At 46.7% G+C, this 71329-nt stretch overlaps 3 protein-coding genes across 8 annotated transcripts; 2 read left to right on the top strand and 1 right to left on the bottom strand.

The window, feature by feature from the left end:
* Positions 1-14465: 14465 nt before the first annotated feature.
* On the top strand, positions 14466-25324 carry myod1 (myogenic differentiation 1; the record flags this gene model as incomplete). Its single annotated transcript, XM_080474760.1, has 4 exons — positions 14466-15305; positions 16199-16265; positions 17262-17458; positions 25250-25324. Exons 1-4 carry the CDS (start codon positions 14670-14672, stop codon positions 25322-25324), a joined length of 975 nt encoding a protein of 324 aa, XP_080330886.1. The 5' UTR covers positions 14466-14669.
* Positions 25325-27846: 2522 nt separating this feature from the next.
* tnnt3a (troponin T type 3a (skeletal, fast)) lies at positions 27847-44692 on the bottom strand. 5 transcript variants are annotated; one of them, XM_080475936.1, is made up of 14 exons: positions 44635-44692; positions 42547-42587; positions 41186-41199; positions 40027-40167; positions 37804-37821; positions 37162-37180; positions 37003-37048; positions 36801-36917; positions 36526-36603; positions 35997-36110; positions 35708-35820; positions 34529-34619; positions 33075-33115; positions 27847-28210 (listed from the first exon to the last, which is right to left on the bottom strand). In XM_080475936.1, exons 2-14 carry the CDS (start codon positions 42564-42566, stop codon positions 28174-28176), a joined length of 849 nt encoding a protein of 282 aa, XP_080332062.1. In that variant the 5' UTR covers positions 42567-42587; positions 44635-44692; the 3' UTR covers positions 27847-28173. The 5 variants fall into 5 exon arrangements, with proteins under 5 accessions (XP_080332062.1, XP_080332063.1, XP_080332064.1 ...); XM_080475937.1 differs by lacking the exon at positions 33075-33115 and adding an exon at positions 31431-31471; XM_080475938.1 differs by lacking the exon at positions 37804-37821.
* A 14215-nt stretch (positions 44693-58907) lies between these two features.
* On the top strand, positions 58908-64957 carry prr33 (proline rich 33). 2 transcript variants are annotated; one of them, XM_080474640.1, is made up of 4 exons: positions 58908-59081; positions 59320-59364; positions 61738-63663; positions 63760-64957. In XM_080474640.1, the coding sequence occupies exons 3-4, from the start codon at positions 61753-61755 to the stop codon at positions 64705-64707; spliced, it is 2859 nt and encodes a 952-aa protein (XP_080330766.1). In that variant the 5' UTR covers positions 58908-59081; positions 59320-59364; positions 61738-61752; the 3' UTR covers positions 64708-64957. The 2 variants fall into 2 exon arrangements, with proteins under 2 accessions (XP_080330766.1, XP_080330765.1); XM_080474639.1 differs by having other exon boundaries at positions 61738-64951.
* Positions 64958-71329: the final 6372 nt, after the last annotated feature.

Below are 71329 nucleotides of genomic sequence, written 5' to 3'. Positions count from 1 at the left end.
TCTCTCTAGATGGTTCTCTCTAGAGGGTTCTCTCTAGAGGGTTCTCTCTGGTCACATTAAAGAGGAAGAGGAACCATGGAGCCTCTGATCATCCAGCTCAGTTTTCATCTTCCTCTTTAACATCCTGGCAGCAGCGGAGTTTGTTATGTTTTATGGTCGTTTAATAGAGCAGATAAAAACACTGCGCTGCCTCCACCACTACGTTAAAGACAAAACACGGAAGCATGGAGACTTGGAAGTGGGCGGGGCCTTGAAAGTGGGCGGAGCAGCATCAGGGACAGTAACCACTGTTGTTAACCTCAATGTTAACTTTGAAGGCGACGTTAACTAACGGGATGACTAACCATGTTTTAAACAACGCATATTTAACGGTGGGTTAGCTAATGATGGGTTAAGGATTTAACCAGCAGTCAGGGCTTAACCAGTGGGTAAAATAACCCAGTTTTCAACAACTGGGCCCAGTTTGATTCAATTTCAGCTTCACTAAGGCCCCGTTTCCACGACAACGAATACGAGTGTATCCGCAAAATGTTCCTCACTTTTGGGGGGTCTGTTTACACGACACCAGAGTTCTGATCCACCGTATCTGTGAAGTTTTTAATCCGGTTCCCAAGGTGGAAAGATTCTTTCACGGTCGCTGTTCCCTCCTGCAGAGACTGACGGAGGCTACAGGGACTGTTACTGCTCATCTCCCCCTCCCCCCTGCTCATCCAGTGGTAAACAAACATGGCCGACCCGTAGTGGTTTGACTCGCGGTCGTATTCTAGTTTTATGGTCCAGATCAGTAGTTTAATAGGTGAGGTTCTGCCCTGATAGCCTTCAATGCCTCATCAGTCCATACGGACGTCAGGTTCTCTCCATTTTCTTCATGTTTATAGTGTTTTGTTCTCTACGGTGGCCCAGAAAGGCCAACAACACAACACAACAACAAAATGCCACAACGGAAGGATGCAGCAGTCGGAGAGCTTTCAAGATCTTTTGTTGGTGTGTTGTGTTGTTGGCCCTTCTGGGCCACCGTAGTTCTCTGCACCCATCTGTGTGGTTTCATTGTAAAATCAAGCAACAGCGCCCTCCGATGGCCCGGCATAGTAACTACATCGTTGTCTGTGTGTCTGCTGCTGCAGTGGAAACACGCTCCCTTTTATTTTAACGAATTAGGTGTTGTCACGTGAAACGTTGTGGTGTAAAGGGGGCCTGAACCTCAGGTTTGATTAACCAACTTGAACTTGCTCAGTTCAGGGTGGAACGTCTCACCAACACGTGGCGACAGGTGAACGTGTGAATGTGGAGCGTCATCAGCTGCTCAGGAGCCTGGGGGAGTTTCACTGGAGGCTTTTAGTGAAACAAGGATGGTTGTTTTGGTGAGCAGGTCCAGCTGGTTCCTCTCCCAGGAGCCGCTTCCACAAACCAGAAACCACAAGCCAGAAACCCGACACCCGCCGCTCAGACAGGAGAAGGTCAGCCCGAGGTCGAGTCCCGGGTCAAATCTGAAGTCCAGATATCAGGAGGAACAGGCTGCCAGAGCTGGAAAGCTGGAGCAGAGGGGGGTTGGGGGTTGGGGGGGGGGGGGGGGGGGGGGGGGGAGAAAAGGAAGAACTGGAGAAAACGGAAGAACTGAAAAAACAGGAAGCAGAAGAGGAAATGGAAGAACAGGAGGAACAGGAAGAACACGCTGCTAGAGCTGGAGAGCTGGAGCAGACATATAAGAGAAGAAGAAGAGCAGGAGGAACAGGAAGAAGAGTAGGAACAGGAAGAACAGGAGGAACAGGAAGAAGAGTAGGAACAGGAAGAACAGGGGGAACAGGAAGAAGAGTAGGAACAGGAAGAAGAGTAGATACAGAAAAGACAGGAGGAAGAGGAAGAACTGGAAACATAGGAGGAACACATTGCGAGAGCTTGAGCAGAAATATAAGAGATGAACAAGAACAGGAGGAACAGGAAGAAATGAAGAAAAGAAGAAACAGGAAGCTCAAGAAGAAATGGAGGAACAGGAACAACAGGAAGAACAGGAGGAACAGGGAGAAGAGGAAAAACAGGAGGTGGACGACCTGCAGGGTGGATAACCTGCAGGGTGGAGGATGGATCCTAATTCCAGAGGACAGTAATCCTAATTCCTCTGGACCTTAATCCTAATTTTAGAGGACAGTAATCCTAATTCCTCTGGACAGTAATCCTAATTCTAGGGGGACAGTAATCCTAATTCCTCTGGATAGTAATCCTAATTCCAGAGAACAGTAATCTCAATTTCAGAGGACAGTAATCCTAATTCCAGGGGGACAGTAATCCTAATTCGTCTGGATAATAATCCTAATTCCAGAGGACAGTCATTCTAATTTCAGAGGACAATAATCCTAATTCAGCTGGACAGTAATCCTAATTCCTCTGGACCTTAATCCTAATTCCAGAGGACAGTAATCCTAATTCCTCTGGACAGTAATCCTAATCGGCGTCTGAAGAGAGCTCATCTGAGCACATCAGCCCCCACCACTAGAGGAGCTATAGAGTGAGCTACCAGCAGCTTCTGTCTGTGGAGGAGAACGTCAGCCCCCACCACTAGAGGAGCTATAGAGTGAGCTACCAGCAGCATCTCTCTGTAGAGGAGAACGTCAGCCCTCACCACTAGAGGAGCTATAGAGTGAGCTACCAGCAGCATCTCTCTGTAGAGGAGAACGTCACTGCCTCCGACCAAAAACCACTGAAGGGAGGGTTCTGGGTCGCCGTCATTGGGTCTCATTGCCACCAATAGGGGGACTTGGCAGGAAAACATTGTCTGTCAAAGGCATTGAGGATCAGATTATTTTATCTCAGGGATTTTTTGTGCGTTTCATTGTTCCCCTGCATGGAAATGTTCTTCTGCAGTCTGATGACAATAAAGTCTATCCATCCATCCATCCATCCATCCATCCATCCATCCATCCATCCATCTATCTCGGCTGCAACCTGATCCCTGTTGGATCCAGGGGCCTTCCTCCTGAACCCCCCTCCAACCCCCCTCACCAGCCCCTCCCCCACCCACTACCCCCTGCCAGGAGGTTATGGCAGCGTGCTTCAGTTACAGAGCAGCACTTTTTTAAACTTGACAGCAGCACAAGTATTCCCCTCCATCAGGTACTGACATGTAATGGAAAAGCCATGACAGTGAGTCACAGCGAGTCGAGTCGAGTCAAGTCAAGTTGAGTCACCTTGTCTTAAGTCAAGTCGTGTCGAGTCGAGATGAGTCAATCGAGTCAATCGAGTCGAGTCACACCCGGTAGGCTCTCGTGGAAAAGAACCAACTAGTTTCAGATCTGCTGTTCTGGCATCGCCAGCATCAGCCTGGTTTTCCTCCACGATGGCGGTGGAATCACCTCCTGCCTCTCCAGTGTGAAGAATGTGTTTCTGCCATGTTGGGGGGTGTTGTTGCCCTCAAAGAGAGCCCCCCCCCCCCAGCTGCCTTTGGGCTAGACACTGTGATTACCCAGAAGGCCGTTGGAATGCCCCGACCCTCATTAACGAGACCGATATAGCACGGTGTGGTCCGTTGGGGGGGCTCAGGGGGTACGTAGGGTAAATGGATGCTGCAGTGATGTGTGGCAGGAATTATACACTGATGAATGAGATGGAGGGTGGGGGTCTCTCAGGGGGGCTGGGGGGGAAGGGTCTTGTTTGAGGTTCTGTTCCTGTTGTACCTCTGCCATGGTTTTAGTATCTACTCGCCTCAGTTATGTTCATTTTACATTACAATATTTCCACCATGCGGTGGGGGCGGAGTCATCAGAGCTTTTCCCCATCGGCTACAAGTAACCCCCCCCCGCCCCATGGAATCTGTATCACCTGAAGGGCAGAGCTGCAACTCTGTGTTGGACATCAGCTCAAATTATTAATATTTTAAAATGTGGATCATTGTGGATGGAGCTTCACTGTCCGGTGTTTATGTTTCATTGGTGCCCCTGGTAACTGGTGACTTCTGCCACCAGTCGTGAGCAGCAGCTGATGTTAAGATTAGACAAAGAAACGCTACGATACTTAAAACCTCAATGGAAATGTGGTTAAACAGCGTTCTCCAGGACCGCTACGGAGTTCAGTCTGGTTTGTATTATCTGCTGTGACAAGGGACACTGGAGGAAGACGGTCACCAGTTAACAGGGGGAACCATTCATTTGAAACACCGGTGGTATCTAGCTCCTGAACCCTCTAGTCAGCTGGTCGCTCTAGCTCCTGAACCTTCTGGTCAGCTGGTCACTCTAGCTCCTGAACCCTCTGGTCAGCTTGTCGCTCTCACTTCTGAACCCTCTGGTCAGCTGGTCGCTCTACCTCCTGAACCCTCTGGTCAGCTGGTCACTCTAGCTCCTAAACCCTCTGGTCAGCTGGTCACTCTCACTTCTGAACCCTTTGGTCAGCTGGTCGCTCTAGCTCCTGAACCCTCTGGTCAGCTGGTCGCTCTAGCTCCTGAACCCCCTCTTCAGCTGGTCGCTCTAGCTCCCGAACCCCCTGGTCAGCTGGTCGCTCTACCTCCTGAACACTCTTGTCAGCGTGTCGCTCTAGATCCTGAATCCTCTGGTCAGCTGGTCGCTCTAGCTCCTGAAACCTCTGGTCAGCTGGTCGCTCTCACTTCTGAACCCTCTGGTCAGCTGGTCGCTCTAGCTCCTGAACCCTCTGGTCAGCTGGTCGCTCTTGCTCCTGAACCCTCTCGTCAGCTGGTGGCTCTAGCTCCTGAACCCTCTGGTCAGCTTGTTGCTCTAGCTCCTGAATCCTTTGGTCAGCGTCTCTCTGGTTGGTTTTAAAAATGGCGGGTGAATGACCTGCTACCCTGACTCATCGTTGTCGTGACACTCTGGCCAATCAGCGACTGCCGTCTGCTGATGTCTCAGTGTCGACTGGCCTCAGGAACCAAGGCACAGTTTGGACTCTGTGCCTGGTACCAGGAAAGTACCTGGTACCAGGCATACACTCTGGACTCTGTACCTGGTACCAGGTACTAGCAGAAATGGAAAAGCCTAAAAGGCGAGGTGATGAGGTGCCAGTGGAAAAGCAGAACATTTCTATCTCAACAACATCAGAACATCATGTGAGGTCTTCTTGGTCTGCAAGTCCAGTCCTGGTCCCAGTCTGCGGGTCCAGTCCTGGTCCCAGTCTGCAGGTCCAGTCCTGGTCCCAGTCCCGGCTCTCATTGAAGCATGTGGTCCATCTTCAGTCTTTCTGAGGACCTTCTGGTGAGGTGAGGTTCTAGAGGAAACCTTCAGCAGGAGGAGGAGCAACAGGTGGAGGAGGAGCTGCAGGAGAAGGAGGAGGAGGAGGAACAGGGGCTACAGGAGGAGGAGGAGTTACAGGAGGAGGAGGTGGAGCTGCAGGAGGAGGGGCTACAGGAGGAGGAGGGGCTGCATTAGGAGGAGGAGGAGGAGCAACAGGAGGAAGAGGAGCTAAGGGAGGAGGAGGTGGAGCTGCAGGAGGAGGAGCTACAGGAGGAGGAGGAGGAGCTGCATTAGGAGGAGGAGGAGGAGCAACAGGAGGAGGAGGAGAAGCAGCAGGAGGAGGAGGAAGAGCTGCAGGAAAAGGAGGAGCTGCAGGAGGAGGAGGAGGAAGAGCTGCAGGATGAGGAGGAGCTGCAGCAGGAGGAGCAGCTAATGGGTTGGAGGTCATCAGTCAAATGAGGGTGTGAGAGGTTGTTGGTGGTCAGAGGGTTGATGGTGCAGATTAGCAGCCTCTCCTCCGTCAGTCTGAGGCCAGAGCAGCTGTGGCTACAGACGTAGTTCACCACCATCCAGTAGGGAGGGAATGAATGATGCAATGTAAAGCGTCTTTGAGTGTCCAGGAGAGCCATAATTGATCTTTGATAAAAGTCATCATGGCCAACAATTCAATTCAATTCGACTTTATTTACATAGCAACACAAACAGTGTTAGATAGTCGTTTCTAGAAGCTTTTATCAGAGAAACAATCAAATCAGCATGAAACCTGCAGAACCAGACTCAGGAAGAGAAAGCTGCAAAACAGGACTCAGAGGAGAAGAAACTGGCAGAACCAGGCACAAAGGAGAACCTGCAGAACCAGACTTGGAGGATGCAAGACCTGTAGATCCAGAATCAGAAGAGGAGGAACCTGCAGAACCAGACTCAGAGGAGGAGGAACCTGCAGAACCAGACTCAGAGGAGGAGACTTTGGGTACGTTAAGGCAAAGCACGCCCAGATCTACAGTATCTGTTGCTGGTCCCAGCACAGGGAGCAGTAAAATGTAGCCTGTAAAATGTGTGTTCTGTTGAGTGGGAAATGGGTCCAAATGGCTTTTTGAGTGTTGAAGGTTCCCTGGTCTGAGGAGATATGGACTCACAGTTCTTTAAGATGTGATGGAGTCTGGTAATAAAGAGCTTTATAAGTTAGAAGGGAGATTTTAAAATAGAATAGAATGGAATAGAATAGAATAGAATAGAATGGTCCTGGCCCAGGTCGCTCAGTTTCACTATCAGGTTCTGTGGTCTGACCGTATTAAAGATCAAGCTGACGTCTACAAACAGCTTCCTTACGTACGTGTTCTTGTGGTCCAGGTGAGTAAGGGCTGTATGTAGGGCCGTGATCACAGCGCCCCCTGTTGACCTGTTTGCTCGTTAAGCAAACTGGCGTTGGTCCAGGTCAGCAGGCATGTGACTGATGATGAGTTGCTGGAAGCATTTCGCTATGATGGGGGTCAGAGCGACAGGGCGGAAGTCATTCAGGCAGCTCACTGTTCTTCTTGGCTTCAGGAATGATGGTGGAGGTCTTCGGGCAGGTGGAGCTGCAGACTGTTGCAGCGAGAGGTTGTAGAATGTGGTGAAAACATCTGCTAGATGGTCTAGGCAGGCCTTAAGAATCCTCCCTGAGACGCCGTCTGGACCGGAGGCTTTAATCATGTCGACCTGATGCAGGGTGGCCCTCACCTGGTCGCCCTACGCAGGGTGGCCCTCACCTGGTCGCCCTACGCAGGGTGGCCCTACGCAGGGTGAGCCTACGCAGGGTGGCCCTCACCTGGTGACCCTACGCAGAGTGGCCCTCACCTGGTGACCCTTCACAGGGTGGCCCTCAGCTGGTCGCCCTACGCAGGGTGGCCCTCACCTGGTCGCCCTACGCAGGGTGGCCCTACGCAGGGTGACCCAACGCAGGGTGAGCCTACGCAGGGTGGCCCTCACCTGGTGACCCAACGCAGGGTGACCCTCACCTGGGTGAGGTTATGAAGAAGATGTTATGGAGGGGAGAGGTTATGGAGGGGAGGTTATGAAAAAGAGGCTATGAAGGAGAGGTTATGAAGGAGAAGTTATCGAGGAGGGCTTATGAAGGAGTGGTTATGGAGGAGAGCTTATGATGGAGAGGTCATTGTGGAGTGAGGTTATGGAGCAGTGCTTATCAAGGAGAGGTTATGAAGGAGAGATTATGGAGGAGTGAGTTTATAGAAGAGAGGTTATGGAGGAGAGGTTTTGGAGGAGAGGTTTTGGAGGAGAGAGGAGGAGGAGGAGGAGGAGGAGAGGAGAGGAGAGGAGGAGGAGGAGGAGGAGGAGGAGGAGGAGAGAAGGTGTAGACTTGTAAGTGTTTGGGTGAGAGGAGGGACAGACCAGGGGGTGGAGGCCTGGAGGAGGTGGGAGGGGCTAGTTGCTGGTGGATCCAGGATATTTTCTGGGTGAACAAAGTGCGTTGCAGTTGTTGGTGAGTCGTAGTGAGAGTGAAGCCGTCTGGGGGTGTCAAATGAGAATAAAGCTCCAGTGTTCACATTGTCAGTTCTGCTGTTTCCAGAGTAGAACTGAGTTTGGACTGTGGACAGAGTGTCCTTGTAGAGCAGAATGTGCTTATGGAACATTTCTTTATGAATCGTGAGACCAGTTTTCTGGTAAAGTCTTTCCAGTTGGCGTCCCTTGGCCTTGAGCAGATGGAGGTGAGGAGAAAGACGGGGGGCAGGACAGACGAAGACAGTCCTGCTTTTGATTGGGACATGTGAGTCCAGCAGGGTGAGAAGAACGTTATTGTTATGAGGAACCAGCTGGTCAGTGGAAGAGGTGGGAATATTGTCACGGTCAGATCCTGAAGCCCTTACCTTGATGTTCTGGATATTGCAGGATGAAATGATCGCTGGTGTTTCACTGGTGGACAGTGTGAGGTTCAGGTTCACTGTTTCACTGGTGGACAGTGTGAGGTTCAGGTTCACTGTTTCACTGGTGGACAGTGTGAGGTTCAGGTTCACTGATGGACAGTGTGAGGTTCAGGTTCACTGAAATGAAGATGTGATCAGAGATGGGGGGGGGGATCAACGGGTGAGAAGTTACAGGGTGTGATAGAACATTGAAAAAAAAATGTAAATAACTTGTGCTGTTCACGACGTGGTGTTTTTTCCAGGATTCTGATTGGCTGGCATGACGTCATGTGTCTCGTTACACTGCCCCCTATAGGTCTGGCTGCTCACAGCAGCTCTGAAGCAGGTGGATATGAGGGTCCATGTCAATCAAGATTATTTCACAAACGTAGAGATGGATTATCCATTTTCTTAATAACCTGGGTACGTCTCAACCTGGCCTCACAGCGTTTGGTCATAGCAGTGTGTGTGTGTGTGTGTGTGTGTGTGTGTGTGTGTGTGTGTGTGTGTGTGTGTGTGCGTGCTTGCGTGCGTGTGTGCGCGTGTATGTGTGTGTGTGCGCGCGCGTGTGTGTGTGTGTGTGTGTGTTGTGCGCTCCAGGTGGTCAGTGTGTGTGTGTGTGTGTGTGTGTGTGTTTGTGTATGTGTGTGTGTTTGTGTGTGTGTGTGTTGTGCGCTCCAGGTGGTCAGTGTGTGTGTGTGTGTGTGTGTGTGTGTGTGTGTGTGTGTGTGTTGTGTGCTCCAGGTGGTCAGTTTGTGTGTGTGTGTGTGTGTGTGTGTGTGTGTGTTGTGAGCTCCAGGTGATCAGTGTGTGCCAGCATGGTGGGGGGGTCCTGTAGTGTCCCGGTGACCCCAGGAGGAGCCGCAGACTGACAGTCAGCCTTTCTTCCCTGTGGGGGCTGCAGGCTCCCGGGGGGGGGGGGGGCTGCAGACCCTGCCGTCACTCACCAGATGAAACCGGACAGGAAGCTGAATGCTGAGTCAGCGTTCCACCAAGACAAACGTCTCGTCTCAACATATGGGGACGAGTCCAAACAACTGGGATGAAAAGCAACGAGACTTCAGCTGCAGAGTTTACGTCAGTGCTCAAGGTGGTGAGCTGCTCTGGAAATCAAAACCCTCTAAAGGCTAAACTCTAGACCAGCGGTCCTCAATGCCGGTGTCCTGAACATTTTAGCTCTGTCCCAGCGTCAGCACACCTCCATCTAATGATGATGTCATCATCAAGCTGGTCAAAAAGCCAAGTCACAAGCTTTATTACATTCTGGTGTGTAGAACCTGGGAGAACCTGAATCCTGCAGGACACCGGCTCTCGAGGCCTGGAATGGAATACTGCTGGTCTTGACCAAGCTCTAGACCAAACTCTAAACCAATCTGTAGACTAATCGGTAGACCAATCTGTAGACCAATCTATGGACAAAACCCGAGACCGAATTCTAGACCAGACTATAGGCCAAACTCTAGACCAAATTCTAGACCAGACCCTAGACTAAACTCTAGACCAGACTCTAGACTAAACTCTAGGCCAGACTCAAGACCAGACTTGAGACAAGACTCGAGAACAAATTCTAAACCAATCTGACTTCAATCACTGGCTTCACTACAGACACACACTACAGACACACACTGGCTTCACTACAGACACACACTGGCTTCACTACAGACACACACTACAGACACACACTGGGTTCACTACAGACACACACTGGCTTCACTACAGACACACACTACAGACACACACTGGCTTCACTACAGACACACACTGGCTTCACTACAGACACACACTACAGACACACACTGGGTTCACTACAGACACACACTGGGTTCACTACACACACACTGGCTTCACTACAGACACACACTACAGACACACACTGGTGTTCTCTGTGTTTTTTTGTCCTCAATGTAAAAAAAACCAGCTTAGAAGTTCTCTGGCTCATATTTGCTCTTCAACATCAACAGAAACTTTACCCGACTGTCCATCACATGATTGTTACATGAAACACCTTTGACAGGCAGGAGCAGTTTGCAGTGTTAACAAAGGAACACGTAGTTACCGTATTCTGCAGAATGTTTGAACTTGTGCTCGAGGCGAGGACTATTGCGCGTCTATTGGGAACTGTACGGTAAATACAGTGTTCTTTATTTCTGACCAGCTGTCTGTGACCCACCCAGAACCAGCCCACGACATCCCGCCGGTTCAGAATCACTGCTCTAGACCAAACTCTAGAATCTCTAGACCAAACCCTAGACCAATCTACAAGTAGAAGTAGTATAACCCTGGACTGGCCTCGCTGCAATAGAGGCAGAAGCAGGGTCAAAGGTCAAAGTGAGGATTGATAAGGACCTTCTGGTTCCTGGTGGCTCTTCACTTGATGTCAGGAGAACCGACGTGTCTTTAAATATCTGATATCCAGCTTCAGTCTGTAACAGAGCAGGTGTCTGTCCCCTCCCTTCTGTCAGTGGAATGACTCATAACTCAGGGCCCGTCCACACGAGAACCGTTTCACGGAAAAACATCATTTTACACTCAGGTTCCAGGGTGGGGAAATTCTGAAACGCCGGCTCAGCGGGCACAAACACACTTTTGTGTGAAAATGTTGATGTCACCCACCACCCCACCCCACCCCACCCCACCCCCCACCCCCCACAATGACCCTCTCCTCAATCTGCAATGTCACTCCATCAACCACAACAATGGCGGACTGCCTGCTCCAGAGGGCGCCGCAGAAGCTCCTGATGCTCGGAGGCTCAATAACACGACATGTTGGATTTCTTGAGTACGAGGATGAGCAGGAGTATTCTAGTCTTCTCCCTGTTTGAGATTTCTGGCTCTTCTTTTGCGATTTTGGTGAGTTTGGTGAGTCACGGCGCCCCTAGAGGCCGAGCATATGAACTACGTCATGTTGAGTCATGGTCATAGTGACGTGAGAAGGGAAATATTTTGAAAAAGCCGGGGGGAAAAAGATAGTTTGGGCTTTGAGTTTGGAGAGAGACTCTGGATGAGGGGCGTACAGCGGTGGTGGTGGTGGTGGGGGTGGGGGGGGGGGGGGGGGGGGGGGGGGGGGTTAAACCCTGGCCCAGGCTTTGGCTGTAAGCCAGGCAGGGTGTACATTTCCCTCCACTGAGTTCCAGAAAATTGAGATTAATGCCGCGGCAGAGAGACAGTGGCGGTGATGGTGTTTCCAGATGGCAGGCGGATTGGGTGGAGGTGGCATAGTGGTGTCACAGCGTGGACCCCGACCAGCGCCCTCCAGCTTTATGACTTGTGTAAAATGGCTTCAGGCTTCAGGTCCAGTCAGCAGCAGTTTGGGACGCCTTGTTATCCTCCCCTCAACTCCACCCAGCTCGCTCCACACTCCAGTACAGCTTCACCAGGGTGGAGGTCAGTACAACCTCACCAGGGTGGAGGTCAGTATGGATTCACCAGGGTACAGATACTTTAACAGATACAGTTGTAGTTACAGAAACAGTGACAGTTATAGTTACAGTTATAGTTAGTTACATTAACAGATACAGTTGTAGTTACAGAAACAGTGACAGTTATAGTTACAGTTATAGTTAGTTACATTAACAGATACAGTTGTAGTTACAGAAACAGTGACAGTTCTAGTTACAGTTACAGTTAGTTAGTTACAGAAACAGTGACAGTTATAGTTACAGTTATAGTTCGTTAGTTACAGTAACAGTAACGTAACAGTTATAGTTACAGTTAGTTAGTTAGTTAGTTTTTTAGTTAGTTAGTTAGTTAGTTACAGTTATGTAACAGTTATAGTTACAGTTATAGTTAGTTAAAGTAACAGTTATAGTTATAGAAACAGAAACAGTTATAGTTACAGTTACAGGTATAGTTAGTTACAGTAACAGATACAGTTGTAGTTACAGAAACAGTGACAGTTATAGTTAGTTAGTTACAGTAGCAGTCATAGTTACAATTATAGTTAGTTTCATTAACAGATACAGTTGTAGTTACAGTAACAGTTAGTTAGTTAGTTAGTTAGTTAGTTAGTTAGTTAGTTAGTTAGTTAGTTAGTTAGTTACAGTTATAGTAACAGTTATAGTTATAGTTAGTTAAAGTAACAGTTATAGTTATAGAAACAGAAACAGTTATAGTTACAGTTACAGGTATAGTTAGTTACAGTAACAGATACAGTTGTAGTTACAGAAACAGTGACAGTTATAGTTAGTTAGTTACAGTAGCAGTCATAGTTACAATTATAGTTAGTTTCATTAACAGATACAGTTGTAGTTACAGTAACAGTAATAGTTACAGTTAGTTAGTTAGTTAGTTAGTTAGTTAGTTAGTTAGTTAGTTAGATAGTTAGTTAGTTACAGTTATAGTAACAGTTATAGTTATAGTTAGTTAAAGTAACAGTTATAGTTATAGAAACAGAAACAGTTACAGTTACAGTTACCGTAATGGTAACAGGACTAACACCTTGTTGCTCCAGCTGGTCTCTGTATCAACAGACCCTCAGTCTCTGTGAGCTGCTGCAGTGCCCTCTAGTGGAGCCTGTAGTGTACTGCAGAGAGGTGTGTGTGTGTGTGTGTGTGTGTGTGTGTGTGTGTGTGTGTGTGTGTGTGTGTGTGTGTGTGTGTGTGTGTGTGTGTGTGTGTGTGTGTGTGTGTGTGTGTGTGCGTGCGCGCGTGTGCGTGTGTGCGTGTGTGTGTGTGTGTGTGTGTGTCCCCGATCCAACCATCTATGAATAAACTCGTCATTTATTCGTCTTGACAAGTTCATCCACTGGTGACGGTTTACAGACATGATGGCAGAAACTTCTGGAAACACAACTCACAAGTTTAACATCTAATAACTGGAAATTACACACACTCTTCTAATCCAGAGGATTTGTGGTCACTTATTATTATTATTAGTAGTAGTAGTTTTATTAATATTATTATTATTATTATTAATAATAATAATAAGATATAATATTTTATATGTGTGTGTGTGTGTGTGTGTGTGTGTGTGTGTGTGTGTGTGTGTGTGTGTGTGTGTGTGTGTGTGTCTGTGTGTGTGTGTGCTGTCAATTGATTAATTGACTGAAGCTTGTAATGGATATTTATTCAGGGAAAACCACGAATTAATGTCGACTCAGCACACAGAGACTATATTTCAATTCAAAGACTATTTGTTATAACGTCCTTTTAGCTTTTGGTGAAACTGTTTCTCTCTAAGATCAGCAAAATAATAAAAACATAAATAAATTAATAAATAAAGATCTAACATCGGTCTGGTGCAGGTCCACCACTTTGAGAATTTAATATTTCTAGAAACAAAGTTGTAAACTTATTACATGAATAAAGTGGCAATAATATACTGTAACACACCCACACACACACACACACACACACACACACACACACACACACACACACACACACACACACACACACACACACACACACACACACACACACACACACACACACACAGTATAGTGGAGAGCCAGGGAAAGAGAGAAAGAGGAGAAATTAATATTTTACCAGTATTTCATCCAGCTTTAGCAGTTTGGAGGCTCCTGGTCAGCCAACATGGCAACCTGCTGTTCTGCTGCAGAATTACTTCTGTGGTCATTAAATTCAGCTTTACAAAGTAAAACTAATGACTTTTACTTTGTCAATCAGCCGTCAGGAAACTTTTTAAAGTGAAACTTTCTGCCTTGACGTTACTCCTCTGGTATTGTGCTGCTCTGGAGTCACGGTGCTACGCCCAGAGACGCTGCTCATGGGGCAGCTCCTGTAAGGGAGGGAAACAAAAAGAAATAGTGGACGTGAACAAACTGCGTTAATTATGTGAATTTTTTTAACAAGTTAAACGTTTCAAATCTATTAATGAAATTAACGTGTTATTTTTGACAGCACTAATATAGATCTATATCTATATCTGTATCTATGTCTATATCTATTTCTATATCTATATCTATCTAAGATAGATCTCTCTCGCTCTCTCTTTCTATATATATATATATATATATATATGTGTGTGTGTGTGTGTGTGTGTGTGTGTGTTTCAGAGAAATTGTTGTTGTTTTTATAAATTCTATTAAATGAACTAAAATCTTTTTGGGGAATGGTGATGTTAAATTGTATAATATATTTTATTGTTGTGTATTTCTCTATTTCTGTGTTTTGTTTCCCTGCTGCTGGACCACCTGTACGGCCCCCCTGCAGTCCCCCCCCCCCCCCCCCCCCCTCCAGTTACCCCCCCCCCCCCCCCCCCCCCCCCCACTCCTCCTCTGTTTGGGGTAATTGTACACTAATTACCGTGAAGTTGTAAACCCCTCCTGCTGCGCTCCGATTGGTGGGATCCCCCGGGCCCCGGGTCGAGGCCCCGCCCCCTGGTGTTGGTCCCAGCTATAAGAGGAGACCCGTCCCGGCTTAGGGGCAGAACAGTGTGTGACAGGATCCACGTGAACACGCGCACACGCACACTGACACACACACTGACACACACTGACGCACACACACACACAGACACACACGGGGACTGGCCTGGACTGTTACTCCTAGCCCTGGTTCTGCTCCTGGTCCTGGTCTTGCTCTTGGCCCTGGTTCTGGTTCTGCTCCTGTCCCTGGTTCCGGTTCTGGACTGCAGGATGGAGCTGGCGGAGATCTCCTTCTCCATCCCGGCCCCGGACGAGTTCTACGACGACCCCTGTTTCAATACCAGCGACATGCAGTTCTTCGAGGACCTGGACCCGAGACTGGTCCATGTGGGTCTGCTGAAGCCGGGGGAGTCCTCGTCCTCCTCCCCGTCACCCCCTCCCTCCTCTTCCTCCTCATCCTCCTCATCCTCCTCGCCGGCCTCCCTCCACCTCCTTCACCACCTCCACCCCGAGGCGGAGGACGACGAGCACGTGCGCGCGCCCAGCGGGCTGCACCAGGGGGGCCGCTGCCTGTTGTGGGCCTGCAAGGCCTGCAAGAGGAAGACCACCGGAGCGGACCGGAGGAAGGCCGCGACCCTGCGCGAGCGGCGGCGGCTCAGCAAGGTCAACGACGCCTTCGAGACCCTGAAGCGCTGCACCTCCAGCAACCCCAACCAGCGGCTGCCCAAGGTGGAGATCCTGCGCAACGCCATCAGCTACATCCAGTCCCTGCAGTCCCTGCTGCGGGGGGGCGGCCCGGGACCCGGACCCGGAGCTGGGCAAGACGACCACTTCTACCCCGCCCTGGAGCACTACAGCGGGGACTCGGACGCTTCCAGCCCGAGATCCAACTGCTCCGACGGCATGGTGGGTGCCCGGGTGTGGGGGTCCCCGGGGGACATCCGGTCCAGGAATAATGAGCAAAAACAAAAAGGACCTCTCTGACATCATGACCGTGAAGAAAAACATCTGTCAAATATTGAGCGGAAAGTTTCAGATGTTTTTATTCTCAGTTTAAATTAGATTCAGTTGTTGAAATTCCAGTTTATTTCTCCATATTTTATTTTTCCAGTTTCTTCTTTTCCTGAAGCTTCTGGGTTGGTTGCGCTCCTTGTTCTAGAAGTCTGTCAACTCTTTACATCCACCAAAATACCCTTTCGTTTCCATTCAGGAAACTGTAACTTAAACAAAGGGAACTTTCTAAATCGACTGAAATATCAAAGTTGTTCCTTTTTTTTTATTGAAACTATTTTCTGTATTTAAGAACCAAACCGTTTTCGACTGAAAACAATAATTAGAAACGGATATTATTGCAGTTCAATAATTCATCTGCTGTTTTTCTAAGACAATGTTAATGATTTTGTATATTTCTGTAGTAATTAAAAATAGATTAATACACGTGGAAATGATCAAAATACAATTAAGATATAATAATTAAATATTAAAATGCATCGTATTTTATCACGCTTTAATATAAACGCATTCGTTTGAAATAGTTTGTTTCGATGAATTTCTTTAATTATTGAACAAACTCCCCTTTTTGTTTTCTCCGAATTATTCTGAGGTTATTCTCAGATTATCGTGAGTTTTGAATAGAAATGACAAATGAAGCAGAGAAGTTTACGCTTCAACCTTTAAATAATAAGTTAATTTAAACGGTTGTTTTGCTGCTGCTTTAATTAAAGTGTTCTATTGTTCAGTTTGAATATTTTATTGGGAGCGCTCCGGGCCTGGTTCTGACAGTTGTCCTGTGTTTCCAGACGGACTTCAGCTGCTTGTCCACCAGGAGAGGACGTCTGGACAGCGGGTCGTGTTTCTCTGAGCGCGGTGAGCAAATCCTCCACATTTCATCTTTTTGATGTCAGAAGCATCTTGTTTGTTGAAGTTCAGCGGAGAACGAAAGGAGCCGCTTCCCGCGGGATCCCGGATCAGGTCTTTTCCTCTGTGAGAAACCGGGAGGTCGCTGGTTCGAGCCCCGACGGGAACCACAGGCTGGAAATGACGTTTAATAAACACGATAAATAATTCAGAATATGGAATTCATTTAAAAAAATTTAAGTTCTTTTTTTCCGGTTTTTTTTGCATCCATGTGTTTTTTTTTTAGGATTTTAACTCCAAGAAAAGTTTTTGCTTCGTTATTGAGGAAAAATTCACTTTAAAAAAAATCTGCTTATTGTCATGAACAGCATCTTATTTAGATGAGACACTGTGTGTGTGTGTGTGTGTGTGTGTGTGTGTGTGTGTGTGTGTGTGTGTGTGTGTGTGTGTGTGTGTGTGAGTGTGTGTGAGTGTGTGTGTGTTGCAGTAGCATAACTGTGTGTGTGTGTGTGTGTGTGTGTGTGTGTGTGTGTGTGTGTGTGTGTGTGTGTGTGTGTGTTGCAGTAGCGTAACTCTGTGTGTGTGTGTGTGTGTGTGTGTGTGTGTGTGTGTGTGTGTGTGTGTGTGTGTGTGTGTGTTGCAGTAGCGTAACTGTGTGTGTGTGTGTGTGTGTGTGTGTGTGTGTGTGTGTGTGTGTGTGTGTGTGTGTGTGTGTGTGTGTGTGTGTTTCAGTAGTGTAACAGTGTGTGTGTGTGTGTGTGTGTGTGTGTGTGTGTGTGTGTGTGTGTGTGTGTGTGTGTGTGTGTGTGTGTGTGTGTGTGTGTTTCAGTAGTGTAACAGTGTGTGTGTGTTTCAGTAGTGTAACAGTGTGTGTGTGTTTCAGTAGTGTAACAGTGTGTGTGTGTTGCAGTAGTGTAACAGTGTGTGTGTGTGTGTGTTTCAGTAGTGTAACAGTGTGTGTGTCTTGCAGTAGTGTAACAGTGTGTGTGTGTGTGTGTGTTTCAGGAGCAGTGGTTTCCAGCCTGGACTTCCTGTCCAGCATCGTAGAGAGAATCTCCACTGAGACCAGCAGCCTGCCGCCCCCTCCTGGAGCCCCATCTCCCCCCCCTTCCTCCACCACCACTCAACTCTCCGATGGGACCCCCTCCTCCACCACCCAGGCCCAGGCCCACGTCCAGGCCCAGACCCAGACCAACATACAGGTCCAGGCCCAGGCCCAGGCTCAGACCCAGACCCAGACCCAGACCCAGACCCAGACCCAGACCCAGACCCAGGTCCCTTCCCCGACCATAAACCAGGACCTCAGTCTGGTCTACCAAGTCCTATAGACCCCCCCCCCCCCCCCATGAAGGATCCACGACTCAGCAGAACGAAAAAAGAAACTCTGCAGCTCTCATTGTTTGAAAATGTCATTCACTGTTTCTCTAACAACTTTTTTCTCATGTAAACTTGGTTCTACACCCCCCCTCCCACCACCACCCTCCACCCCCCCCCCCCCCCCCCCCTTCCCCGGCCTGTTTCAGTCTGAGTCCACCTTGGGACAGAACTGCTGATCATTTTGTTTCCTTTGGTGCTATTTAGGTTCTGAACAGAACTTAAATAGCTGGTGGTGCCCCGAGGAACCCCACTACCCCCACCCCCCACACCCCCTAACCAGCACCCCCCACCCTGTGTGAATTCTATTCGATGAAGAAGGGAGGCTGAAACACCCTCCCATTAACATTCCTCCACCATTTCAAGTCCTGAAGCCCCCCCGGCCCCCCCGCCCACCCGGGGAAGACTGGTCCCGAAGCCTCCGGCGCCTTCGTACCGAGTCTTTGACGCTACGTCACTTGGTTTCTTCTGTTTCTATAAATATTCTGTAAATAAGAGCTGATTCCTTCCTACTGAAACTATTGTTGTATTTAAGGTTTTCTATTGTGTATTTAAGGTTTTCTATTGTGTATTTAAGGTTTTTTACTGTGTATTTAATGTTTTTTTATTGTGTGTTTAATGTTTTCTATTGCGTATCTAATGTTTGTGTCATTATTTGCGTTTGTTTGTTGTGAAAGATGTTAAACTTTATATTTATACAAACTGAGTGACAGTCAGTGACTAATAAATCTATTTATACAAACTATTATAAGAGAACGAGGCTCCTGTTTCTGACGTCACCATCTCACTGTGATTTACCACGTTGTCTTTTCTAACTATTGTGTTTCGTGACTGAGGGAGAGGAAGAGTACCAGATTTTCCGAGCCGGACTTGAACGCAGCGTTGCAGCAAAGGCGCGTCATGACGTCAGTCAACAGCAGCATGGCGGAGAGGCTCCGCCTCTCAAATCACCATGTAGATTACTGCTGCTGAACTATTGGGTGCTTCCTACTAGTCCCTCCTATCTCCTTTCCTATCAACCTTCCCTTAGCCCCGTGGATGACGTCACAGGGTTAAGGAAAGGTGTTAGGAGGCTTCCTAAAGGAGTTAAGGAAAGGTGTTGGGAGAATTCCATCAGTGGTTCCTAGGCTAAAGGAGGTTCTGAAGGAAACATCAGTGGTTCCTAGGCTAAAGGAGGTTCTAAAGGAACGATCAGTGTTTCCTAGGCTAAAGGAGGTTCTAAAGGAACGATCAGTGTTTCCTAGGCTAAAGGAGGTTCTGAAGGAAACATCAGTGGTTCCTAGGCTAAAGGAGGTTCTAAAGGAAGCATTGCGCCTCCTTTCCTTAGCGTGTGAGAATTCAAACGTTCCTTATCATGGCCGCCTCTAAACACTTCTGGGTTAATAAGTGGATAAGAAAGGAGATAGGAGGGAGTATTAGGACATGGGAGGGACTGTTAGGACATAGGGGGGATTATTAGGACATGGGGGGGAGTATTAGGACATAGGAGGGAGTATTCATACCCTTGGCTCCAGTAGCGGGAATACTTGTGATCTCAGGAGGAATACTTTTAATCTCAGGGAGAATACTTGTAATGTCATTTAGAACACTTGGATGTGAGTTAGAGTACTAATAATGTGTGTTAATGTATAAGTATAAATGTAATAAGTATTAATGATCCCTGTGGAGTATAAATGATTCCTGTGAACAATTAAGGATATCTGTGCAGTATTAATGATCCTTGTGTAGTATTAATGATTTCTCTATAGTATTAATTCTCCCTGTGTAGTAATAATGATCCCTGTGTAGTACTAATGATCCATTTGTAATATTAATGATCCCTTTGTAGTAATAATGATCTCTGTGTAGTATTAATAATTCCTGTGCAGTAATAATGATCCCTGAGTAATATTAATGATTCCTGTGCAGTATTAATGATCCCTGTGCAGTATTAATGATCCTTCTATAGTATTAATGATCCCTGAGTAGTATTAATGATCCCTGTGTAGTATTAATGAGTCCTGTGTGGTAATAATGAGTCCTGTGTAGTATTAATGAGTCCTGTGTAGTAATAATGAGTCTTGTGTAGTATTAATGAGTCCTGTGTAGTATTAATGAGTCCTGTGTAGTATTACTGAGTCCTGTATAGTCGTTTTAGTAGTTTTAACGGCAATTTGCAGCCATAAAGTTGCAGTGCCGCCATCTGCTGGTTCCAACTCGCCTGTACCATTCCCACTGCTCAAATAAAAGAGAAAGAGGAAAGAAAGAAAGAAAGAAAGAAAGAAAGAAAGAAACTAGAGTTTAGTAAGCTATAGTAAGCCACACCTCTCACGGTCCTAAGAAAGTAAAGTGATGCAAAGAAAAACACACAAAGTAAAGAATCTCATTTGACATAAAATAATGTCAGAAGCTTTTACTTTGACTCTAATGTATCACCAAGATCACCCTGGCAGGAGCACACTCCACACAAAACCCTCTCCACTCCGGTTTGCCCACTCACAACTATTAAACTAAACTAAACTAGATAAATTAACTAATACATGAACTAAGGAACAAAAACACAACACAACACAACCAATTACCAACATTACAAACTTAATATAACCCCCAACAACAGCTAAAACGCAACGAACAGGGACTCCCATGATGCACTGCAGCGATCAGCTTTGTGATCGCTGCAGTGCATCATGGGAGCGATGCACTCCACTCATGGTTGTGCTGTGAGGGGTACTCCGAATTGTCCCTCTTACGTATCTCATCTATCCACTTCTCCTTCACCGCGGAAGTGTTTTAGCTTCCAGTACAAGTCTTGTAACTTCAACAGCAGAAACTTCTCCCGGTTCTTTGGGCCGGCCTCGTCTTGCGTCAACAAAAGTTTGAAAATGAAGCAAAAATTCTTTCCTGCCAAAAACACCTTTGAGTTTTGCCACACATTGATCATAGTGCTGTTGCACCTGTGGTGGTAGTGACAGCCAGCATGCTAAAGCGTCTTCACTAAGGCGAGGGGGAAGTATAGTTGTAATATCTAGTTGTTGTCCATCTACGCAGGCTTTAACTGCCAGCTCCAATCTGGTTTTCCTCAGAGCAAAACTTTCTTTGTCCTGACCATCGCCGCGAAAACATGGTGGCAACTCCCCTACAAAGTGAATCACTGTCTCTGATGTGTCCCGCTGGGCCGCCTGAGCATCGCCAGTTTCGCAGGAGTTGTCCTCAACTCCTCCTGGCTGTTGCTGCGACGTGCTGACAACACTGTCATCCTAAAATGTCCAAGTGGAAACTCTGGCTCCGCACAAAAGCATCGGGAGACGACGATCTTGTATTACCCAGACAAGGTTTCCACCGACGTAACTAGTTGAGTGCCTTGGCTAATCGGCAACGACGGAGACGAGCAAAAACACCCCCGCCACCAGTTTGTAACCCTGAAAACTTGTTCCGTTCCACGTCTCCTAGGCAGTGGGTGAGGCGGGTCACAGTTAAATTACTTCCTCTTCAGCTTTACTCCCTTCCGTGCTGAATTGACAACCCAAACGGCCCGAAAGCTTCAGGCTGTTTATTAGCTGCTCCAGACAAAGAACAGCGAGGCTCACCGGTCTTCACTCGCCACCCTGTCCGCACCTCAATTGGGCTGTAACCCACAACACTCAGGTGGGAACCAACGTTTTGTAACACAGAGCAGTGCGAGAAGTAACATCAAATAAAGAAACATCCGACTAAAACTATTAAATTATATATATAAGTCACCACATACATTAACACCAAAAGTAAATATAATAAAATGAAATATGTTGCAAATACAAATACAGTCAAATCAAATTTAATGTTACATTAACATTAAATTACTGTAAGTAATAGATTACTGAAAGTATTAAATCACTGGAGGTAATTTTATGAAACTTTTTAATTATAAATGGAAGTAAACTGTCATTTAGTCATTAACAACTCCTAAAATAATTGAGTAATAAAAGTTAATGAATTATTATAAATGATTTATTAATGAAAAATTATTATTAATGAATAAATTGGTAAAGAAATATTCATCAATAATAAAAGGGGCACCACCAGAGAACCTGGAAGCAGTTTATTTAAGTTAATATTTCAGTGTAAAATATCCATCCATCCATCCATCCATCCATTTTCTACCACTTATCCATTTCCAGGTGGTGGGGGTGTCAGTCTGTGCACCGTCACCCAGATCACATTGCACCCATCGAGAACGTTCCTGTGGGTGGAGAGCCCAATGGAAGGTGGCGCCCGGCGTGGGACACGAACCCTCTAATGTGAGGTTGAGAGTCTAATGCTCTGCCTACTGAGCTCGGCGGGGCTGTGAAAATATAACAATCTTAAATAAAAGGGAAGGTGTGAGATCCGAGCACAGTCTGTGAATTGTCAACAATAAATACACAATAATCACCAGGAATCTTTCAGCTCAGCTAACAGGCGTTTATTAACAAAAGTGTATTAATCAATAAATATTTCTCAAATCATCTCATAAATCAACACATTTAAGTGTATAAAGTCATCTAACGCGGAGATCTAATCTACTAAACAGCAAACACTATGTACAAAGTGTGTGTGTGTGTGTGTGTGTGTGTGTGTGTGTGTGTGTGTGTGTGTGTGTTGTAGGGATTTCTTACCTCATTGGGATCGCGTCGTACCATTTATGTAGTGCCGTTCACCCACGGGGTACCATTTATGTTGCGTTTTGGCAGTTTGGCTATTGATAATAATTAATAATTATCAGAGATCATTATCAATCATGTTATTGAAAATGTAATCTGACCTGTATCAGATACCTGGAGAGCTCCACCTGTTAAACAGGAAATGACAGCCAGTTCAGTTCCATCAGTCTCATAAGTTTACAAAACTATTCATTTAATATTTTGATTACAATAACCAGAATTAACAGTAAAGCTTGAAGGATTTTGGAGTTTTTCACACAGAAGAGTCGACATTTCATTCACCTTTGTGCTCATTAATAAAACAGCAAGCAAGTTTGATTCCAAAGATTATATTTATTTACAATGAAAAGAAATAAAACACTAATTCTAACTGTGTCAGAGCACCAGGTTCAGTGTGTGTGTGTGTGTGTGTGTGTGTGTGTGTGTGTGTGTGTGTGTGTGTGTGTGTGTATAGAGAGAGAAAGAGAGAGAGAGGTGGAGGGAGTGTGTGTGCGACGTGGGATGGAACTACAAAACAAGATGGCGGATTACAAGAAACTACATTCCAAATGGAGGTTACCAGAGAGCAGGAGGACGGTCCTCGGTCAGTTACTGTGTGATGTTGTCTTTGAGGTGAAATGTGTAGGTTGTTAGTTAACTAGTTAGTATTTGTGGGGGGAAATGTGCTGCTCTAACTAGTTTGGACCTCATCCCACACCGTAGTCGGAGCCAGAGTCTGTGCACGTGTGATGTCATCACGTCAACGCTGCTCTCCTCAGACGTCCACGGATTTCAATTTAACGACCCGCGAAGTAAAGTGAAGATTAAACAAAGAAAGAACCTGAGCTGCAGCGTGTTAAAGCTCAAAGTGGATCAGAACGCTTCAGTTGATCTGTGACCGGACTGAACAGGTTAGTTAATATTACCGACCCATACCAGCTTCAGTTGATCTGTGACTGGACTGAACAGGTTAGTTAATATTACCGACCCATACCAGCTTCAGTTGATCTGTGACTGGACTGAATAGGTTAGTTAATATTACCCACCCATACCAGCTTCAGTTGATCTGTGACCGGACTGAACAGGTTAGTTGATATTACCGACCCATACCAGCTTCAGTTGATCTGTGACTGGACTGAACAGGTTAGTTAATATTACCCACCCATACCAGCTTCAGTTGATCTGTGACTGGACTGAACAGGTTAGTTAATATTACCGACCCATACCAGCTTCAGTTGATCTGTGACTGGACTGAACAGGTTAGTTAATATTACCCACCCATACCAGCTTCAGTTGATCTGTGACTGGACTGAACAGGTTAGTTAATATTACCGACCCATACCAGCTTCAGTTGATCTGTGACTGGACTGAATAGGTTAGCTGATATTACCCACCCATACCAGCTTCAGTTGATCTGTGACCGGACTGAACAGGTTAGTTGATATTACCGACCCATACCAGCTTCAGTTGATCTGTGACTGGACTGAACAGGTTAGTTAATATTACCCACCCATACCAGCTTCAGTTGATCTGTGACTGGACTGAACAGGTTAGTTAATATTACCGACCCATACCAGCTTCAGTTGATCTGTGACTGGACTGAACAGGTTAGTTAATATTACCCACCCATACCAGCTTCAGTTGATCTGTGACTGGACTGAACAGGTTAGTTAATATTACCCACCCATACCAGCTTCAGTTGATCTGTGACCGGACTGAACAGGTTAGTTAATATAACCGACCCATACTTGACCGGAGCTGTGACGCTGACTATCGTAGTTTTCTGTCATTAATCTGTCAGGAATGTGGAGAATCAGGAGAATTTGTTCTATTCAGTTGTGGACTTTGCTGTGAGACGTGTCCAGCTGCCAGGACGCACCGTGAACCAGAGGACATGAGAATCACCGTCTCAGGTGCGTCTGGTGGAGGCGCCGGGTAAAAACATCTGACTCCGCCCCCCCAGTTCTTCTCCCAGCAGCTACTGAACAGTGGACACACTCCAGAGCGCTCAGCATTCAGAGAAACTCCATGGAGTTGATCAGAGAGGAGGATGCTGCAGGGAGCGAATGCTGTCACTCTGTAGAACACATCAACACACATCACTACTAATCCACATGCTCAGTTACTAACTTCACCAGTACAGCTGGTTCTTCATCTTCCTGAAGTTTCATTGGAGCCAAAAAGAAGTTCCAGGAACATGAGGAACGTCAGAACCATCTTCAGATGCATTAGGTCACATTAAGAACTCAGGAATGATGGAAATGATGTTAGTAACTGTCTGATAATCCTGCGACTAGAAGAGTGGAGGATTGGGTGGAGGATTGGGTGGAGGAGTGTTCTTCACCTCTGACCACCGACTTAAAGAAACAGAATCAGAAACAGACTTTCTGACGCAACAAACATCAGAGGAATTTCCTCATCTCATCACTTTTCTCACTGATTGGTCAGTCAGTTCATTTATTTTGGTTTATTTGACATCTAACTGGTGTATTAGAACAAACATTACAACAATAGTACTAATAAGTTCATTTATATGGTAGTTTTTATACTTCAAATGAACAAAGCGGGGGTGTAGTAGTTATAACTACTTCTAATATCATGATCAATAGAACTCAATCACTGTAGTAGAACCAGCACATCTTCATCAAGTTAACCAGTTCTATACAGAGCAGCAGGATGAACTGATCTCAGGGATTCACCCAGGTGGTCGGTACCACTTCCTTCACGTCTCTGAAGAAGGAGTTTGGTTGTTCAGGCTGAGAGAAGCTGCTGGTTCTGGAGCTCCTCCTGCTACCTGTGGTTGGCTGAGTTCAGCAGGAGGAGGAGGAGAAGAAGATGATTCAGGAGGAGGGGAAGACCAAGTTGATGATTCAGGAGAGTCTTTCTTTGCAGCGTCCTGGTCCAGACCGGTCCAGACCGGTCTAGACCGGAGGATCTGGTCGCTCTGGGCTGTGGTGCTTTCCCTGGTTGATGGGAGATCAGGCGCTGGGTGCTGGTCTCGGGTCTCTGGATCCAGGGGAAGCTCTGACCCTGGTGGTCGGTCAGGAGAGGAGTTGAGGAGTCGAGGTCTTTGGTTGCAGGCCTCTGCTATCAGCTGTTAGCAGGCTGGGCTACAGCCGAGCTGCTGGGATGCAGCTCGCCTCCTCCGTCAAAGAGCAGGAGCAAAGCCTCTGAGAGAATCTCTCCAAATGCTTTTTGGTGAAGTGGGGGATTCAAAGGTGTCAAATCCTGGGAGCCTCAACCAATCAGTGACTGGCTGGGAGGATGGGAGAAGTCCTCAGAGCAGAAAGGGGGGAGCATGTGCAACGTGTACATGGGTTTGAGTGTGAATGGGTGTAATGACCTCGAACGTCCACTTGAGGGAGGCAGATGTCAGAGGTTCACTGTGGGGGCTTTTCCACCGGAGAGAACCAGGTTCTAGTTCTGGTCCAGGGCCAGACTTAGCACCAGTTCTTTGTCTTTCCACTGCCAATCAGGGGCTAAACTGGTGCTACTCTGGCCCCACTTCGTTGCTGCGCCACAGAGGAGCCAGACCAGGGCCCGACGCATCATCAGCTGGGGGCGGAGTTATCTCTGGAGGTATCTCTGGAGGTATCTCTGGAGTTATCTCCGGAGTTATCTCTGGAGGTATCTCTGGCGGTATCTCCGGAGGTATCTCTGGAGGTATCTCTGGCGGTATCTCTGGAGGTATCTCTGGAGGTATCACGACCTACAAGGTGGAAGCGAGGTTGAACCGGCTTTCTGAAAACTCCAGCGAACACGGTGCCCCAGAGTGGTTATAGAGAAAAAAATTATAATAATGTGTGGGAACGATATAATAAGTCGCTTCCTGAAGTGAATAATATGAAGAAACGGGATTATTTAATGGGCTCCGCGGCTCTCGAGGGCGCTGCAGAGCGTTGGATATAATTCAGAAGCAGTTTTCCATTGTCGTTTTTTTTCACACTTTTCATGGTGACATTATTATAACTAACGCCACGTCCAGGTCTTGTTTCACGTTCTGACCGCAGGCTGAGGCGCTGGTCACAGAGCCAAAATGGCGGCACAGGTCCACCGACGCAGAGCTGTTGCTGTAGCGACAGAAAGACGCTTCTCGAGGTCACGTGACAACTGGACAGCTTCATCAGTGACACAGTAAAACACATTGCATGTTCACTTCAGGCTAATTTCACCACGCTGCCCAGACACAAGTTCTCTTACTGTTCGTCAGTGACGTGGCTCGCACCGTCCGGTGCTGTGTGGGGGGTTTCGTGAGGCCACGGTAACTTGTCCATTGCCGGGTCTGGATTCGGCGTCCCAATCCAGAACAGCTGGGACTCAGTGCAGCGGTACGGAGAGACGTTGGCTCGCGTCCCAAGGGTCAAGAAAAAAGAAAAGAGAAAGAGAAGACGTATTCCAAACTGTATTCTGCTCGTCCAGCGGGCTGAACCTCGGTTTGGTTCTGTAGGTCCACTTTGCGCTCTCTTTTTCCTCCAATGCAGCAGAGACGTGTCTCTCGGTTGTCGGGTAGAAGAGGTGCTGAGCGATAGCTGGAAGGGGGTTTCATCCAAGTTTGAATTTCGGACACCTGCAGTGTCCAGGTTGGTTCAACCAATGAGTGGCTGGAAGCGAGAATCTGACGTGAAAGTCTGCTCTCACTGCTGAGTTTCTATTGGTTCCCAACCCCACCCAACCCCCCCCCCCCCCCCCCCCCCCCCCCCTCGCTCCCGCTGTTTTATGACTTGTTGTAGTTGTAAGTGACGGTCGGTCCCAACAGAACCAAAGAAGGAATGAAAGAAAACATGTCTCATGCTGCTGAAGCTGAATGAAATCTGGGACTCAGAGATGTTGCTACTTGACCTACCTAGTTAGCGTCAATAAGCAGCTAACGGCTATCATGCTACCGATGCTAACTCGGTTGCACCAAAAAATGTGGCGTTGGCGAAGGTCTGCGCTCTACTGAGTGTAGCTCTAGTTTAGTCATTTATTGGTTTGTATGTATGACTGTGTGTATTTTAATAACTTTTTCACAAAAACTATTAACCCGAATCGTATGAAATCTTGAGGGATGATTTGTCATCGTCCAAGAACCAATCGATTGGATTTTGGGACGTTAACGGCTAAATGTTTCTGAATAAATCACCAAAAAACTGTGAAAAAAAGTCCCACACAAAGTAGATAGGAGAGGCACCACATGGAGGAGATCAAAGGAGATCAGTGTCTGTTGCCATGGAGACGCTCCCTGCTTAGTATTTCAGAGTGATATCGCTACCTGACAGGTTAGTTAGCATCGATATGAGCTAACGGCTATCATGCCAGTGAGGCTAGCTGGGTTCCGCAAACAAATGTGGCGTTGCCGAAGCTCTGCGCTCTACCGAGTGTAGCTCTAGTTCTGAGCTGTTTTCGCTTGTCCATCTTTTAAATTTGTTTGAGCTGTTTTGAAGCGGCCTCAAGCGAGTTCTGTTCAGTGGGAAACGAGTCCAAATGGCTCTTTGAGTGTTGAAGGTTGCCGACCCCTGGTCTAGGCGGTGAAGAAATGAGTTAAACCTCTAGAAATACTGAACTTTATTGCTTTATGAATGACAACAGCTCTACAGGCATGGCTTGAAGAGTCACACTTTATTTACAAAAATACTGAGAACCAAACAGCGGAGGCGAGTTAGCACGGTTACTAGATGTTGACCAGCAGCTGAAGCTCCTGGTTACTAGATGTTGACCAGCAGCTGAAGCTTCTGGTTACTAGATGTTGACCAGCAGCTGAAGCTCCTGGTTGGAGGATGAGATGGGTCGGTAAGCGCAGGGTGACCCTCAGCGTTGCTGGTTTCTTCTTCTGAGCTGCGTCCGTCGCCACTGCGTGCTCTGCTTCGTCAGGCGTGTGTCTGAGACCATGGCGGTTTGGGTTCTGAGCGGCGGCGAGCTGGGCCGGCTTACTTCCTGCGGCGGGAGGCAGCGCCCTTCTTGCTGCTGTTGTACGAAGGAAACAGGACACACGTGACTACGTGACTCAGTTCTAACAGTTCTGGAATATCTGATTGTTTCGGGACGATCTCCAGTGGAGCAAGCTGAGCCACACAAACCATGCAGTACTTACCGGCCGGCCGAGCCGGCCAATCAGAACGATGGCGAGCCAACCAATCAGAACGATGACGAGCCAACCAATCAGAACGATGACGAGCCAACCAATCAGAACAGGTGAGTAGCAATAACAGAAGGATGCTCAGTGTCTGGACTCAAACCAAACAGCTGCTGCAAGTTTACTGAACTCTCATCCTTCCTCAGAGGTCAGTGCTCACATACCAGCATGGAAAGACCAGGACGCTTCCTCAGGTACTGGAACACCAGCTGGTTATAACCAGCTGGTTATAACCTGCTGGTTATAACCTGCAGGTTATAACCTGCTGCTGGTTATGACCTGCTGCTGGTTATAACCTGCTGGTTATGACCTGCTGCTGGTTATGACCTGCTGGTTATGACCTGCTGGTTATAACCTGCTGGTTATAACCTGCTGCTGGTTATGACCTGCTGCTGGTTATAACCTGCTGCTGGTTATAACCTGCTGCTGGTTATGACCTGCTGCTGGTTATGCCCTGCTGCTGGTTATGACCTGCTGGTTATGACCTGCTGGTTATAACTTGCTGGTTATGACCTGCTGGTTATAACCTGCTGGTTATAACCTGCTGGTTATGACCTGCTGCTGGTTATGCCCTGCTGCTGGTTATGACCTGCTGGTTATGACCTGCTGGTTATAACCTGCTGGTTATGACCTGCTGCTGGTTATGACCTTCTGCTGGTTATGACCTGCTGGTTATAACCTGCTGGTTATGACCTCCTGGTTATGACCTGCTGGTTTTAACCTGCTGGTTATGACCTGCTGGTTATGACCTTCTGGTTTTAACCTGCTGGTTTTAACCTGCTGGTTTTAACCTGCTGGTTATGACCTGCTGATGGTTATGACCTGCTGCTGGTTATAACCTGCTGGTTATAACCTGCTGCTGGTTATGACCTGCTGCTGGTTATAACCTGCTGAGCCTGGTTGTTGGAAACTGGGTTATTTTAACCACTGGTTAAACCCTAACCGCTGGTTAAATCTTTAACCCTTCATTAGCTAACCGACCCTTAAATATGCGTTGGTTAGTCATCCCGTTAGTTAACGTCGCCTTCAAAGTTAACATTGAGGTTAACAACAGTAGTTACTGTCCCTGATGCTGCTCCGCCCACTTTCAAGGCCCCGCCCACTTTCAAGGCTCCGCCCACTTTCAAGGCTCCGCCCACTTCCAAGTCTCCATGCTTCCGTGTTTTGTCTTTAACGTAGTGGTAAAGGCAGCGCAGTGTTTTTATCTGCTCTATTAAACGACCATAAAACATAACAAACTCCGCTGCTGCCAGGATGTTAAAGAGGAAGATGAAAACTGAGCTGGATGATCAGAGGCTTCATGGTTCCTCTTCCTCTTTAATGTGACCAGAGAGAACCCTCTAGAGAGAACCCTCTAGAGAGAACCATCTAGAGAGAACCCTCTAGAGAGAACCCTCTAGAGAGAACCATCTAGAAAGTGGACTGAGTGGCCAGAGAGGAAAATAATTATAACGTGGGAATGAGATAATAAGTCGTTCCCTAAAATTAATAAAGCGAGGGAACCAGATCATTTAATCTCTGGATTGATGAAGGGAGAGGTCTGCATGAGGCAGCAGGGGGCGCTCCGCTATGAGACGCTCCACAGAACTTCTTTATAATGAAGCCAGACTTCTGGTTCCTCAGGAACTACTAAACAAACTACAAACTACTGGAAATAATAACTTGGAGTTTTTAGAGCTAAAATGAGCCTTTTAATGGCTTCATGTGAAAGAGAACTTTAATCAGTGTTTACCTAGGTTACCATGGAAACGGCTGTCGAGCAGCGTTCTATCATTCTACACCTCCATTCCTCCATGTTGAAGCTTTTGATTCAGACACGTCCAGAAATAAAGTGAAAGGAGCAGAAAGTCACTATGGAATGTTGGAATGGTGAAAAATAAGACCCGATATCATTAATAATGATAAAGAGGAGAGACATGAGAATGAGATCTTCTCTTTCTGGACCAAGGTGAGTTTAACACGTCTGGACTTCACATGTTTAGTTAGAAAACACCAAGATCTAATGTGCTCCGTGGAAACGAGGCTTTTAAAGCTGCAGAGCAGCAAATATGACGGGATGGAGGCGACATTGGTGAAAAATATAATACGAGGGAATGAGATAGTAACTGTGTCTCCGGTTATTAATCTGAGGTTACTAATCATTATCTCATTCCCACGTGTTTTATATATAGTTTTATAATTATTTTTCCTATGTCCACTCTGGAGCTCCATAGAGGCGTAACTCTTCATTCCAGTATCGACTCTATCAAAGCTCAGTCCTCCACCCTGTCCTTCCTTTGTTCAACTGGTATCATGAACGCCATGGCGAGAGTTAACCACTGGTAAACAGTTAGTGGAGGTCTGGAGTTCTGTTAACTTTAACGTCAAGATAACACCTGGTTAAAGTTAACCCAGTTTAGAACAACAAGATAACACCTGGTTACCCAAAGAGACTCGCCCCTAGAGACTCACCCCGAGAGACTCACCCCTAGAGACTCACCCCGAGAGACTCACCCCTAGAGATTCACCCCTAGAGACTCACCCCTCAAGACTCACCCTTAGAGACTCACCCCGAGAGGCTCACCCCTCGAGACTCACCCCTAGAGATTCACCCCTCAAGACTCGCCCCTAGAGATTCACCCCTAGAGACTCACCCCTCAAGACTCGCCCCTAGAGACTCACCCCGAGAGGCTCGCCCCTAGAGACTCACTCCGAGAGACTCGCCCCTTGAGACTCGCCCCTAGAGACCTACCCCTCAAGGCTCACCCCTAGAGACTCACCCCGAGAGACTCGCCCCTAGAGACTCACCCCGAGAGGCTCACCCCTAGAGACTCACCCCGAGAGGCTCACCCCTAGAGACTCGCCCCTAGAGACTCGCCCCTAGAGGGTCTTTCCTGACAGTTCAATGAAACATTTCAGGAGTTGTGTTAGTCGGTGGAGGTCCGGTCTTTACAACTTTAACTTTCACACGCAGTGTTGAAGAGATGAGGTTTCACTCGACACAGAAACAGTTTCCCGTGATAAACTGTTGTGGTGTTACGGCAGACGAGCGCTCGGCACAACGCTACTTACTGCTTCTGCAACTCATCAATGCGGTTCCTGTACGTGAGCACCTGGAGGACGACACAGCAGCAGCACTTTACCACACAGCGTTACCTCGTGTCTCTGCTCTCGGCTCCATGGGCTGAACTTCACCGGATTAACAGTTGAACCCCACCAGTTCACCGGCTGAACCACACCGGTTCACCGGCTGAATGCTACTAGAAAAGTTTCACCACTTAGATCAGCTTAAACCTCCGTATTAATCTGGATGTGCTCCCGCTACAGTCAAACCTGAGCTTCATACTTACCTGTAACATTCACACATGACTGAGGCTCAAGATCCTAAATCCTGTAACATTCACACATGACTGAGGCTGAAGATCCTAAATCCTGTAACATTCACACATGACTGAGGGTGAAGATCCTAAATCCTGTAACATTCACACATGACTGAGGCTCAAGATCCTAAATCCTGTAACATTCACACATGACTGAGGCTGAAGATCCTAAATCCTGTAACATTCACACATGACTGAGGCTGAAGATCCTAAATCCTGTAACATTCACACGTGACTGAGGCTGACGATCCTAAATCCTGTAACATTCACACACGACTGAGGCTGAAGATCCTAAATCCTGTAACATTCACACATGACTGAGGCTGACGATCCTAAATCCTGTAACATTCACACATGACTGAGGCTGAAGATCCTAAATCCTGTAACATTCACACATGACTGAGGCTGAAGATCCTAAATCCTGTAACATTCACACGTGACTGAGGGTGAAGATCCTAAATCCTGTAACATTCACACATGACTGAGGCTGAAGAGCCTAAATCCTGTAACATTCACACATGACTGAGGCTGAAGATCCTAAATCCTGTAACATTCACACATGGCTGAGGCTGAAGATCCTAAATCCTGTAACATTCACACGATTGAAACTGGAGATCCCAAATCCTGTAACATTCACACATGGCTGAGGCTGAAGATCCTAAATCCTGTAACATTCACACATGGCTGAGGCTGAAGATCCCAAATCCTGTAACATTCACACATGACTGAGGCTGAAGATCCTAAATCCTGTAACATTCACACATGATTGAGGCTGAAGATCCTATATCCTGTAACATTCACACGATTGAAACTGGAGATCCCAAATCCTGTAACATTCACACATGGCTGAGGCTGAAGATCCTAAATCCTGTAACATTCACACATGGCTGAGGCTGAAGATCCTAAATCCTGTAACATGCACACATGATTGAGGCTGAAGATCCTATATCCTGTAACATTCACACGATTGAAACTGGAGATCCCAAATCCTGTAACATTCACACATGGCTGAGGCTGAAGATCCTAAATCCTGTAACATTCACACATGGCTGAGGCTGAAGATCCCAAATCCTGTAACATTCACACATGACTGAGGCTGAAGATCAAAAATCCTGTAACCTCTCAAATGTGTTGAAACAATTAAACTGTAGAGACCAATTCCTGCTCTACCAATGTGGCATTGGAAGCAACTTTAGGAAACATCTTTGGAAACAAACCCGTCCCCTCTCTGTGTGGAGAGTTCTGTCCTCTGGGGGGCGCTCTGCCTCCGACTGTCCTTCATGCTGACATGCAAGCGGGCCTGAAACTAGCAGCTCACAGCGACTCCGCTACTTACAATTTACTGAGCTCCTCCACTCTTTTACGCAGGGTTGTAACCTGGAAACAAACACCCCGGGTCATAAAGACAGAACGTGACGAGACAATGTGACGACGTGAAGAGAGAACATGACGAGAACGTGAAGGGAGAACGTAATGAGAATGTAAAGGGGGAACACAACAAGATTTTTAAGGGAGAAAGTGACAAGATTGTGAAGGGAGAACGTGAAGGGAGAACACGACGAGATCGTGAAGGGAGAACGTGAAGGGAGAACATGACGAGAACATGAAGGAAGAATGCGAAGAGAGAATGTGAAGCGAGAACGTGAAGGAGGAACACGACGAGATCGTGAAGGGAGAACATGACGAGAATGTGAACGGCGAACACGACGAGATCGTGAAGGGAGAACGTGAAGCAAGAACACAACGAGAACGTGAAGGAAGAACACGACGGGATCGTGAAGGGAGAACATGACGAGAACATGAATGGAGAACGCAAAGAGAACGTGAAGGGAGAACGTGACGAGAACGTGAGGGAGAACGCGACAACAGAACGAAATGACAGGACGCAGAGAGAGCTCAAGGAGAACGCAGCGAGAGGATGCGATAAAGCACGAGGAGAGGATGTGACGACAGAACGTGATGACAGGCTGATCGTCTTCACACAGTCAACGATCCTCGAGCGTCTTGGAGATTTTAAAGTTTTGGGTTTGTTTTCAGAAAACCTTCAATCTGACAACAATGTGGACAAACATGGAAAGGCTCACTCAGACAATGGAATCAGACACTTAATAATTCATTTACCTATTGAGATGAGTGCAAAACATGTAAGACTTCGTTGTGTCTTGATGTGAAACATACCCCAAAACCATGATCACAAAACTTTTAAATAATGTCCTCGTTTTGTTTTGTTTTTTTCAAATTCAGGGAACATTTTTTAAAACCTGAAAAAATGAGAAAGTTCAAATCGCGAATAAAATTCGCTTAAATCCTGAAATCAATGTGCAGAATGTGGGAAAAACTGATAAAACTGACAAAAAATAAAGTCTGAGAATACAAAATAAATGACATTATGTAGAAAAAGGTGAAAATCCAAATGAAAAGGCAATTAAATATAGATTTCAATCTGTTACGAAACATTTCAAAGAAAAGCTTCTAAAATATCAGATGGGTTCTTAAACTCTTTAACTACTCTGATGTAATCTAATGTAATACCATCTCATCTAATGTAATCTGATGTTTTCTCATGTGATCCTGTGTAATCTAATCTAATCTAAAGTGATTTGCACGTTCTAAAAGCTGGACTCTTCCATTTCCTGTGTTTACAGATGAAAAGTTAACATGAGAATATAATCTGTTTTCCTTCACAATGCTTCTGAATGAAAGGTGAACTTTCAGTCTGCCGACCTGGTTTGAAGGAAACATTCGTTTATCGTGACATCATCGTGGGCTGGTAATTTGACACCGGCTCACCTCATACTTCTGCCTCTTCAGTCTCTCCATGTGGTCGAACTTCTCCGACTCCAGCTGGGCCATCCATTCATGCAGCTCCTTGATCTTATCCCTGCAGCAAACAACATTCATCACTTGTTTCAAACTTTCTTTAATCACACAGCATCTTTCACAACTCGCCATAGAAGGAATTTTCCACTTCCTGTTTGTTTGTCCGCCTCTGTGAAAACAGTTTGTATTGTTAACTTTATTCTTCATGCTCATTCAGTCAAACTGTAAATGATGAGTTATGGATAACTGACGAGTATCGGATTCTTCTCATGTCGCCGCAGCAAATGCAGACCAACGTACAGACGTACTGATGTACTGACGTACTGATGTACCGACGACTGACGTACTGATGTACCGACGTACTGATGTACCGACGTACTACTGATGTACCGACGTACTGATGTACCGACGTACTACTGATGTACCGACGTACTGATGTACCGACGTACTACTGATGTACCGACGTACTGATGTACCAACGTACTACTGATGTACCGACGTACCAACATACCAATTTACCGATGTACTGAGGTACTAAGGTATGAATGACTTTTATAATTTCAAAGTGGATATGAATGCGACTAGCAAGTTAGGCTAGCGTGCTCTCCGGCTGATTAGGATTACCACATTAGGATTAGCACATCGGGATTAGCACATAATGATTAGCACATTAGGATTAGCACATTGGGAATAGCACACTGGGATTAGCACATCAGGATTAGCACATTAGGATTAGTACATCAGGATTAGCACATTGGGATTTGCACATTAGGATTAGTACATCAGGATTAGCCCATTGGGATTAGCACATCGGGATTAGTACATTAGGATTAGCACATTGGGATTAGTACATCAGGATTAGCACATTGGGATTAGTACATCAGGATTAGCACATCGGGATTAGTACATTGGGATTAGTATATCAGGATTAGCACATCGGGATTAGCATATTGGGATTAGTACATCAGGATTAGCACATCGGGATTAGTACATTAGGATTAGCACATTGGGATTAGCCCATTGAGATTAGCACATTGGGATTAGTACATCAGGATTAGCACATCAAGATTAGCACATTGGGATTAGTACATCAGGATTGTGACATTGGGATTAGTACATTGGTAGTTGGAGGTAAGTACAGGGTCATACTTGAGCTTGTCCTCATTCAGATGGTCGATGTTCAGCGCCTTGCGTCTGGCGGCCAGGATCTTCTTCTTCTTCTCTCTCTCAGTCTCTTTCTTTCCTCCTCTCTTCTGGTCAGCCTAACACACACACACACACACACACCACATTAACCTCTCTGTGTGTGTGTGTGTGTGTGTGTGTGTGTGTGTGTGTGTGTGTGTGTGTGTGTGTGTGTGTGTGTGTGTGTGTGTGTGTGTGTGTGTGTGTGTGTGTGTGTGTGTGTGTGTGTGTGTGTGTGTGTGAGTGTGCTGACCCTCTGCAGGTGGCTGCTGTAGTTGGAGCCCATGCTGGTCAGAGCAGACTTCTTCTTAGCCTCTTCACCAGCCTTCTTCTTAGCATCGCTCTCCTCCCTCTGCCGCCTCTCGTCCTTCAAAATAAAGCTCAGAGTGAGACGGCCAGTAACTACAGACTGACGGTAACTACAGAAAGTAACTCCAGGCAGTAGCAGGCCCACTGACCTCCCCTCTGTAACTCCAGACAGACAGTAAGTACAGACAGAAGGTAACTTCAGACAGGAACTCCAGACAGACAGTAACTCCAAACAGTAACTACAGACAGCAACTACAGACAGACAGCAACTCCAGACAAAAGGTAACTCCAGGCAGTAACTCTAGACAGACAGTGAGTACAGACAGAAGGTAACTCCAGACAGACAGTCACTCTAGACAGAAGGTAACTCCAGACAGTAACTCTAGACAGACAGTGAGTACAGACAGAAGGTAACTCCAGACAGACAGTAACTCCAGACACACAGTAACTCCAGAAAGTAACTCCAGACTGACCTCTCTCCTGGCCTGCCGCTCCTTCTCCTTCTCAGCTCGGACCCTCTGCTGCTCGGCTCTCTCAGCACGACGTTTCTCCTGCAGGGCAGCAACACGTCCTGCTTTACAGAGGCTTCACATTCTGACCCGTTTCTTTGGCTTCACATTCTGACCCGTTTCTTTGGCTTCACATTCTGACCCGTTTCTTTGGCTTCACATTCTGACCCGTTTCTTTGGCTTCACAGTCAAATGGACAGACAGCTTCTTGAGTTCTCTGGAGTCTATTGATCACTCACGATTCTCTCCTTGAGGGCAATCAGCTCCTCCTCCTCCTTCTTCCTGCACTCAAAGTGAGCATCGATCAGCCCCTGCAGCTCGACCAGGTCCTTGTTCTGACGCTTCTTCTGGATGTCCTGCAGGGGGCACCAACACAAGCACTCAGCCAACAGGAAGTTCCCAGCAGACACACAGGAAGTTCCCAGCTTGGTTCCTACTCACATCAAAGTCCACTTTCTCACCATCGGGGATCTTGGGAGCACTGGGCCTGTGAGGGGAGGGGGCGGGGCTTATTGTCAATGTCAGTGATCTGATTGGTTTTCTTTAGTCCTGTGAGTCAGATCAGATTATCAACAGGAAGCAAGGAAGGAGGAAACTTACTTGAACTTTGGCTTTTCCTCTGTAGGTTAGGAAATGAAGAGGGGACAAGTACATGTGATCGGGTTAGAAACAAAACGACTTGTCAGGCGTCACATGGTTGTTTAACATGACAGATTAGATTCAGTAACAGTCAGTTTAAAGTTAGAATGAAATGAGAGCCAACGTTCAGCAATCCCTTAAAAAAGACAAAATCGGTTCTGATTCGACTGAAAATTTCTCTTTTCATTTACAGCTTTTTTTTTCCTGCTTTATCTTTTTTGGCTTGACCCCAAAACTGTTGACACAAGCAAGACAGAGTCCTGGTCCCATGTCCTTCCTGCCCGTTAACCCAGAACGTGGCGGCGCCATGCCATGCAGAGGACGAGTGGTGTAGCAAGAGTCCCGGTGGGTCGCTGCGCCTGAAGCAGGTTGTTAGCACCTCACGGTCTTTACCCTTCATCTCCACTAGCAGCTTTAGCATTTTCCTCAAAATCATTCAACGTACGCTGTCTCACAAATTTCAGAGTTTCATTGCCAATCGGGCAGTTTGAGGACAACTAGACGGGCAGGTGATCCCTGAGTACAGACGTCAGACCTGGACAACTGGAGGCCCACCAAAACCAGATAGACAGATTTCAGATTTTTATGAAAAAATGAACATACCTTCCTCTTCAACGGCCTCTGCATGCAGCAAGCATCCGAAACATAAAGCAGAATAGACAGAGTGTTAGCGGCTGCGTCCTGGTGGCAGCAGATTCACATCCAGAACACTGAGAACTGCACCGAGCCTCAGCTGCTTCAGCGGTAAATTCTCAAATAGTTCACATCAGCAGGCAGAGCCACTTCCTGTCTGCTGGGACATCAGCTAGACCAGGGTTGGTTACTGGCAAAGATCCAGCCAGAAGGTTTGGGCTCCAAAGCAGAAGCTGCTTTTTCATACTGCTCAGACAGTATTTGAGAATTTACCAACGGTTCTGTGACGTTAAGGCTTAAAGTCGTCACGGCTCCAGAGAGAAAACCAACCCTTCACATGCCTTTGGACTTTGAGCCAGAAGAAGCAGCAGCATTAACGACTGAAACACTGAACTGAAAGCATCACTGTTTCCTCCTTTCGTCTCAAATTACTGCAGAAGAAAACACATGAAGAGTTTAGTTCTGCGAACTGACTTCTAACGCCACTATCGATACTCTGCCATGTTACTGATGAAGCGACACGGACTTACCGAAGGTGTGAACTGGTATCTTTGAATCTATAGTCACCCTCAATTCATCAACAAAGGCATGTGAGTCTAACAACATCTTTACTTTAAGCACTTAAAGGTTCGTCAGCCCAAGACATCTCTTAAGAAACCGAAAAGCCTTTTTTACATGCTCAGCAGTCCGTTATTCCCTTTAGAGTCTCGCTGAGCAGGACGGTTCAGGTCAATCTGATGCTCGTCAGCATCAGATGTAAAATCCTGGAGAAGCAACATGCATGTGAACAGTCGTACACTGATGAAAGACGCTGATATTTTATTCCTCGCGGTGAAAAAGGTTCTCCGTCGGTATGAGATGACTCGACGTCTGCTAACACGAGACGAAGCGGCTAACGGTCATCACCTCGTGTGCTTCAGTGTTTCTGGCATGAAAAACCTGTCAAACTGTTTACATCGTCTGCCGTCACATTAGAAAAGCTTTTTCCTTTCTGCCTGAATCTCACGGAGAAATAAAACACGGGGAAGTACTAGCTCGTTGTTGTTTGCTTGCATCAAATTGCATTAGCATTATGTTAGCTTCCTTTACGTTAGCCGATGCTAGTTCAGCTACAAGTTTACTGAATTAGAGGGACGTAGAGTTATACAGAATAGAAGCTTTATCTTGGTGTAATGAGTGCAGACTAATGAAACTAGTCCTGCGATGCAGGTTTTGGTCTTTAAAGTTCCTCCCAGAACTGAATCCTAAGTTTGATTTCGTTCTCGTTGTTGACGTTCGTCTCTAAAACCTTCCTGAAGGAAATTCCACTTCACACTAACTGGTATTTCCAGCATTTTATTTTGGCGGGACGTCCCCGGTTTGTTGACGTGTCAGCGTCAGAGAAACTCCTGAAGGTTCCCGAGGCTTTGAGTCACAAGATCCCGTTTGTCCACTGGATCTCTGCACATCTGGATCCTCTCTGGGAAATCCTTCAGTTTCACTACATTCAGACTCTTTCTCTGAGAAAGTCTGGAGCTTTTTCAAATGTTGATGTTCTGGCTGGAGCTGCCGCCACGCCATCTTGGATATCCCACAATCCCTTGGGGCAGGTTTCCCAAGATGGCGTCAGTCAGAAAACATCAGCAGTTTGATGGTTTGTCTGGAAACTTCTGGACTTTAGTGAGAAGGATTTAGGATTTACTGCAGTTTGAAATGAGAGGAGATGTTCTGATTTGGTTTTATTCTCTGGACAGAATCTCTCCTTTATGGAAGGACGGGATAAAGATTGTTCTGCTGGAGGAACTTTAATAGTTTGATCATTAAAATATCAGCCGCCCAACATCAGTGTCTTCAAGGTGATTTCAGCAGGTCTATATAAAAGGTGTTGAAATCTTAACGTGAGCAATGTAACGCTGTGTGTGTGTGTGTGTGTGTGTGTGTGTGTGTGTGTGTGTGTGTGTGTGTGTGTGTGTGTGTGTGTGTGTGTGTGTGTGTGTGTGTGTGTGTGTGTGTGTGTGTGTGTGTGTGTGTGTGTGTGTGTGTGTGTGTGTGTGTGCCCAGAGGTGAAAGGAAGGTAGCATTAGCACTAGCAGACATGTGAGCATGTGTGCGGTCAGGATTAGCGGCTTCGGGCCGGCTGTCGCCGCTCCAGCGCATCTGATGTCTGTGAAAGGATGATAGAATTGCCCCTGCCCCCCTTTTCATGCCACATACCTTCAGGCTCAGGCTCTGGCTCTGGCTCTGGTTCTACCACTGGTTCTGGCTCTGGTTCTGGCTCTGGTTCTGGCTCTGCCTCTGGCTCAGGGGCCGCCTCAGGGGCCACCTCTACTTCCTCTACTACCTCCTCCTCTACAGCTACACAACATGCAGCGAGTCACCAGGGGAGAGGAAGGGCGGTGAGAGGGTTAATGGAAGCGGGGGGAGGGGGGAGGGTGGAGGGGGGAGAGGGGGAGAGAGTGGTTGATGGTGAGTAGATGTGAGATATGAAGAGGCGTGTACTGCCACCGGAGGGCGCTAAAGCAGGTGAGACAGCAGGCGGTTACAAGAGGGAAAAGGTCAGTTATTGATGATGAGACGAAGTCGCTTCCTGGGAAAAACCTGCCCTGCAACTCCAAACCAGACCGACTCTGTCCTGGAGGAAAATCACCATCTGACGCCGCTTGATTGTTTTTACTGGAGCGGAACATTAGTCTCATGCACAGTGAGAATAAACCAAGTGGAGGTAAGAGCACACGTCCTCGACGGTGACTGATGGATTAGTATCAGTGACTCGTCGGAGGTCTGCCGGCCGTCTTACCATCGAATTCTTCACGTCCAGCCGAGAAAGAGAGGAGCAGAAGGACATGATCAACAGATCCCGTTTGTACCCACTTTGTCAGAAAGTAACAGCAAAGTGTGGGTACACTGGGGATCCATGCTCAGCATACTCAGAGCCGTCCTCCTGGGCTGACCAGACCTGCAGGACTCTAGAGTCCGTCAGAGTCTGGCTCAGCTCAGGAGGATCGGGCAGCTGCAGACGGTCATGCAGAGCTGCAGGACTCTCTGGCAACAGGCCAGTGCAACTTGTTTTTGGTGAACGTCAGGCGTGTTAGACACTGTTCTGTTGCCAGGGGCGGAGCCACAGCGAGGAGGAGAACGTATGTGCCGGTTTGCTTGAGAAAGGAAGCGTTACGGCACAACGTGAATCTGGAGGAGTCAAGCCAAACCTGCAAACATACCAACTGTCCATTGACTACAATGACTACAGGGGGACAGAAAGTCAGTTAGGCATGAATCACAGGTGATACTGGGACGTCCCGACTGTACCTGCACCTACTGCGAGGGATTTCAAGGTTTGGGTTTTCTTATGAACAGGGAAGAAGACGCTACTTACCCTCGACCTGATCACTGCAACACACAAACAAAGCAATTCTAAGGTCAAAGCGCTCTGTTAAAGTTTGTGCTTGGTGAAGGTAATTTGATAAAACATTCCATCGTCTGCATAAAGCTTTTCACAAGCTGGTATTGATGACAATCACATAAATACTTCATAAATTGTTCCTCTGAACTTTGGGATGGATTTAGTTTAACTGATCGAAGATTTCAATTTGAAATTATGATAAATAAACCACAAAACAACGACAAGTACATTTTTAAAAGTATTTAGATAGATATAGATATAGATATAGATACAGATCTATATTAGTGCTGTCAAAAATAACACGTTAATTTCATTAATGGATTTGAAACGTTTAACTTGTTAAAAAAATTCACATAATTAACGCAGTTTGTTCATGTCCACTATTTCTTTTTGTTTCCCTCCCTTACAGGAGCTGCCCCATGAGCAGCGTCTCTGGGCGTAGCACCGTGACCGTGTTTTACTTTGTAAAGCTGAATTTAATGACCACAGAAGTAATTCTGCAGCAGAACAACAGGTTGCCATGTTGGCTGACCAGGAGCCTCCAAACTGCTAAAGCTGGAGGAAATACTGGTAAAATATTAATTTCTCCTCTTTCTCTCTTTCCCTGGCTCTCCTCTATACTGTGTGTGTGTGTGTGTGTGTGTGTGTGTGTGTGTGTGTGTGTGTGTGTGTGTGTGTGTGTGTGTGTGTGTGTGTGTGTGTGTGTGTGTGTGTGTGTGTGTGTGTTACAGTATATTATTGCCACTTTATTCATGTAATAAGTTTACAACTTTGTTTCTAGAAATATTAAATTCTCAAAGTGGTGGACCTGCACTCTAACAAAACCCAGACTGATGTTAGATCTTTTTTATTCATTTATTTATGTTTTTATTATTTTGCTGATCTTGGATCGAAACAGTTTCATGCAAAGCTAAAAGGACGTTATAACAAATAGTCTTTGAATTGAAATATAGTCTCTGTGTGCTGAGTCGACATTAATTCTGTGGTTTTCCCTGAATAAATATCCATTACAAGCTTCAGTCTTCAGTAGAAAAACAATGTGATTAATCACAATTAATTACAGAAAATTGTGCAATTAATTAATTAGTAAAGAAATTTTTAGCGATTGACAGCACTAATATATATATATATATATATATATATATATATATATATATATATATATATATATATATATAAATCTGGTTGAGTCTGGTCACTTGGTTTTATTGGTTGAATTGGTTAAAGGCTATACAAAGTGGGGGCTTCCAGACATGGACCTGCCTGCTGGACTGTGTGTTGGAGGTATTTTATCAAACGAGTCACCAGAACAGTGAAAAGCAGGTTGTACTCACACTTCCTCGGTGTCGGACATGGTGACAGTGGACTTTGCAACCTGGAATTGAGAGAGAAGACAGGAAGTTCACGTCTGTGAGCAGCGAGCGTCGCTCCGCTTTATTTATAGCTCAGGATTAAGTTGCAGATGTCTTGAATATGTGCTGTTGACCCCACCCTGAGCAGAACACCCCCCACCCAGACCAAAGCCCCCCACCTTGAATCACCACAACTAACAAAGTTATATCTGTCCAAGATTCTGTGGCCGTTAGCTGAGACGTACTCATTACAGGTTTGTGTTTTAATGGCAGAATCCTCATGTCCAAGTTTTTCAGGTTATAATTAGACAAGAGGCTGAAACGTGAGCTTCAGTCCTGATTCTGCTTCGCTCATGATAAGTTGAGACGGGAGCCAAAATTGGATTTATGTCGACGTGTTTTCAGCTGTTGGGAGAAGAGGTGGCGGCACACACCCTGTTTTCATGTCTCTTCTGTATCAGAGGCGTCAGTGATTTTATTAATCTGTAGAAACACGTTGCTGCAGCTGCTTCAGCTTCCACATCAGACCTGAAGTCCCTGGATGCTTCAGCTTCCACATCAGACCTGAAAGCCCTGGATGCTTCAGCTTCCACATCAGACCTGAAAGCCCTGGATGCTTCAGCTTCCACATCAGTCCTGAAAGCCCGGTGCATCAGCTTCCACATCAGACCTCAAAGCCCTGGATGCTTCAGCTTCCACATCAGACCTGAAAGCCCTGGATGCTTCAGCTTCCACATCAGACCTGAAAGCCCGGTGCTTCGGGGAGAGGACATCCAGACTGGACACTGTCTGATTAAAGCCTCACATTGATAAACTCTCGGTTCACTTCTGATGGAATGTGTTGGTGCTGAGACCTCAGATTAGTCTCTTATTAGCCCCACCAGTGTGAGGCCGCCGCTAAGGCGTCCCGGTGATACGGCTATTTCCAATGGACAGCTGCAGAGGGCTGGGATCCGGTTTCAGTGGACCCTCCATCTTGAAGATTGGGTTCCTTTCCTTGGACCACGACCCACAAGACTGTTTTCATCTCCATATGTGGCAGTGCTCCTGCGCTCACATGGTTCCTTCAATCACCCCGAGACTCCCTGTCCACCGCAGCTTCACAGCTCCAGAATTTAAAATAAACCCTCAAACGTGGTGTGAAGGTCAAAGGTCTAATGCCTGGCTTCCTGCAATTTGTTCTCTGAAACTTGTAAATTCCAACTCCAAAGGGTTGACATGCGACTGTAATCAGAAACAACCAAACACTTGATGTTGAGACAATTCCTTCACATCCCGAGCCCTGCTGGATCTCCTGCTGGATCTCCTGCTAGATCTCCTGCTAAATCTCCTGCTAGATCTCCTGCTCAAGATGTTTCAGTGTTTATCCTGCAGCTATGAGCGCTCTAGTCTGCATACATGCCGGCTGCATTTGCAGCTTCACCAGAGATTAAACCTACAAGCGGACCCTCGACGAGAGACATTCGTGACTTAAGATTCCAGAAACAACAACATGACTTGGTGTTGCATAACTCATTAGTATCATCTTCTATCTCCTGGAGCGGAAAGCTGCTCTAGAGGCTTTAAGCTCCTGTAAATCCCTCAGGTATGAACCTCCGCCCCTCTGGGTCACTGGACTCCGACCAACCGGCGGCAGCAGCAACAACAACAGACGAGAAACCCGGAACCCTCCGAGGTTCAGGGGGGGGTTTTACTTTACAGGATTGCAGGAAGATACACCAACACAATCCACCACAAAGTAAAAACAAACTCTGGACTGCAGCTCAGGGTCTCTCCTGGAGTCCAGCTGCTGCCGCAACACAGAGGGGAGGTTTGGACTCTTTGTTCTCACTGTGGCAGAGTTCTGGGGGCATTTCATATTAACTTCATCCCTACCATTCACCCTCTCATCCTCCTCTCTACCATTCACCCTCTCATCCTCCCCTCTACCATTCACCCTCTCATCCCCCTCTCTACCATTCACCCTCTCATCCTCCCCTCTACCATTAAAACTCTCATCCTCCTCTCTACCATTAAAACTCTCATCCTCCTCTCTTCCATTCACCCTCCCATCCTCCTCTCTCCCCTTACCTCAGAAAAGCCGAACGAAGCGAGCTCCTGCTGGCCAAGACAGGCTGTAAGGTTCTGCAAACTTACCGCGCTGATTATGTCCTTCTGTTATAGTGACACTTGATCCGCTCGGCCGTCTGATTGGCTGGAGGGCATAGTCGGAGGCGATGCCACTCCCCACAGCCCCCCATCCCCCACCCCTCCCTCCGCTGGCACTCAATAAGGAGATGGAAAGGCTCGAGTGTGAAGGAGGGAGGCTCAAGTTTGGGGAAAGAGGAGACAGCCAGGAAGAGCAGCTCCCATACCCTCATCCCAACAACCCCCACCCAAGGATGCTATTCTGGGGCGGCTGCATTAGGCAAGCAGAATTCATGTGAGAGCGAGAGGAAAGTTTGGTACGTCAGGCAGAAGGGAGGTGGCCTTACTGGGCACCACATATCAACACAACGTACAGCGTGGTCAACGCAGGACAAACACAACTGGTCAACGCAGGACAAACACTATGTAAATTCTGTTCAGAACACACTCAGCCATCTTTTATAGGAGAATTTGGTGAAGACAGAAACTATTGTCCAACAAACTGTTGGATAGATGGTTTTACTAACAGCGTAACTGTTTGATTACTGTTACATTACTATTACGTTTCTATTACATAGCAGGCCTAATAAACACAGAAACCTCGAGATTATCTGTAGCTACCAAAGGTTTTTTTAAAAGGTTTTTTGGGGCTTTTGAAGCAAGAATGTGCACTTAAGTTTTAACACACCAAGTCAGCCCAACTAATGTGTTTAGCATGTAGTGATTAGCATCACTGCTGTGTGAGCCCTGGACTCTTTAGCATGTAGCATATAGCATTGCGGCTCTGTTGAGCCCTGAAACTCTTTAGCATGTAGCATATAGCATTGCGGCTCTGTTGAGCCCTGAAACTCTTTAGCATGCAGCATGTAGCATTGTGGCTGTGCAAACCCTGAAACTCTTTAGTATCTAGCATGTAGCATAACGGCTGTGTGAACCCTGAAACACTTTAGCATGTAGCATAACGGCTGTGTGAACCCTGAAACACTTTAGCATGTATCATGTAGCATCGCTGGGGTGAGAGCCCAGAAACTCTTTAGCATGTAGCATGTAGCATCACGGCTGTGTGAACCCTGAAACTATTTAGCATGTAGCATGTTGCTTTGCTGGAGTGAGAGCCCAGAAACTCTTTAGCATGTAGCATCACTGGTGTGAGAGCCCAGAAACTCTTTAGCATGTAGCATCGTTGGTGGGAGAGCCCAGAAACTCTTTAGCATGTAGCATCACTGGTGTGAGAGCCCAAAAACTATTTAGCATGTAGCATGTAGCATAGCGGCTGTGTGAACCCTGAAACTCTTTAGCATGTATCATGTAGCATCACTGGTGTGAGAGCAAAGAAACTCTTTAGCATGTAGCATGTAGCAGCTCGGCTGTGTGAACCTTGAAACTCTTTAGCATGTAGCATGTAGCATTGCTGGTGTGAGAGCCCAGTAACTCTTTAGCATGTAGCATGTAGCATCACTGGTGTGTGATCCCAGAAACTCTTTAGCATGTAGCATGTAGCATCACTGGAGTTAGAGCCAAAAAACTCTTTAGCATGTAGCATGTAGCATCACTGGTGTGTGAGCCCAGAAACTCTTTAGCATGTAGCACAGTTTGGAATAATGCGCTGAATTATCTGGATTTATCAGACGAACTCTGATGACGATGAAGTTGGTGGTGATGAAGTTGCTGGTGATTAAGTTGCTGGTGATTAAGTTGCTGGTGATTATGTTCCATTGCTTCATCTATATTCATCATATACAGGTCGAGAAAGACGATTTCCCACTCAAACTTACATATCCTTCCTCTGGTGTTAGGTTTAGCATGCATAAAGGTACGACATAAATTTGTTTCTTACATCAAGACTTTTTGATTTTGTCAGGAACTTCTATTTAAACAAAATAAATAAATGGTTATGGTGAAAATTAGAGCCTTTGTGTTGTTAGGGTCAGTTTAGACCTAGTTAAAGTATAAGATTATAAATCAATAATAAATGCCAAAACTGAACTCATAAACACACAATCAGCCAACAGCCTACAGCCCGCTCTTCCTCCAACCACCTCAGCTTCAGTTCGGGGCTTTTCTCTTTGCCTGTTTGACAGAACAAACAAAGACAGACGTGTCCAGACATGGAAGACCAACTGAGTTTAGAGTTGGTGACTTGCAGAGGACACACCTCCAATTTACAGCAACAATGAGGAGAGGATTTACTCTCAGCCGAGCTCTGGATCATAGCTTTGCTGACAATGAGGCAGAGGACACACAGCAGTACAGTGATGGAGACGAGGAGGAAGATGATGTGGAGTATCAACCGGAAGACACAGACACATCTGATCAGTCTGATCAGGGGGTCACCGGTGCTGAAGCTGCTGCTGCTGCTGAAACATTCAAATCCAAACGTGGCAGCATCAGTTGGAGCTCAGTACCTCCTGACGTACCTGGGAGGACAGCTGCTGCAAGGGCCAACAAGAAGAGCATCAGCATCAGCATCAGCATCAGCATCAGCTTCCTCCTCAGCATCAGCTTCCTCCTCAGCATCAGCTTCCTCTTCAGCATCAGCTTCCTCCTCAGCCAGCCCTGCCTCAATATCAACAACAACCCCAGTGAGACCAGCTGGTTCCAAAAGAAGGTGTCAGGTCTGTCCTGTGAGGACAGAAAGACCAACACGTTGTGCTTCACCTGCAACAACTATATCTGCAAGAACACACACACACACACACACACACACACACACACACACACACACACACACACACACACACACACACACACACACACACACACGCATGTTCTTGTACAGTGTTGTTATGGAACTGGTACTTGATTTCTGTAGGTGTGATTTGCTCGATTGGTTGTATTACAGTTCTATTAGTTGAAAAAACAAAAAAAGACTTTTTTTGTAGTAAATATATCTGCGTGAAAATTGACCCGAAACACCATAGAAGTTACTAAAGTTGATACTATTAGAATTAAAATCTTTTTTTTGTTGAAAGTTTAAGAGATGTGATCTGATACCAATCAGTAATAGTCAAGTAACAGAACAACCTTTTATTTGTTTACATTATTCTCTTGAGGTTCATTTGATCACTTTTTTATATTGAAACCGTGGGGTATGCTGGGCGCCACAACAAAAATATTAAAACCAAACTTTTAATGGAGAAGTGAGTTTAACAAGGGAACCAGGAGGTGAGAGACAAATTGGATGATGAATAAGAGTTTTTAGGGTATTTTATGGCTGATTTATAAAACGGGTCAAAACCGACCCGTTAACATAAGAGATAGTAACAGAAAGCCAACAGCAGAGGAAGGATATGACAACTTTGGACCTTGAGCAGAACATTTTGAAGACGTGAAACGACCTGACGGAGTCACTCTCCTCCATGATGTCACTCTCCTCCATGATGTCACTCTTCTCCATGATGTCACTCTCCTCCATGATGTTACTCTCCTCCATGATGTTAATCTTCTCCATGATGTCACTCTCCTCAGTGATGTCACTCTTCTCCATGATGTCACTCTCCTCAGTGATGTCACTCTTCTCCATGATGTCACTCTTCTCCACGATGTCACTCTCCTCCATGATGTTAATCTCCTCCATGATGTCACTCTCCTCAGTGATGTGACTCTCCTCCATCACGATGTCACTCTCCTCCATGATGTCAATCTTCTCCATGATGTCACTCTCCTCCATGATGTCAATCTTCTCAATGATGTCACTCTCCTCCATGATGTCACTCTCCTCCACGATGTCATCTTCTCCATGATGTCACTCTCCTCAGTGATGTCACTCTTCTCCATGATGTCACTCTCCTCAGTGATGTCACTCTTCTCCATGATGTCACTCTCCTCCATGATGTCACTCTCCTCCATGACAGAGTCACTCTCCTCCATGATTTCACTCTCCTCCATGACAGAGCCACTCTCCTCCATGATGTCAGTCTTCTCCATTATGTCACTCTCCTCCATGACAGAGTCACTCTCCTCCATGATTTCACTCTCCTTCATGACAGAGTCACTCTCCTCCATGATCTCACTCTTCTCCATGATGTCACTCTCCTCCATGATTTCACTCTTCTCCATGTTGTCACTCCCCTCCAACATATCACTCTCCTCCATGATGTCACTCTCCTCCATAATGTCACTCTTCTCCATGATGTCACTCTCCTCCATGATATCACTCTCCTCCATGATGTCACTCTACTCCATTACAGACTCACTCTCCTCCATTATATCACTCTCCCCAATGATGTCACTCTCCTCCATGATTTCACTCTCCTCCATGATGATGTCACTCTCTGCCATGAAAGAGTCGCTCTCCTCCATGATTTCATTCTCCTCCATGACAGAATTACTCCCCTCCTTGATGTCACTCTCCTCCACAATATCACTGTCCTCTACGATATCACTGTCCTCCATAAGCGTGTCACTCTGCTCCATGATATCACTCTACTCCAAGATGTCACTCTCCTCCATGATTTCATTCTCCTCCATGACAGAATTACTCCCCTCCTTGATGTCACTCTCCTCCACAATATCACTGTCCTCTACGATATCACTGTCCTCCATAATCGTGTCACTCTGCTCCATGATATCACTCTACTCCAAGATGTCACTCTCCTCCATGATGTCGTTGTCCTCCATGATTTCACTCTTCTCCATGATGTCACTCTCCTCCATTAAATCACTCTCCTCCTTGATGTCACTCTCCTCCATGATAGTGTCACTCTCCTTCATGATGTCACTCTCCTTCAAAATGTCACTCTCCTCCATGATGTCGTTGTCCTCCATGATTTCACTCTCCTTCATGATGTCACTCTCTTCCATAACGATGTCACTCTCCTCTATGATGTCTCCCTCATCCATGATGTCACTCTCATCTATGATCTCACTCTTCTCCATGATGTCACTCTCGTCCATGACGATATCACTCTCCTCCAGGACATCACTCTACTCCAAGGTGTCACTCTCCTCCTTGATGTCACTATCCCCCATGATGTCATTGTCCTCCATGATGTCACTCTTCTCCATGATGTCACTCTCCTCCATTAAATCACTATCCTCCATTAAATCACTCTCCTCCATGATGTCACTTTCCTCCATAACGATGTGACTCTCCTCCATGATGTCTCCCTCATCCATCATGTCACTCTCCTTCATGATGTCACTCTTCCGCATGATGTCACTCTCCTCCATGACATCTCTGTCCTCCATAATGGTGTCACTGTCCTCCATGACAGAGTCACTCTCTTCCATGATGTCACTCTCCTCCATGATATCACTCTTCTCCATGATGTCATTTCCTACATTATATCACTCTCCTCTATGATATCACTCTCCTTCATGATGTCACTCTCATCTATGATGTCACTCTCCTCCTTGACAGAGTCACTCTTCTCGATGATGTCACTCTCCTCCATGATTTCACTCTCCTCCATGACAAGGTCACTCTCCTCCATGATGTCACTCTCCTCCATGACAGAGTCACTCTCCTCCATGATTTCACTCTCCTCGATGACGATATCACTCTCCTCCATGATGTCACTTTCCTACAATATATCACTCTCCTCCATGATGTAACTCTCCTCTATGATATCACTCTCCTTCATGATGTCACTTTCATCTATGACGTCACTCTCCTCCATGACAGAGTCACTCTCCTCCTTGATGTCACTCTCCTCCAAGACGATGTCACTGTCCTCCATGATGTCACTCTCCTTCAAAATGTCACTCTCCTTTATGATGGTGTTACGCTCCTCCATGATGTCACCCTCCTCTGGCCCCCAGTTTCACAGCAGATAATATCATTTCCTGACCTCCACCTCCTTTTGACTTCTTTTGACCTCCTTGGTTCCTTTTCCTCTTTCTGCCAAGATTAAGAGTAAAATATCATCGATCAGCTGAAAGAGAACCTAAATATTCCCGAGGTACTTTGAGCATCATGGTAGAAAGAGGGCGTGTTTGGAGGGCTATGAACTGTGACGTACAACAGGAAAGTGTGCATGGTTTTACAATCCAAATAGTTATTGGCGCACAACATTTCCAGTGTGAATCCTACACAATGTTTTATAGCTGAAGCCCCTGGTGATGAAGTTGCTGGTGATGAAGTTGATGGTGATGAAGTTGCTGCTGTTGTACGAACTATCTTTCTCCTCCACTTGATATTATCTTTTTATCTGAATTTGCCAAAACTGGTAAACATGACTAGAAAAATTAGAAATGGCTAAATCAATGAAACTCGCTCCAGCAGGTAAGGTCGGTGCTCAATTAATTCCAGATGTTGTGACTGTATGTTTAGCAAAATTCAAAAAATAACTTCATAAATTTGAGTGATATTTTATGATTAAAGCCGTCTTTTTTTTTTAAATTGTGGAAAGTGACCAAAGGTCTCTAAGTGCTCCTGATTAGACAGCTGAAGCTCCTGCAGGAGCGTTTTCCTTTTAGAGAAATGTCTGGACTCACACATCCATTATGACCTTCATCTAGACCCTTCTAGAAAACCTAGGCCCCGCATGGCATTATGGCTAATAACGCCCCAACATCGTTCATCAACTAGACACATCTTGTTTGAGATAAATCATCATTATGCAAAATAAGCAAGAAAAGAAAAATGATATAACATTTTTTAAATAACCTTTCAAGAATACATTAAGCTTAATTTATAATGAAAATGGATTATTAAAAAATAGATGACATTTTTATCCAAGTATTAATTTAATAATAATAATAATAATAATAATAATAATAATAATAATAATAATAATAATAATAATAATAATAATAATAATGGTCCTGGCTAGCTCAGTTGGTAGAGCATGAGACTCGCAAACTCAAGGTAGAGGGTTCATGTCCCACACTGGGCGCCACCTTCCTGTGGGCTCTCCACCTGCAGGAAGGTTCTTAATGGGTGCAGTAGATCTGGGTGACGGTGCTCAGACTGACACCCCCACCACCCGGAAACGGATAAGAGGGAGAAGATGGATGGATGGATAATAATAATAACACTGAACTTAGTAGAAAGGTATGGATTAGTAGGTACACAGGACATGTGGTGGTGTTCATGACGGGAGCGGTTGGAATATAAAACAAGCGCATCTCTTGTCTTGCTGACAGACACTTGGAGACGGCGAGTCAAACTCAAATCCGCAGTTAGTTGAATACATAAAAGCTCCTGATAGGTTGACCTTATCTCAAATATTTACTCATTATCTTGAGTTCATCATTTAACATTTTGCCGACTAAAGGTTGATGTCATCATGGGATGTGCAAACTCGATGAAAAATAACCGTCAAGACTTCCTGTATTAATGTTTATGTGACATGAAAACTTGATCAATCACACAAAATATGAAGACCTGTAAATATTAACAAAGGTAAATAATGATATTCAGAAATGTGCCCAGGGGCCTCATCTATAAAACGTTACTAGGATTCCCACTAAAAATGTTTGTGTGCCCCAAAAAATTCAGATCTATAAACCGGTGTGTACGCACATCTGACACGCTTTCCTTTTCTAGATCCAGTCCACCTGGAAGGTGACAGTTCAGGCCCCGCCCCTCAACACGACCACTTTCTACCATAAATCGCCGGCATTTGAAGCTAAATCCTGCAAGAGCAGACGAAGAAAAGGAATTTACAGAGAGAGAAATAGTCATGAGGAGGTGGAGGTCAGGAGATGGTGGAGGTCAGGAGATGAAATTATCTGGTGTCACAGTAGTGGAATCACTAATTAAACAAAAAACAAGTGATCAGCAGCTCGTCATCACTGATGGAAATAGTGTGAGAGTCTGAGAGAGATCAGTGAAGATCTGAAGGTGGAGGTCAGAGGAGAGTGACATCATGGAGGGGAGCGACATCATGGAGGAGAGTGACATCATGGAGGCCAGAGGAGGGTGACATCATGGAGAGAGAAGAGTGACATCATGGAAGATAGTGACATCATGGAGAGGGGAGAGTGACATCATGGAGGAGAGTGAAATCATGGAGAGAGGAGAGTGACATCATGGAGGAGAGTGACATCATGGAGGCCAGAGGAGAGTGACATCATGGAGAGAAGAGAGTGACATCATGGAGGAGAGTGACATCATGGACGAGGGTGACATCATCGGAGAGAGTGACATCATGGAGAGAGGAGAGTGACATCATGGAGGAGAGTGACATCATTGGAGAGAGTGAAATCATGGAGAGAGGAGAGTGACATCTAGGAGGAGGGTGACATCATGGAGGCCAGAGGAGAGTGACATCATGGAGGAGGGTGACATCATCGGAGAGAGTGACATCATTGAGGAGAGTGACATCATGGAGAGAAGAGAGTGACATCATGGAGGAGAGTGACATCATGGAGGAGGGTGACATCATGGAGGGGAGTAACATCATGGAGGGGAGTGACATCATGGAGAGAGGAGAGTGACATCATGGAGGAGGGTGACATCATCGGAGAGAGTGACATCATAGAGGACAGTGACATCGTGGAGAGAAGAGAGTGACATCATGGAAGAGAGTGACATCATGGAGAGAAGAGAGTGACATCATGGAGAGAGGAGAGTGACATCATGGAGGAGAGTGACATCATGGACGAGGGTGACATCATCAGAGAGAGGAGAGTGACATCATGGAGAGAGGAGAGTGACATCATGGAGGAGGCTGACATCATCGGAGAGAGTGACATCATGGAGGAGGGTGACATCATCGGAGAGAGTGACATCATGGAGGAGGGTGACATCATGGAGGGGAGTAACATCATGGAGGGGAGTGACATCATGGAGAGAGGAGAGTGACATCATGGATGAGGGTGACGTCATGGAGAGAGAAGAGTGACATCATGGAAGAAAGTGACATCATGGAGGATAGTGACATCATGGAGAGAGGAGAGTGACATCATGGAGGAGAGTGAAATCATGGAGAGATGAGAGTGACATCATGGAGGAGAGTGAAATCATGGAGAGAGGAGTCTGACATCATGGAAGAGAGTGACATCATGGAGGAAAACAACCTCATGGAGAGAGGAGAGTGACATCATGGAGGAGAGTGACATCATGGACGAGGGTGACATCATCGAAGAGAGTGACATCATGGAGAGAGGAGAGTGACATCATGGAGAAGAGTGACATCATGGAGGAGAGTGACATCATCGAGAGAGGAGAGTGACATCATGGAGGAGAGTGACATCATGGAGGAGGGTGACATCATCGGAGAGAGTGACATCATGGAGAGAGGAGAGTGACATCATGGAGGAGGGTGACATCATGGAGGCCAGAGGAGAGTGACATCATGGAGGAGGGTGACATCATCGGAGAGAGTGACATCATGGAGAGAGGAGAGTGACATCATGGACGAGGGTGACATCATCGGAGAGAGTGACATCATGGAGAGATGAGAGTGACATCATGGAGGAGGGTGACATCATCGGAGAGAGTGACATCATAGAGGGGAGTGACATCATGGAGAGAGGAGAGTGACATCATGGAGAGAGGAGAGTGACGTCATGGAGGAGGGTGACATCATCGGAGAGAGTGACATCATAGAGGAGAGTGACATCATGGAGAGAAGAGAGTGACATCATGGAAGAGAGTGACATCATGGAGGAGAGTGACATCATGGAGAGAGGAGAGTGACATCATGGAGGAGAGTGACATCATGGACGAGGGTGACATCATCGGAGAGAGGAGAGTGACATCATGGAGAGAGGAGAGTGACATCATGGAGGAGAGTGACATCATGGAGGAGGCTGACATCATCGGAGAGAGTGACATCATGGAGGAGGGTGACATCATCGGAGAGAGTGACATCATTGAGGAGAGTGACATCATGGAGAGAAGAGAGTGACATCATGGAGAGAAGAGAGTGACATCATGGAGGAGAGTGACATCATGGAGGAGGGTGACATCATGGAGGGGAGTAACATCATGGAGGGGATTGACATCATGGAGAGAGGAGAGTGAAATCATGGAGAGAGGAGAGTGACATCATGGAGGAGAGTGACATCATGGAGGCCAGAGGAGGGTGACATCATCGGAGAGAGTGACATCATGGAGGAGAGTGACATCATGGAGAGAGGAGAGTGACATCATGGAGGAGAGTGACATCATGGAAGAGAGTGACATCATGGAGGAGAGTGACATCATGGAGAGAGGAGAGTGACATCATGGAGGAGAGTGACATCATGGAAGAGAGTGACATCATGGAGGAGAGTGACATCATGGAGAGAGGAGAGTGACATCATGGATGAGAGTGACATCATGGAGGAGGGTGACATCATCGGAGAGAGTGACATCATTGAGGAGAGTGACATCATGGAGAGAAGAGAGTGACATCATTGAGGAGAGTGACATCATGGAGAGAAGAGAGTGACATCATGGAGGAGAGTGACATCATGGTAGTGACACCACCATTTTGGTTGAGACACAGCAGACTGATAAAGTTCAGTTTTATCTGTTTATTAAATGTATAAATTAAATATTTGAACAGGGACTGTTTTGTTCTCAGTCACTAGAGGTGGAGGAGGAGGGTGGAGGAGGTCGTCTGTCTCCACGTCCAGAGCATCCAGATTATTCAGAGCAGCCAGTGAAGCCAGAGCAGCCAGAAGCCAGAGCGTCCAGAGCGTATGAGTGCAGAGCATCCACAGTGCAGCTTTACACGCGACTGTCACCGTGCTATTTATATGCTGACTCTGAAATTATACTAGTTGTTACACACCTTGTCACAAGTGATAACCAATCAGTTCTATCCTCTGTATCATTGATAACCAACAAACCAGACAGAACCTGTTTAACAGAACCTGTTTAACAGAACCTGTTTAACAGAACCTGCACTGAGATCTTAGACTCTGTTGCACCGTTGAGGTTAAAATGAGGTAAAGAGTTTTCTGAGCCCTGGTTAATGAAAACACTGGCGAGAGAAAGTGGACAAAGGACAAATTACAAGTCTCTTATGATATTGTACGGGATGCACTGTCCAGATACCAGGAAGTTGTTACCAGCAACTCCCAGAGGCCCCAGGTTCTTTTTAATGGTTTTAACTCGCTAGTAAATCCTGGAGAATCTGATCCAGTGATCATCTGATCCAATCAGCTGCACTGTGAGACAACTTTCTGAACTTTTTCATCGTCTTAGTTTTTCACCTGCACTTCTCACTGACCCCTCTGTCCCTCCACTGACCCCTCTGTCCCTCCATTGACCCCTCTGTCCCTCCACTGAGTCCTGCTGTCCCTCCACTGAGACCTGCTGTCCCTCCCCTGACCCCTCTGTCCCTCCATTGACCCCTCTGTCCCTCCACTGAGTCCTGCTGTCCCTCCACTGAGTCCTGCTGTCCCTCCACTGAGACCTGATGTCCCTCCCCTGACCCCTCTGTTCCTCCACTGAGTCCAGCTGTCCCGCCACTGACCCCTCTGTCCCTCCACTGAGTCCTGCTGTCCCTCCTCTGTCCCACCACTGAGTCCTGCTGTCCCTCCACTGACCCCTCTGTCCCTCCACTGACCCCTCTGTCCCTCCACTGAGTCCTGCTGTCCCACCACTGAGTCCAGCTGTCCCACCACTGACCCCTCTGTCCCTCCATTGACCCCACTGTCCCTCCACTGAGTCCTGCTGTCCCTCCACTGACTCCTCTGTCCCTCCACTGAGTCCTGCTGTCCTTCCACTGAGTCCTGCTGTCCTCCAACTGACCCCTCTGTCCCACCACTGAATCTAGCTGTCGATCCACAGAGTCCTGCTGTCCCACCACTGACCCCTCTGTTTCTCCACTGAGTCCAGCTGTCCCTCCACTGACCCCTCTGTCCCCCCACTGAGTCCTGCTGTCCCACCACTGAGTCCAGCTGTCCCTCCACTGAGTCCTGCTGTCCCACCACTGACCCCTCTGTTTCTCCACTGAGTCCAGCTGTCCCTCCACTGACCCTTCTGTCCCTCCACTGAGTCTTACTGTCCCTCCACTGAGTCCTGCTGTCTTCCACCAGTTTGACCCCATCTCATTTACAGCCTTTAATGATATAGTGCAGCAACTGCGTCCTACAAACTCCTCCCTGGACAGCATTCCTGCCTCTTTACTTAAAAATGTTATTAACACTGTTGGGTCAAGTATTTTAAATCTAGTTAACTCGTCTCTTAGCTCAGGATGCGTCCCAGCTGCTTTTAAACATGCTGTGGTGCAACCTCTTTAATAGAAAAAAAAAGTCTTGATCTCTCGGTTTGCTCCAATTTTAGACCCATTTCAAAACTCCCGTTTTCATCCAGTCTGGGAGAGAACTGTTTTTAATCAACTGCAAACCTTTTTAGATGATTTTAGCATTTATGAAAAGTTTCAGTCTGGTTTTAAGCCCCGCCACAGTACTGAAACTGCCCTTTTACGAGTTTTAATGACCTTCTCTTCGCTGCCGATGCAGGTCAGTCAGTTGTTTTAGTGCTTTTAGACCCGACTGCTGCCTTTGATATAGTCAATCATAACATTCTTTTATCTCGTCTTGAAAACTGTGAGGACATCAAAGGCGCAGCTCTTAACTGGTTTCAGTTTTACCTGGATGAAAGAAGCTTTTCAGTTCAGCTCAGCTTCTCCGCTTCGACTGCCCCTCTTTCCTGCGGGGTCCCACAGGGATCTATTTTAGGCCCTTTACTGTTTTCCTTATAAATCTTACCCCTGGGGTCCATTTTTAATAAAAAATAATGTCTCTTTCCACTGTTTGGCTGACGATGTACAGATGGACCTCCCATCTAGGCCTAATTCTGCAGGTTCATATCAACTGCTTGGAGGATCTAAAATCTGGGCTGGACTACACCAGTGCTCTCGGCCCTCTGCAATCATGTAATCGACCCTTCTCAAACCATCTGGGGGTGACTCTCTATCGTGGCTTTAAACTGGAAAAACAAATCAGTCCCGTTCTAAAAACTGGATTCTTTCAGTTGAGGCTGTTGGCCAAGCCTCTGACACATGAACATTGAGAGAGTCCTTCATGCCTTCATCACTTCCAGACTGGACCACCGCCCCTCCCTCTACATTGCTCTTGACCAGTCGTCTCTCCAGCTCCTACAAAATGCTGCTGCTCGACTTCTAACAGGAACTAAGAAACCAGAGCACATCACCCCAGTTGAGCCTCACTCCACTGGCTTCCTGTGTCTTTTAGAATTGTTTTGAAGACGTTATTATTGTTTTTTTAAGTATTAAACGGGCTGGCGCCGTCTTATTGAACTGATCTTTTACATGTTGACACTCCTGTTTTATCACTGAGCTCAGCATATCAGATGCTCCTTGTTGTACCCAGATCCAGACTGAAAGCTGGAGGTGACCGCAGCCTTCTCCCTGGCTGCTCCCCGTCTGTGGAACCGTTTGCCTCTCCACATCAGAACCACTCGGTCTCTTGAGTCCTTCAAGTGTCGACTGAAGACACACATGTACTCACTGCCTTTTAACTGTATTTGAGTACTGTGATACTGTGGCTTTGTTTTTACCCTATTTTTAAGTCACTGTTTACTGTGATTTTTACTCACTGTTACCATGTTTCCTGACTCATTGTTGCCTTTTTTTGTTATTGTTTCTCTGTTTGGGTTTTTTGTTTTATTGTTTTATTATAACTTATAAATGTGAAACACTTTGGTCAACCTTGGCTGTTGTGTTAAAATGTGCTATACAAATAAAGTTGGATTGGATTGGAACCGTCAGGACATTCAGGTGTGTTAGAGAAGGGAGACATGGAAAACATGCAGGGCTGCGGCCTCCAGGATCTGTGTTTGAGACCCCCGGTCTGGACCATCGACTTCTGGACTGTCCACTAAGGCAGGGGTGTCAAACTCAGATCCTCGTGGGCCGCAGCCCTGCACGTTTTCAATGTCTCCCTCCCCTGAATGTCCTGATGGTTCATCATCACATTCAGCACAAAGCCAGATAACGAGCTGCTCATTGCAATCAGCTGTGTTGAAGCTGGGAGACATGCAAAACGTGCAGGGCTGCGGCCCTCGAGGCCTGGAGTTCGACACGTGTGCACTAAGGTCTGTATCGTCCACATATTGATATGTGGCTGAACATTGATCATGTTATTGATCAAACTAAATATTCCATCATTACTGTGGATAGATACTCATGGAGATTGTATGTTGGAATATTTAGCCTGGCTCAATGAAGCCCCTGTCGGATGCCCTCTCGACCCCTTGGGGGCCCCCAGAGCCCATTTTAGAGCCGTGAGGTGATGAAACCGAAGGCGCGGCGGCGATCGGTGCTGCGTCTCGCTTGGCCGCGCTGCGCCGTCACCGCGACGTCGCTGTTACTGAGATGCCCACAGGGCTCAGGGTTATTTTTGGACTGCCATGGCGCCTGGTCCTTCCATTTGTAGGAAGGGGGGTCGAGCTGAGCTGGACATGAAGCTGCCGCTCTGACACTCCGGGCTGGGAGCCGCAACCAGCAGCCGGCCGGCCGCCCCGAGCAGCAGCGCCGCAGGTAAACACCTCTTATTGTCCGGATGGAGCCGGAGGGGGGGGGGGGGGGGGTGTCAGTGGGGTCAGAGAGGCAGCTGCTGTCCGGTGGGAACTCCCACCTCGGGACGGGGGCTCGGGGTGTCTTTGTCTGCTCCAGGGTGGAAGTTAAAGCCCCGGCAGGCTAAGAGTTAGCTGTTAGCCTCAGCACAGTGAGATGAGGGTCCTGGTTGTTCTCACACTGAGCCTTTGGTCTCCTTCAGGTGGAAGCTGCTCAAGACTCGCCACTCCGCCTCAACTTTCCCCTGGTAAGTCTCTTCATTCATGTTTACAGTTTTTGTCCAGCACCTCGTGCCGTGACTGGAAGTAAAATACTTTTTCGGACAAATTCCTTTACTTGAAGAGATCATTGTGGAGCAGCTCCGGGTTTTTATTACGCTGCTATTATTACTCTTTCCTCTTTTGAACTCGCAACCTGAAGGCCGTCGAATACCAAAACTACCAGGCCCTTAAAAGGAGGAGCGAGATCTCGTGTGTCAGAGCACCAGGTTCAGAGTGTGTGTGTGTGTGTGTGTGTGTGTGTGTGTGTGTGTGTGTGTGTGTGTGTGTGTGTGTGTGTGTGTGTGTGTGTGTGTGTGTGAGAGAGAGAGAGAGAGAGAGGTGACACACAGAATGAGTTGAGGGAGTCAAACACTTGTTTCTGCACAGTTCTCATGAGGTCAGAAATCCTAAAAACATGAATGTTTCCAGTTCTAATTAGAATTCAGAGTAATAATTATAATTCAAAATGTGGCATTAGCATTAGCATTAGCATTAGCATTAGCAGCATTGTTTGGATGCTTTGAGGCAGTGATCCTGGATTGAAGGGATGAGAAGACGAAGCTCTTGTTAACAAGTTTCACTCGTGAGTTTCGTTCCTGATCAAACGACTTGAAGACGTGACTCACCAGACTGCAGGCGTTTGCGCATTATTCTGTCGCAACGTTCCGTCTTTGTCAAAAACATGAAACCGACTGTAACCAGCAAAGATTCCTACCTAAAACACCGGAGAACCACGGCGCTGCATCGACGCATCCTGCACAGGGCTGGACCTGCACCACCTCAGCTGGTGGTGGAAAACCTCAAGACCTTGTGTTTCACGTCACTGGTTCCCTCATCCAGCGTTCTGCAGAGACCATCACCACTTCAAGTAGATCCTTTCTCATTCAAACTTCCTCTGAAGGAAACAAACCCTGAGCAGGAAACCCTGAGCAGCACAGTGTGAATTCAGCTTGTTCTCTAAACGTCACAGTGACTTCAGATTGTTCTCTAACGTCACAGTGACTTCAGATTGTACTCTAACTTCACAGTGTGACTTCAGATTGTTCTCTAAACATCACAGTGACTTCAGATTGTTCTCTAACGTCACAGTGACTTCAGATTGTTCTCTAAACATCACAGTGACTTCAGATTGTTCTCTAACGTCACAGTGACTTCAGATTGTTCTCTAACGTCACAGTGACTTCAGATTGTTCTCTAAACATCACAGTGACTTAAGATTGTTCTCTAAACATCACAGTGACTTCAGATTGTTCTCTAACGTCACAGTGACTTCAGATTGTTCTCTAACGTCACAGTGACTTCAGATTGTTCTCTAAACATCACAGTGACTTCAGATTGTTCTCTAACGTCACAGTGACTTCAGATTGTTCTCTAACGTCACAGTGACTTCAGATTGTTCTCTAAACATCACAGTGACTTCAGATTGTTCTCTAAACATCACAGTGACTTCAGATTGTTCTCTAACCAAAGAGAACCATACACTAACACTTTGTACCATGAAGTCTGAATTCTAACTAAACATAAAGAGCTTCTATGTGTGGAAGGTTTTTAAAACAACATCAAACATTCACCTAAACCTGAAAACAATCAAGAAGAAGAATATACAAAAAATAACGACAAGCCAGAAGAACAAAGAAGAAACGATCTAGTAAGGCTTTGATTTTCATTGTTTGAGCCTGAAAAAGTTGATTTACTGGATTAAATCTGAGAGTGAAAGTGTTGCAGGGCTTCAGCTCTTCATCATCTTCACTCTGATACAAGTTGCAGGACGACGATGAAGATGATAATGGTGATGATGATGATGATGATGGTGTGACTTGCAGGATGATGATGATGATGATGATGATGATGATGATGATGATGATGATGATGATGATGATGATGATGATGATGATGATGATGATGATGATGATGAGGAGGAGGAGGAGGAGGAGGAGGAGGAGGAGGAGGAGGATGATGATGAGGATGAGGATGAGGATGGACTCATCTGCACTTTGGTATGAGTTTCACGAGTATGATGATGATGATGATGATGATGATGATGATGATGATGATGATGATGATGATGGCGTCAGCAGAGAAGGTCTGAGAAATCACTGCAATCTAAATCTGACAAAGAGACAAAAACATGACATTGGATCTTGCAATCAGGCGAAAAGTTTCCAACCATGAAAGGTGATCACTGATCAATAAACCCACCAGACAGAATGTGGTCGTTGTTTCTCCGCCAGAGTTTAGTGACGGAGGCTGTTTTTGAATGTTTTGGTTTTCATTGACGGAACCATCTGGTTCCGACATGGAAACGCCTGCCGTTGTCCTGTTGGTGAGTTCTGTTAATATTGGCTGTTTGTTCTTAACAGGGTGCTAAAGCTGTCATGGCGGTGGTGTACAGTAGCGCCGCCCCCCTGGGCCTGCTGCCCCCGCAGTACCCCCCACCCCTGCTGCCCAAGCCCGGAAAGGACAACGTTCGGCTTCAAAAGCTTCTCAAACGGACAGCGAAGAAGAAGTCTTCTGCTCAGACGTCTCAGTCCGCCGTGCCGTTCCGCTCCAGCCTTTCCCCTGTGAACGAAGCCAGCCCGGACCTGGAGCGCAGCGACAACTCCACCCCCCCCAAGACCCCAGAGACGCCCTTCACTCTACACAGCATCCAGCCGGCGCCGCGGTTCACCGTCAGACCGCTCTACCAACATGTGGCTTCGCCCTACCCGCAGCGAGCAGCTTATGGCAGACCAGCGTCCATGTCTCCTCAGATGATGGCGACTCCCTCGTACTCCCACATGCAAGATGTCACCACATCTTCTTCACTGTCTGTGTTGGTTCCCTTGTCTGGAGGTTCACCAGCTCTGGGCCAAGTTGAGCAACCTAAAGTACCCAGAAGAGTACCGCCTGAAGCGGCTGTAGTACCAGCCCCTGAATTACACAAGCCAGCTTCAAGCACACTTTCTGAATTTCCTGCTGGAGGAAGCACACAGTCAAAGCCCCAAAGTCCAGGTCCAACTCTGTATTTGACAGCAGGAGCTCAGGTGCTGTTTCGGCCCCTCACCGTGTTGGCCCCCATTGTCAAATCTAAAAGCCCACGTCCAACTTTTAAAGCAACCGAACCTTCGAGGTCGCCCAAACCAATGTTTGATGTTCCTCAAATCAGGATGTACACGGCGAGTACTTCATATTATGAGACGTCCAGAACACCACCGGTATATGACACGGCTACGTTAACTGCTATTGGCAGCATGGCACTTCACAGTAAAACACCAGCAGAGACAAAACAAGATGAGGTTGGAAGAGTAACAACATCAACAACTCAGTCTTTTCTGTCCGTCACTGATCCTCAGAGAAAAGCCCCCACTTCAGACGCTACAACAGGCGCTTCACCAGAGGTGGAAAGCACAGTTCCTACACTGGAAACCCCAACGTCAGAAGTCCGTAGAGCCACTCCAATGCCCGACACCAAAATGGAAACTCCAACATCAGAAAACAAAAGAGCAACTCCCACTGCCGACAGTAGAAGGGCAACTCCAACATCAGACGTGAAGACCATAGCCCCATTGTCTGTGATCAGAGTTAAAACACCAACTTATGAGTTTGAAATGTCAAGAATTACAGCAGGACGACCTCGAACCCCTGCTCGTGCAGCAACGCCAGCCTTTGAGGTCTCCAGACCGAATCCCCTCTTGTTTGCGGTGACACCCATCACAGTAGAGCCAGAGAGATCGAGCACGTCCCAAACACTTTCTACCACAAGCAGTTTATCTGTTTCCCAAAGTGTGAAAATCACAGAAGCTCCTGAAGCCCTACTAAATGGAGACTTTCACTCAGACGTGACACATGCAGCCAAACCAGAGCCACAAAGCCTCGTAAAACCAAAGCCAGAGTCTGACTTGACAAGAGAAGTGACCAGAGCAGCTCCGGTCTGTTCTCAGAGGCCGAAGACTCCAACATATGAAGCAAGTCGACTTCTGAGCACATCGCCTGGCTACAAACGACCAAAGACCCCAACATACGGAATGCCACGTTCTGGTGTTTCGCCTGTAGCCTTTCAAAGACCTAAAACACCAACACACATGACTCAAAAGTCAAGCTATCGGGGATTAACACCAGCTGAGTACGCTGCCTACGGTGGAATAAAAACCCACTCTCCTGCGTTTGGCATCGGCAGTACGATGATGCCGACTCAAGAGGAGGTGACACCGTCAGCAGAATCTAAGACGCCCAGTCAAGGACCATCTGTGACAAGTCAGTCTACAGAGGAGGGGGCTCAAACCAAAGATATGGGGAAACCCCAACAGGTAGACCAGAAGGCAGCACCAATCCCGGCTATTGTTGTTTCACATGCTTCTGAATCTTCAGGTAAAATTGTAACCAAAGAAACAATATCTCATCAGGTAGCTGCAAGACAACAGACAATATCGACTGAAGAAACTCCGACAGCAAAGAGTCAAACCACAGCGGCTGTAGAAACCAAACCAAAAGCTCCTGAAACTAAGCATCCTTTGTCTAAAGCGGGAGAACAAGATCCCTTGAAGGCAGTAAAGAAACTTCTAGGCAAAGTCCAAACTACTGAACAACCTCAAAAAGAAAGTAAATCAGAAGTCTTAAAGCAGAAAGAACCTGCAGCTGCCATGACGACTAAAGACTCATCAGCAGCCCCTCGTGTGCCTGCAAAGACCAAACCTGCTGACGGAGCAGAAGACAAAGCAAAAGTTCAAGAAGCAGAAGCAGCTTCATCAGTCACTTCTGCTTCAGATAAAAAGGAGGTTGAGAACGCCCACCCAGCTGAGCTCCTTCTGAAAGTCTTACAGAAGCCAAAGGGAGTAAAAGCTAAAACGAGTGGTTGGTCGCGCCTCAAGAAACACATGGTGGTGGAGCAAGAAGAGCCCAAGTTTCCAGAGATGGAGCCTCAGTGGCAGGATGGCGAGCAGCGAAAGAGCGAAGAGAAACGGCAAGACGAGGCGTCCGGCGAGAAGGCAGGCGCCCAGGACGACCGCCAGACCAGCGGCTCGCCCAAGGCAACAAAGATGTGGGACGCCGTCCTCTTCCAGATGTTCTCCTCCAAGGAGAACATCATGCACCAGATCGAGTTGAGCAAAAGTGAGACGGAGCAGAGCGAAGACTTAACAGCCGACGAGAGCAAAGAGATTCCGTCGTTCGCCCACCGGCTGCCGGTGCTGCTTTTCAGTCCAAAGTTTGATGCTAAAAAGCTAAGAGAGGCGGCGTCCCGGCCCGTCACCAAGATTTCTACCGTGTTTGAAATGGGTCTGATCGGGCGGAAAGGTAAAGAAGAGGAACCAAAAGACTTTAATAGAACAGCGAGGGGCTTCAGAAACGTGTAGACCAGAGAAGAAAGTTAGGAATTCTCTTATATGTACAGGTGCAAAGAAACGCTGTCGTCTGGAGTCTGTGTGAATGAGTGATGTTTGTAGCAGCAAGAGGAAAACTGGCTCTGAACTTTATACTTTATACCAAAGCTTTGTGAGGCTGGTCGTCCCGACGCTCCATGTCTGTGATTGGCTGGACAGAGTGCGCTACATTTGTCCTGAAGTCATTCGGACGTTGCATCAGAATAAAGTGTTTCTGTCATTTAAAATGTTTTCATTGGTTCATTTTGTTCATGACATATTGATGAGGCTTCGTCGCGTTACACCCAAAGCGTAAACCTTTTGGCAGCCACGCGGGAACCACACATGAAGGGTTTTATCGACATTGAAACTAGTCATACAAAGTTTGAGCCAATGACAGAAAAATACTACGAGTCCTGCGTCAGCGTCCTTGTTCTCCAAACTTTATGGGAACTCTGATGGAAGAATGACTGAACTCTAAACATTTCCTTCAAAATGTTTTGTTCTATTTTGTTCTTGTGCAGTGTGATCCGTGTGACACTAACACGTGAGTATTTTATCAAAACAATTGGTTTCCTGTGATTTTCTCCTTCAAGTGAACCAGAAGCTGCTGATGGTTTTTTTTTTTTGTTCTATTTAAAAACCTTCAAGCAGATTTCATTTGGCTTTTTTTGTGAGTCTGTGGATCTCAGTAAAGATCATTAGTGTGCCTTTCAGACACCCGGACACTTCAGGGATTTTCACTTCTGGATCATCATTCCAGGATTTACTGGTTTTATTCAGTGGATCCAGTTTAATTTGAGGTTTTATTATGTTGAGCTGATAAACTGCTATAACCGGAGTATTAAATTTGTAGTTTAGTTTCTTCTTGATATTTTTATTTCAGACACTAAACTGAACACATCATGGTGGTAATACCACTTTGTTCCTCTAGATGGTGCAGTGTCGTGCTCGTGTGGTTTTTCACATAAAAAGCAACGGTTTTTCCTTTTGAACTTCCGTCAGCGCTTTCTGTGCTTAACTGTTTGTCGTACGTCATTAAGCCTCAATAAGGTTTGATCATAAATTGTTAAGCCTCGGTAAAGTTCCCTCATACATTGTTAAGCTTCGTTAAGTTTTGTTCATAAATCGTTAAGATTTGTTCATACTTCCTTGAGCCTCGTTACTGAACAAACATCACAAATTGATGTGATTCTTATTTCAGAACTGCTTGTTGTCGCTTGAGTCTTTCAGGATTTGAACGGTGGACGTGAACGAGGGCTCCTACTTGATTTCCTACCGGACGTTGCTCCACTGCTCACGTTGTCTGCTGAGCTCTTCTCATACTTCCCGTGGCCAGTAACCACAAACGTGTACTTCTTAGCAGTGGCTGAGGCCTGAGGAAGGTACAACAAAACCAGCTTGAAACCAAGAATCGGACTACGTGGACGGGAAACAATGAATCACACCGAACGCAGAACCTTCCTTGTTCAACTGGAAACACTGGAAAAACAATGTTCTTCTCATGATGGTCCACCAGGTCGCACTGTTGGTTGCTTTTGTAATGAAGTGTGTGTGTGTGTGTGTGTGTGTGTGTGTGTGTGTGTGTGTGTGTGTGTGTGTGTGTGTGTGTGTGTGTGTGTGTGTGTGTGTGTGTGTGTGTGTGTGTGTGTGTGTGTGTGTGTGTGTGTACCTGACCTGAAGCGTGTGTGACTCACCATTACCATTGAACTGCCACAGCCTCTTCTTCTGTATCACGTCTCCAACTTTCACGTCAAGACAAACGACGGCTGCTTTGCAGATTAACTGTTTGCTTTCTGAAGAACAGAACCTTTGACCCACTGAGTGATGAGATTGGCCACACCTACGTTCATGCCCTTGGCGTCCTATTGGAGAACAAAGTGATCCCGTTGAGATCTAATAATATTTAATTGAGAGGCTCCTGCAGAACACTTGGTTCTATTTCACCACACTCTGTGGGTCTCTGTGTGACAGGATGATCAGGTGATCAGCATTAATTATCAGATGATAAGAAGCAGTGAACAGGCCAGGATGCAAACACCTCTGGAGAACTGGGCAGGTCAGTCAGCTTCACCGTCCGGAAACTTTGAGCGTTCTGCACAAACCCCAGTGGTAGGAACAGCAGACGGCTGCCACATCATAGCTGTCATGGTCTGTCATAGTCAGGGCTTTCAGGTCAGGACTGTCATGATCAGGACTGTCACGGTCAAGACCATCATGGTCACGACTGTCACGGTCAGGACTGTCACGTTCATGGTCAAGACCATCAAGATCAGGACTGTCATCGTCAGGACTGTCATGATTAGAACAGTCAGGACCGTCATGGTAAGGGACTGTCACGGTCACTGTGAGGACCATCATGGTCAAGACCGTCACGGTCAGGATGGTCATGGTCAGGACCATCAAGATCAGGACTGTCATCGTCAGGACTGTCATGATTAGAACAGTCAGGACCGTCATGGTAAGGGACTGTCACGGTCAGGATGGTCATGGTCATGGTCAGAACTTCTCATGGTCAGGACTTCTCATGGTCAGGACTGTCATTGTAACGAATGTCATGGCCATGGTCAGGACTGTCACGGTCACATTCTGTAATGGTCAGGACTGTCACGGTCATGGTCAGGACCATCAAGGTCAGGACTTTCACTGTCAGGACAGTCACGGTCACAGTCAGGACTGCCACGGTAAAGGACTGTCACAGTCAGGACTGTCACCTCAGTGTGGTGAGGTGGGTGTTGCTCAGTGTGGTGAGGTTAGGGTTGCTCAGTGTGGTATGGTGTGTGTTGCTCAGTGTGGTGAGGCTAGGGTTGCTCAGTGTGGTGAGGTGTGTGTTGCTCAGTGTGGTGAGGTACATGTTGCTCAGTGTGGTGAGGTGTGTATTGCTCAGTGTGGTGAGGTGTGTGTTGCTCAGTTTGGTGAGGTGTGTGTTGCTCAGTGTGGTGAGGTGTGTGTTGCTCAGTATGGCGAGGTGGGTGTTGCTCAGTGTGGTGAGGTCTGTGTTGCTCAGTGTGGGGAAATGTGTGTTGCTCAGTGTGGTGAGGTGTGTGTTGCCAGTGTGGTGAGTTTAGGGTTGGTCAGTGTGGGGAGGTGTGTGTTGCTCAGTGTGATAAGGTGTGTATTGCTCAGTGTGGTGAGGTTAGGGTTGGTTAATGTGGTGAGGTGTTTTTTGCTTTGTGTGGTGAGGTTAGGGTTGGTCACTGTGGGAATGTGTGTGGTGAGGTGTGTGTTGCTCATTGCGGTGAGGTAGGTGTTGCTCAGTGTGGTGAGGTGTGTGTTGCTCAGTGTGGTGAGGTACATGTTGCTCAGTTTGGTGAGGTGGGTGTTGCTCAGTGTGGTGAGGTTAGGGTTGCTCAGTGTGGTATAGTGTGTGTTGCTCAGTGTGGTGAGGCTAGGGTTGCTCAGTGTGGTGAGGTGTGTGTTGCTCAGTGTGGTGAGGTGTGTATTGCTCAGTGTGGTGAGGTGTGTGTTGCTCAGTTTGGTGAGGTGTGTGTTGCTCAGTGTGGTGAGGTGTGTGTTGCTCAGTATGGCGAGGTGGGTGTTGCTCAGTGTGGTGAGGTCTGTGTTGCTCAGTGTGGGGAAATGTGTGTTGCTCAGTGTGGTGAGGTTAGGGTTGGTTAATGTGGTGAGGTGTTTTTTTGCTTTGTGTGGTGAGGTTAGGGTTGGTCACTGTGGGAATGTGTGTGGTGAGGTGTGTGTTGCTCATTGTGGTGAGGTAGGTGTTGCTCAGTGTGGTGAGGTAGGTGTTGCTCAGTGTGGTGAGGTTAGTGTTGCTCAGTGTGGTTAGGTGTGTGTTGCTCAGTGTGATGAGGTGTGTGTTGCTAAGTGTGGTGAGGCTAGGGTTGTTCAGTGTGGTGAGGTTAGGGTTGCTCAGTGTGGTGAGTTGTGTGTTGCTCTGTGTGGTGAGGTTAGGGTAAGTCAGTCTGGTCAGGTTAGGGTTGATCAGTGTGATGAGGTGTATGTTGTTCAGTGTGGTGAGCTGTGTGTTGCTCAGTGTGGTGAGGTTAGGTTTGGCCAATGTGGTGAGGTGTGAGTTGCTCAGTGTGATGAGGTGTGGTGAGGTGACGATGAGGACTGACTCTCATTGATCTCAAAGAGAAACAGAAGTGTGAGCTGCTGTTTCTAGACGTGACGCTGAACCTTGGTCAGTGCTGATTCCAGCTGGACTAATATAGCTACAGCTATATATATATATATATATATATATATATATATATATATATATATATATATAGCAGGCCACCAGTGATATATATATAGATATATATATATATATATATATATATATATATATATATATATATATATATCACTGGTGGCCTGCTAGGCCTTCTCTGCAGGCCTAAGAAAAAGATCTGAATCAGACTGATGTTGATTATATTTTGTCCATGAATACTTATTAAATAATTCCAAACTGTCTGTCCGCTTCCTCTCATAGCTTCTCTCTTGCTGTGCTGCTTCCCGTCGCGTATTTACATTTCTAACCAATCACATTTCAACTATCACCTGTTGCCGGGTAAAGAAATGTGAGTTCTTCAGATTCAGCTCTGCAGGCGTCTGCAGTGCAAAACAAAGGCCCCTGCATCCTCCCTTTTTAAACCCATAAGAACAAGAAGAAAGTTCAGCAGTGGCGTCAGCCAGCTGCTGAAAGAAAAGCTTTTTCTGCAGGACTGTTCATACTCCAATAAGAAGCTGACAAACTCGCAGACCACGCCCCCCCCACAGCAGGCCACGCCCCCTCTCAACAGCCACATGTCTGTCACGCCGCGTTTAAACTTTTCAACTGCACAGTTTATTTCTGTCCTCCAGTGCTTTCAGAAATACATTTCCCTGAACTTTTTCAGTAATAAAAGAGAGTTTCTGTCCGCGCGCCATGTTGGTCCGGTTTTAACTCCAGGAGCTGACAGCTGTTCGTGATGCGTTCAGGTGCATCATGTAAACCTGCACTCCCACATTTGAACGAGCCGCGGCGCTCGTACAGTAGCGATGTTAAAATATGATTAAAATATGACTGATAGTCATGAGCAAACTGGAACACAGATGAGCAGCACACGGCAGAGCAGAGGTTTCAGCAGAGCAGCTCCCACTCAGTTCAGCAGGACGGCTGGAACAGCAGAAACTAATTCCTCCGGCCAGAGGGAGCTGGAAGGAGGACATGACGTCATTTTGTTCAGCAGGACCTTCATGCTGAACTTTGGTCTTGTTCTTAAGGAGGATGAAGGGGCCTTTAGCAAGAGATGCCAGGGCGGAAATCCAAGATGGCGGTGTTTCGGCGCCGCTGTAGGTATCAGATCTGTCCGGGCTATCAGAGCTGTCCGGGGCTTGAACCTGCGCCCGGTGATGACGTTTCACATTTTTACTGGCTGAAAGTTTCTCCCGTCACAGTATGAAGTTAACATTAGCTTTCAGAGTTAGCGTCGTCGCTCCTTGAAAAGCTAACAAGGCTGTGTGAGGTGAACAGGACGCTACGGGTGGGTTTATGTCTCTGAATGTCCCGAAGCAGCAGTGACCTGTCTGGTTTAACTTCAGGAGGGTGTAGAGGCTGAAGGTGTCTGGTTTAACTTCAGGAGGGTGTAGAGGCTGAAGGTGTCTGGTGGAGCTTCAGGAGGGTGTAGAGGCTGAAGGTGTCTGGTGGAGCTTCAGGAGGGTGTAGAGGCTGAAGGTGTCTGGTTTAACTTCAGGAGGGTGTAGAGACAGAAGGTGTCTGGTTTAACTTCAGGAGGGTGTAGAGGCTGAAGGTGTCTGGTGGAGCTTCAGGAGGGTGTAGAGGCTGAAGGTGTCTGGTTTAACTTCAGGAGGGTGTAGAGGCTGAAGGTGTCTGGTGGAGCTTCAGGAGGGTGTAGAGGCTGAAGGTGTCTGGTTTAACCTCAGGAGGGTGTAGAGGCTGAAGGTGTCTGGTTTAACTTCAGGAGGGTGTAGAGGCTGAAGGTGTCTGGTTTAACTTCAGGAGGGTGTAGAGGCCGAAGGTGTCTGGTATAACTTCAGGAGGGTGTAGAGGCCGAAGGTGTCTGATGGAGCATCAGGATGGTGTAGAGGCTGAAGGTGTCTGGTGGAGCTTCAGGAGGGTGTAGAGGCTGAAGGTGTCTGGTTTAACTTCAGGAGGGTGTAGAGGCCGAAGGTGTCTGATGGAGCATCAGGATGGTGTAGAGGCTGAAGGTGTCTGGTGGAGCATCAGGAGGGTGTAGAGGCTGAAGGTGTCTGGTGGAGCTTCAGGAGGGTGTAGAGGCTGAAGGTGTCTGGTGGAGCATCAGGAGGGTGTAGAGGCTGAAGGTGTCTGGTTTAACCTCAGGAGGGTGTAGAGGCTGAAGGTGTCTGGTTTAACTTCAGGAGGGTGTAGAGGCTGAAGGTGTCTGGTTTAACTTCAGGAGGGTGTAGAGGCTGAAGGTGTCTGGTGGAGCTTCAGGAGGGTGTAGAGGCTGAAGGTGTCTGGTTTAACTTCAGGAGGGTGTAGAGGCTGAAGGTGTCTGGTGGAGCTTCAGGAGGGTGTAGAGGCTGAAGGTGTCTGGTTTAACTTCAGGAGGGTGTATAGGCTGAAGGTGTCTGGTGGAGCTTCAGGAGGGTGTAGAGGCTGAAGGTGTCTGGTTTAACCTCAGGAGGGTGTAGAGGCTGGAGGTGTCTG

This window comes from Lipophrys pholis (assembly GCF_963383615.2).
Source record: "Lipophrys pholis genome assembly, chromosome: 11".
NCBI classification, from domain to species: Eukaryota; Metazoa; Chordata; class Actinopteri; order Blenniiformes; family Blenniidae; genus Lipophrys; species Lipophrys pholis.
The sequence above is the reverse complement of the archived record's forward strand: the minus strand, read 5'-3'. Positions and strand labels throughout refer to the sequence as shown.

Bases quoted from the DNA above. Each gene is read 5' to 3' on its own strand.
- prr33 (XM_080474639.1), top strand. From the start codon at position 61,753: ATGGCGGTGGTGTACAGTAGCGCCGCCCCCCTGGGCCTGCTGCCCCCG.
- tnnt3a (XM_080475936.1), bottom strand. From the start codon at position 42,566: ATGTCCGACACCGAGGAAGT. The intron at 35,821-35,996 runs GTCAGCACACTC...TGTGTGTGTTAG, and splicing joins ACAGCAGCCACCTGCAGAGG to GCTGACCAGAAGAGAGGAGG. The intron at 33,116-34,528 runs GTGAGCCGGTGT...GTTTGTTTCCAG, and splicing joins TGAAGAGGCAGAAGTATGAG to GTTACAACCCTGCGTAAAAG.